This window comes from Lycium barbarum, chromosome 2 (assembly GCF_019175385.1).
Source record: "Lycium barbarum isolate Lr01 chromosome 2, ASM1917538v2, whole genome shotgun sequence".
NCBI classification, from domain to species: Eukaryota; Viridiplantae; Streptophyta; class Magnoliopsida; order Solanales; family Solanaceae; genus Lycium; species Lycium barbarum.
In genome coordinates, this window is record NC_083338.1 from 136,291,754 (window position 1) to 136,356,653 (window position 64,900).

The window sequence follows — 64,900 nt, forward strand, 5'->3', positions numbered from 1 at the left end:
AATTCCATATTTAAATGGAATGGCATAAAAGTATTATTGGTCACAGGAGCGGACACACCCTATGCCCATGGGTGTCACCCGACACCCTTTCATCGAAATTGTTTTGTGAATATATGAATATATGCAACGTGAAAACTGAAACATATAGGACAAATAATATAAATGACATTTCTTTATCAAACGAGCTTCATTGGCTCGCTGGTTTGGTGCCTTGCTATTGCACTAAACCTCCCGAGTTCGAGCTTCAGCAAGCACGCGCCTTCACTTTTTTGTAAGTGACCCTTTGTTTATACTAAAAAAGCTAATGTTGCTAGCGAGATTCGAAATTCCTTGTCAAGTTAGTACAAAGTAAACCAGATTGACTAGAGGCGTCGAATCTAATCTTTAGAATAATATTTTTATTCACATAATGTTGTTAATATCAATTATTCACTTGTTTTTTTTTTTAAATGATGACACTGCTTACAAAAAATCCTGCGTACGCCACTGATTGGTCACTGGAAAAACTTTATGCTTCATGCATGCAGATCCGCATGTATACACTTATCGTAGAAAATGTATGAGTCTTGTATAAAAATGTATAGTAGTGTATTAGAGGTGTTTATACACACCTTTACTCTGTTGTACAAAATTACACGTACCGATTTAGTCTCCAATGAACTTCAACCACGAAAATCCATATGAAATGTGTCAAATCTTGATCTAATAACTTTAAATTTTAGTGAAAGGTTCAAAATGATATCCCTAACGAACCCTAATCATCAATTTGCCAAAAATCTCAACAATTCAAAATCCATTTTGTGAGTTTTCAAGCTTTTAAAAATTCCAACAATGAAATGTTTAATTTTTTTTACTTTTATTCGCCAAACAATGTTTAAATCTTTGATGATAAAACATGAATATCACCTTCAATCAGTTTCTAAGAATTAAAAAAAATCACAATCACAAATTAGAAAATTATTGCCTTTTCCCTAAGTTTTTCAAATTATATACAAGGTGGGCAAACTAGGGTAAGATCTGGAAATATAAGCTCATTTGGATAATAAGCTTGGGCCACGTGATATATGATATAAAAGTCTCATGCTAATTTGGGGAGGATATAATTAAGAATTAATTACACTGGTTTTTTTTTTTTTTCAATCGTGGTTCAGCAATAATTGTCGTTAGTTAGTGCTAATTGCAACTTTTTAATGACATAATAGTCAGTCGCAGGTAAACTCAATCAAACATTCGAATTTGAAGTGAGAAAATTTTATTAGTAACAAAATCAGAAATTATTTCCTCAAGATTACACGAGTTTATACGGATGACATCTCCTTCTTCATTAATTATTAAAGGCCAAAGTTATAGATGGACCCCCTGAATTTGTCCTAATTTTTCATTTAGACCCCTTAACTAAAACTTTGATCATCTGGACCCTCGAACATAAGATAAACTGTGCCATTTGAACACCTTGTGCTAGTTGGGCACACGCGTGCAGTACACTTGTTCTGACATGGAAAAATAAACCAACAAAAATAAGTCATGTCAACAAAAAAAATTAATTTTAAAATCTATTTAAATAATTTTAAAAAAAAAATCTGAAAAACCCAATCCATCCTCTCCGATAGCCCACTTCGCCGTCGCCACTTCTGCCTCCGCCACCCCCACCGCCGACATCGCTGCCGCTTCAAAATCTATTTAAATTATTAAAAAAAATGGTGTCGTTTTTCGTCAGAGATTTGTTTAAATAAATTTTGAAGTGAAGCAGCGGCGGCGGCAGTGGCAGCGGTGAAGTGGGCGATCGGAGATGGGTTGGGGTTTTCAATTTTTTTTTAATTATTTAAATAGATTTTAAAATAGAATTTTTGTTAAAATTAATTTTTAATGATTAAAAATTTTTAAAAAGAAAAAAATTGGTCTCTCACGCACTGTTTAAAGCAGTGTACTAAACACGTGTGCCCAGCTGGCACGAGGTGTTCAAATGGCACAGTTTATCTTATGTTCGAGGGTCCAAATAGTCAATGTTTCAGTTAAGGGGTCTAATGAAAAATCAGATCAAGTTCAGGAGTCCATCTATGGCTTTAGCCATTATTAAAACTACATTATCTATTATGACCCACGGGACTGTTGATATATAGTCTTAAACGTTTAACTTCAATCTATTGCGTATAGATATTTTCCTTGATTTGAAATGTTATATTGAGTTGTCTTCTATAACTTCTTTACTTTATTTCAAATATATTTATTATTTTTCTTCGATTTATAAGGTCATTTTTTAATTTTATTTTTTTTCTATTTAACTTATTTTTCTTTATTTTTTTTCTATTTAACTTATTTTTTTCTATTTATTTTTTAATTTTAAGACGGTGAGGAAGGAGGCGAAGTTGGCGGTTTCGACGGCAAAAATGGCAGCTTTTGAACGCATGTATGCTTAACTAGAAGAGGAAGGAGGGGACCAGAAATTGTTAAGGCTAGCCAAGGCGAAGGAGAGAAAGGCACGTGATGTGGATCAAGTAAAGTGCATCAAGGACAAGCATGGCAAAGTATTGGTAGAAGAGACTCTCATTAGACGGAGGTGGCAGTCATACTTCTACCAACTCTTGAATGAAGAAGGGGACAGAGACATTGTGTTGGGAGATTTAGAGCATACAGGAAGGCGTCACAATTTTGGGTATTGCAGGAGTATTAAGGTTGACGAGGTTAAGGGTGCTGTTCGTAAGATGCGCAGGGGAAGAGCGACCGGACCTGACGAGATTCTTGGGGAATTTTGGAAGAGCGCGGGCCCGGCAGGTTTGGAGTGGCGGACTAGGTTGTTTAATGTCGTCTTTAAGACGGCATTGATGCCTGAAGAATGGAGGGCGAGTGTAATGATCCCTCTATACAAGAATAAGGGAGATATCTAGAGTTGCAACAACTATAGAGGTATCAAGCTGCTAAGCCATACTATGAAAGTGTGGGAAAGGGTGGTGGAGATGAGGGTGAGGAGAGGTGTGCCTATTTTAGAGAACCAGTTCGGATTCATGCCGGGACGTTCAACTACATAAGCCATCCATCTTGTGAGAAGGTTGGTGGAGCAGTAGAGGGAGAGAAAGAGGGACTTACACATGGTATTCATCGACCTGGAAAAGGCTTATGACAAAGTCCCAAGACAGATCCTATGGAAATGCTTGGAGGCTAAAAGTGTACCTGTGGTGTACATTAGGGTGATCAAGGACATGTATGAGGGAGCCAAAACCAGGGTAAGGACAGTAGGAGGAGACTCGGAGCACTTTCCAGTTGTGATGGGGTTGCATCAAGGATCAGCTCTTAGTCTGTTTTTATTTGCCTTGGTGATGGATGGATTGACACGACAAATTCAAGGTGAAGTTCCATGGTGTATGCTTTTCGCGGACGACATAGTCCTGATCGACGAGACTTGTTAGCGGAGTTAACGTTAAGCTAGAGGGTTGGAGACATACTCTGGAGTCTAAAGAGTTTAAGCTGAGTAGGACCAACACAGAGTACTTGGAGTGTAAGTTCAGTGAAGCACCTCAAAAGGCTGGCTTGGAAGTGAGGCTTGGTACCCAGGCCATCCAGAAGAAAAGTAGCTTCAAGTATCTTGGGTCTATTGTGCAAGGCAGCGAGGAGATTGATGATGATGTCACATATCGTATTGGGGCAGGGTGGATAAAATGGAGGCTTGCTTCCGGAGTGCTATGTGACAAGAAGGTGCCACCAAAACTTAAGGGCAAGTTCTACAAAGTGGTGGTTAAACCGACTATGTTGTATGGGACGGAGTGTTGGCCAGTTAAGATCTCTCACGTTCAAAAGATGAAAGTTGCCGAGATGAGAATGTTGAGATAGATGTGTGGCCACACCAGGAGTGACAGGATTAGGAATGAGCATATTTGGGATAAGGTGGGGGTGGCCTCGGTGGAAGACACGATGTGAGAAACGAGATTGAGATGGTTTGGGCATGTGAAGAGGAGAGACATAGATGCCCCGGTGCGGAGGTGTGAGAGGTTGGCCATGGATGGTTTCAGACGAGGTAGGGGTAGGCCGAAGAAGTATTGGGGAGAAGTAATTGGACACGACATGGCGCAATTACAGCTTACCGAGGACATGACCTTAGATAGGGGGGTTTGGAGGACCCAAATTAGGGTAGAAGGCTAGTAGATAGTCTCGTTTTCCGTTCTTATTAGTAGTCGCATCATCGCAATATAAGTTCTTGTGCTCAGATTTCTGCTATTATCTGTTATTTCCCGTGCTTTGATTATCCTATGTTATCTGTGTCGCTTGCATTATTTCATTTCGTATCGCTTTGAATCTCTTAACCTTATCTGACTTCTTTTAATGATTTTTTTTTAAATCTTTTTATGCTTTTATTGAGCCGAGGGTCTTTCGGAAACAGTCATCCTACCTTGTTAAGAGTAAGATCTGCGCACATTCTACCCTCTCCAGACCCCACAATGTGGGATTCCACTGGGTTGTTGTTGTTGTTGTTGTTGTTGTTGTTATTTTTCTTTATATTTGTGAGTGCTGTGAAACTATTAAGAAGTTGAAAAGGAAATAAGATTAATATCTCAATCTAATTAAGATTATATCTCAATCTAATTAAGATTATATCTCGTTTTTCCTTTTTCCTTGCCATAATGTATTTGGTAAGGAATTAATTATAGGGTGCTACTTGGTGGTCCATTTTTCACATTTGAGAGTTTCCTGGGCCTATAAATATAGCCATAGTTGTTTGCCATTTTCTCACCATATCTCAAGACTGAACAGTACTTTCCTCTCTTTTGTCTTTCATTTGACATATAATTCAGTAATGTTATTCTCTTTGATTTCTCCATTCTCTTCGTATTATTCACCCTCCAATCTTATAGAACAGTCACCTTTGAATCTTTCTAAGATCTATTAAAAAAGGGTTCTGAAGGGTTTGAAACATTATATATATATAGCTCTTTAATATACAAAATTTCTCCAATGATAAAAATTACTGATTAATACCTATATCCTCAGTTGGATTTGATAATAGTTTTGTTTATTTATGTTCAACTTCATATATATACTTAATTTCTAACATTCTTTTCTTTTGTTTTGCCTGATATAGGTTTGTGCTGGCATTGATTGTTACTTGAAGTATTTGACCTTGCTCTACTTTAAGGTTTTATGTAAATTGTAACTCTTTATTAAATGTAGAGGCACTTTTTATTGTCCTTTTTAATTATTTGTCGAAGTTTATCATTGAAACATCACTTCCTCTCCTTTTGTTTTCTAGATATATATCTCGTCGTATGAATTGCTTTTCCCCATTCTTTAGTAGATTATACAAAATTAAATATTTGTATCGCGCCATTTTATGACGTTTATAATGGATAAAAGGCATTAACACCTCAAATGTTTCATATAAGGTATAAATTTATAAATCTAAATTACTTTCTTTGATCTATCTGTTGTGACATAGATCGGTTAAAATTTGGGATATCACTGTAGCATGAAAATTTAGTGCTCAATACTTTTTAAAGCTAGTCACTTTCAACACCAACTTTTCAAAGTTGACCTAAAGAAATTAGGAAATTTGGGTGATTCTCTTTATTTTGTTTCATACATTTTTATTTGCTTCCCTATATAGTAAATTGAAATCGTTTATCCATATCAATCGTGTTAGTAGCCGTAGATCAATCTTACTTCTAGACCCTAGATTCTTCAGTTGATTGGACTAAGACATATTTATTATATGTGGTACTATGTGCTACAAAATTTGTAGTGGAAGATAAATAAATTGTATGACGTTAATAATTTTTTATAATTTTTCTGTGACCCCCAATTTATTATACAGGTAAATTTTGTAACGACAATGTCGTCATCAAGTGCTATTTTGTCTGCTAATCCTCCTGTGCGACAAAAATATGTAAAACTCTTTGGTTCCATATTGGCAGTCAATGGTCAAACTTCTATGGTAATTTCTTCATCCTTTAATTTTACCATTAGTGAAGATGAATTATCATTATTTTAAACACTAAAGTGAGTAATGAATATTTTTTTCTGAATTATAAATGTAATTACAAGCTAATATATATTCTTTTTATTAGGTCGTAAAGGACCGGAACACTAGAAAAGATTTTGTTGGAGAACGAAATAACAACAAGCTCATCCAAAACCCACGAGTGAATTTGCTCCCACAAAATTACATGAAGACTTTGTCACAAGGGACCCTGCTTGTACCAAGGTGGTTGACCTATTTCATTTGTAATATCTAACAATCACTACTGCAAAGACACGTTGTCTAGTGATATAAATTAGCCCAAAAAAAAAGAAAGGACTATGTCACTAATCTATCGCGAAATTATCTGTACCTAACAATTAGCGGCGAATATTAACGATAAAAATTCCTACAGTAGGTCTGAACCCAACAATGCTACTATGCATCAGTCTGCTGCACACGGTCAGGATGCTCCACAACCTGGGCAGATGAACGTTTACGGGAAGCTCACTATAGAACCTGATGGTTTTCGGTACGATTTATCTATTTTTACATCTTATAATTACGTTTATGTGTTAATTCATGAATTTAACCTCTGAATATTTTTATTTTTGCATTGCAGTTTCTATCCCCCAGAGACTACGAAGATAATCACAAAGGCTATTGGTGATCATTATGATGCCGCCTACTCGACTTGGTCTGAGATTCCAAAGCCGCTCAAGCAACGAATTTTTAACAACTTTAAAGTATATGTGATTTTTTTTATTTTAATTCAAACACTATAGTTGTCATGATTCATTCCTAACATTAGACATTTAATTTTCTTTGCAGACTAAGTGTGCTTGGCTTCCCCACCATGACAGGCAAATCTTTATTAACTTTCAGAAGAAAGCAAGTCGTAGACTATCTGATTTGTTTTCAGATGCTCGCAAGAGAGGTACAAAGCCCAGGTTCTGTAAACCAAATATATGGGAAGACCTATGCAAACAATGGAGTAACAATGAACTGTTTAAGAAGAGGAGCGAATTGAGAAAGAAAGCAATGAAACTTTAATCATTTTCAAATTGTAAACTTTTCGCATAATATATTTTATTTCAGTAGCAAATTAAGTTTAGAAACTCATGAATTGTAAGTCTTAATGCCCCTACATACAGAGATGAAGAGTGCTTTCTAAAGAATAACCGTCCGTATAAAAAAATTTTAAGAAAATCTTTCATTATTACACCAACTCTCTCACCCTTGTTATATAAATATGTTAATCAAGCCCTCCTAATTTTATTGTTTCTCGCTAATATTCTATTATAATTGTTATAATTATGTAATAGTCTTGCTGTTCTTGCAAGACCATGCATCTAGTTCATTTATCTCAATATGATAACATAAAACATTCAAGCAGACATGTAGAACAAATAAAAAACGTTAACTGGATCGATCGGTATGTTGATAAAGCATTGTTTGAAAATAGTTGCAAACAACAGAAACTTTTAATAAAGCATGTATTATTTTCACTAAATTTTAATAAGATGCTTTAAACTTGAATGAAATGATCAATTTGTCAAGATTGTTAATATTAATTTGGATTTCTTTCACCCCTCGGCCCACCTTTAGCATACAAGGATGAACACTTGATATTGGAACGAGCACAATAGTACAATTGACTGAGGGATATTTGCTTTCTTAAATTTTATCCCCACTTTCTGCTATCCTTAATATAATTTTTCCAATCTATAGAAAAAGATTTAATATATTTAATGTATTCAAATACATATATACTATGGCATCTAGGTTAAACTTTAAACGTTAACAAGGAATTGTAAATGAGGAAGAAGTGGGAACTTCGTCCCTTGTTAGAAAACTACAAAATGTAACATCACTATCAGATCAGTAAAGAAAAACATTAGCGTAACTTATCTTAGTGTAAGTCTTTTCTTTTATTGTAATCTTATTTATTTTAAGAAAAAGATATCCCTTTTTGTGTGCTAACTCAGCCTACGCATTTTTCTCAAAGCATAAGGCACTCCAAAAAGGGATACTTTCTGCTCAAACAATTTACACACCTCAGAAAAAATAGAAAAATAAAATCAAAAGCAATATCTCAAGACCCTTTCAGGGAACAAAAAGAAAGAAACTAAATAATTAAAGCAATTATATATGCTATATCTACCTCATGACTATCTGCTGAAAACAATATCAAAGAAGGATTTTCCAAAATCAGTATAGTTGTCGATCCAAATAATGTCAAGGAACTGTTAGTTTTAGGGTTTAGGATTAACTCTGCATGGCTGATATTGTTGTGCCACCGCCCACCTGTAGAGGGTTTCATTGCTAGATTATATTATAGTTTATCTACATTATTTAAATGAATTATGTTGGAAGGACTAGTATGTAATTCCTATATTTTAGCTCATTTTGGAGATGACTTTCATATTTGGACCGCCTATTAAACGGTATGAGCAGGTTTGAACTAAATTATTAAAGAAGGGCGTTGCTTAATTTCAAATACTTTAATATGAATATATTTGGCCCTTTTCCGTTCCTTTAGTTATACTTTAATTTTGGACTGTTAAATTTGTCCCCTTAAATCAATGTTGTAAATATCTTTCCAATAAAGAAGAGTTGCTTGATAAACTAATTAATCATATGATATTCAAATTTGATGGTAAATTTTAGTTCCAGATAAGAATTGGTCTAATTTAAAACTTTTGAGAGAAATTTTGGGTAAGCAATTTTGGCAAATTCTTAAAATTTTCACCAATTCATAGCATAAATCATCCAAATTTTGTTTTAGTAAGCCTCTAAATAAGAATCTGTCTTCAAATTTCTCAACAAATTTTAGGTAACTAATTTTGTAAACTCATAATTTCTTTACATATTCATAACGTGAACCAGTCAATTTTTCGGTAAGTCGTTTAAATTGTTTTCTTGAAATATTATATTGAGATGTCTTCTATAACTTCTTTACTTGGATTCAAAAGATAGACTCAAAATTGGAAGTCCACAAATGAGCAATCCTATGAGAATTCAATGGAAAGGAGCAAATGCATAATTATCCTATTTATAGTCTTGACATTACAACAAAGGCCCTAAAGTGACTGTTTGCGAAAATAGCCCCCATATGGGTCTTCAATGCTCCAATTGTCCAATGCTTGCAATTATGACCTCCATTTGCAATCTTAGCCTTGAATTGGATTCTTAGCCAAGATTTGCACGCTTTAGCCATAATTGCGCTTCTATCCGCTTTGCGCTCCTAGCCACTTTGAGTAGTACCCTCCTCATCCACTTGCCAAGTTATCTTCCAAGCACCATATGCTCTCTTATGTGGGTCTACAAGAGGCTCCAATGTCCTTTTTAGCATCCTTGAGCCATTTGTGCCATTTATGCCCTTTAAGATCATATCCAACGATCATAGCCACATAGAATATAAGGGGACTAAACTAAGCCATAAAGAAAAGAGAGCTGAAACCTTTTTTTGGAAAAGCATAGAGTGGACGTCTTTGATTGCATAGATACCAAGGTATTTTGAGGAAACTAGCACAAGGCTGGAACATTTGTAACTATCCTATGGCCCCTAATGGCAAAGTTTGGCTCTTTTGGAAAGCTCATATACAATTGCCCATCCTTATGATCAAGGAGCAATTTATTCACCGTCATGTGGAGGACCTGGCCACCTCTTTTACTACTTATTTTACTATAGTATATGCTAATAATGATGCTCAGTATAAATTCAATTTATAGGATGAATTGAGCCGGTGCACCCTATCCAGGGAGTTTTGCTTCTTTTTAGAGACTTTACCACTATCTTGTCTCTTGAGGACTGAATTGGCTCTCCAGTGACACCAGGTGAAACACAAGATTTTAGAGACAATATTGATACTCTCCAACTCACACCTTTGAGATCAAAAGGATGGCACGTCACTTTTTGTAATAAATAACAATAAAATGATATAATCTACTCCAAGATTAACTGGGCCTTTGGATGCAAGATTATGGGCATATGGAAGCATACTTCCTCAACCCGGGGTCTCAGATCATTCCCCAATCTTTATCTAATACAGACCTCACATTCATCCTAACTCTTTCAAGCGATTCAAGACTGTTATGAATCATCCAGAATTCAGAGGAATTCTAAGTGCTTAACTGCTGATTTGCTGACTAAACTTCTTAACAAGCTTTTTGAGAAAGATAGATATATAGGCTTTAACAGGAATATGTATGGTACAAGAATCAGTCATCTAGCTTATGCTGATGACATTATACTTTTTACCTCTTGGGATAAGTATTCCATCAAAGCTTTGCTAAGAAAGTTGAGGAAATATGAAGAGGTATCAGGGCAAAAGATTAACAATGGTAAGAGCATGTTTCTTCCTGCATCTCATGTCTCAAGAGGCACTGTGAGAAGAATTTCCAGAATAACTAGTTTCAACCCAGGTAATTTTCCTTTTACTTACCTTGGTTTTCCTATTTATACTGGCAGAAAGAAGATCCAATACTTTGCTGATATAACTACTAAAATCCTTAAGAGAATTGGTGGTTGGCAAGGTAATTTTTTGTCATATGGAGACAAAGCTATCATTATTCAGCAAGTTCTTCAATCACAAACTTTACATTTGTTGGCTGTTATATCTCCTCCTAAAACTGTTTTGAAACAAATTGAAAAATATTTTGCAAACTTCTTTTGGGGTCAACATGAAGGGAAAAACAAGTACCGTTGGAGTGCTTGGCATAACCTTTGTTATCCAAAAGATGAAGAAGGCTTAGGTTTCAAAGTTCTAAAAGATATTCAAAGCTCCTTTATCATTAAAAGATGGTGGAGATTTAGAACCCAAAAAAGTTTGTGGTCAAATTTTCTAAGGTCAAAATACTGTGTTATAACTAATGTTGTTGCTAGAGTTTGGAGTTCAGGTCAATCACAAAGCTGGAAAGAGTTGCTTGACTGCAGGGAAGTTGCTGAGCCACATATGTATTGGAATATAAATTCTGACTCATCTATGTTTTGGTGGGACAACTGGACTGGTCTAGGACCCCTATCCAAGCTCCTTGAAGCTGGACCTAAACCAGGAAATACTCTTGTTAAAGAGTTCATCATCAATAAGGGATGGGACATTAGTAAGCTTGAGGTAACTGTGCCTCCAGATTTACAAAGTCTCATTTTGAAAATCCACATTGCTGATCACAATTTGCTAGATTCTTGTATTTGGACCCTCACAAATGATGGTCTACTGCTACTGTTAGAGAAATCACCAGGGACAAGAAAAACAAAAATGACGTTTTTAAGAATCTCTGGCACAAAGTTATTCCTTTCAAAGTTGCTTTCCTTAACTGGAGAATTATAAAGAGAAAGTTGCCTTTAGATGATATGATGGCAAGGTTAGGACAGCAGATGGCATCCAGGTGCAACTGTTGTAATAATCCTCAAAATGAGACTGTTGATTATGTGCTCGTGAAGGGTGAAGCGGCTGAGAAAATTTGGACATTCTTTTCAAATCCTATGGCTATAAAGATACAGAGAGGTTCTATGAATCAATTAATGTGGAGCTGGTGGGCAACAGAAAGGTCTAATGCTCTACACAAGACTATATGTAGCATACTTCCTATGTATATTAACTGGGAACTATGGAACCGGAGGGGTGCCAGTAGGTATGGACAAAAATCTTACTCTATCAATAATATTATATACCATGTGAACTTTCAAGTCAAAATCTTGTTATATAAACACTTTACCCCAGTTAACCTTCACTTGGCTTGGAAAGATATATGTGTTCTTGCATATAACTACTCAGTACCAGTTAGCTGCTTTCCAGTTTATTGGAGTAAACCACAAGGACTACAAGTCAAAATCAACATTGATGGAAGCTCTACAAAGGAAAAGAAGAAGGCTGGAGTAGGAGGGATAATCAGAGACCATAAAGGAAGAATGATTCTGGCTTGCACAGAGTCCATTGGATATTGCAGCAACAATGAAGCAGAAATAAAGGCTGCTCAAATTGGACTCTATTATTGCTCTACTTTGGGACTGGAAAATGTCATATTAGAGATGGATTCAAAGCTTATAGTGGACATGATCACAGAGAAAAGCAAACCTTCATGGAAATTCCAGCACAAGATAGAAGGCATTCAAGGTAGTTTAAACATGTTAGAAGGAGTAGCCCATCATTGCTATAGAGACGCTAACTCAGTAGCAGATATTCTCTCCAAAGAAGGGTCTGTTAAAGGTCTAAATGGTGTCTTCCAAGACCCTCGACACTTACCTAGGACTGTTATTGGTGCCTATAGACTGGACAAGAGTGGTATGGCTAATTTCAGGATTAGGAAAAAGAAAGTAGGCATTGGCCAAAGTTTATAGAACAAACGGTGAATCTCACAAATGATGAAGATTCATTATTTGTTCTAAATATTCTTTTGAGATCTTATAGGTTTGGGAGGATACCCCTCTAAATATACAAGAATGGTCCGTCATTCTATGCAGGATGGTTACTTGTAACTATACCCTTTTGCTCTCCCGGTAATAATAAAATGAAAATTTCAGTTTTAAAAAAAAAAAAAATACAAACTTCTTAAAAATAATGATAGGAATTTTCTCTTTTTTTTTTAAGTATAATAATGGGTGCAGGTTAACCTACCACGTGGTGGAATGCCAAGACTTTCCTCTGGATTATCTTCTCGTGCTGGAGTATGTGTTTCATCTCTAATTTATTTTCAATTATTTTTAATTTATCTTGCCAGTGTATATTTCATCAATTTTTATTTTGCAAGAGATTTGTACGTAAAAAAAGTTATATACGTGTGTACTAGCAATATGTCTTATTTTTTTTTATGGATGAATGTAGAAAGAGGTTGTTTAGGGAGATACAAGCCAAGATACCCCGAAAAAAAAAAGATTTTCCATGGGTTCGCAGGTAATATCATTTTTAAAATTGATAAATAAAAAGAGAAAAGAGTCAAAAACGCACCCCAACTATCACTTTTTTTTTTTAGTTTCATACCTAAACTATCAGAAGGTTGAGAAAACTACCTAAACTATCACTATCTAATTTGCAAAACACACCTCAAATTATTTGGTATGTGATCTACCCTCTCCATTTTATATAAAAATGTTGCCAAGTACTGTTGTCCTCGTGGACAAATAATGTCACAATGTCACCTACATGGAAATTAAAAAAAAAAAAAACTATTTGTTTCAAAAAACAAAATGAAAAATAATATTTTTTGTAAAAAAATATCAAGAATTATAGAAAATTAAAAAAAATAGTTTAATAAATGGAAAAGTTATTTTTTTAACTGATTATTTAGTTTTCACATTTTTTTTAAAACCAACTTTCCCATTTTTAAAATCTTTTTTTTCTGATTTTCTTAATTTTTTGATATTTTTTCTTTTTTACAAAAATTCTTATTTTTTTCATATTTTTTTTAAAAATCCATTTTTTTTTTCAAAAGAATGCTGATTTTTTAAAAAAAAAAAAAGTAATGCAGTTTTTTTAAAAAAAATATACAGTTTTTTTTATAAAAAATATTATTTTTTAATTTCTATGTAAGTGCCACCATAGCATTACTTATGCCATGTGGATAATTTTTTTGAGAAAATTTCAGCTTCACTTGCCTTTTGGAGAGTGAGTTCAGACATTTAGTTCAGGTGTGTTTTGCAAACTAGATAGTGATAGTTTAGATAGTTTTCTCAACCTTATGATAGTTTAGATGTGAAACTAAAAAAAAATGATAGTTAGGATATGTTTTTGACTCTTATCTCAAATAAAAAGTGTTTATTTTGCTAAAATCTAAATATTTTTCAAAAACATAAAGTAACCTCAAAAGTAGTTGTTGCATAAATTAAGATACTGTTTTTGAAGAACCCTAATTAAAAGATAATCCATACACATACATTATGACCAATATTTGTCACAGTGGAATTATCCAACCTAGCACACATGTCTCATAAAATCAGAAATTTTCGTTGGTTGGCCCTTTTTGAGACATCTGTTTAGTAAATGTTTTTTTCTTCCAATTTATTTTTTTAAATCCGCCTATATTAATGAAATCAGCATTTGTTATGATTTTTGTGTTCTTTATATTTTCTTCTTTCTGTTGATTTAATGCAGATTGTTGAGTGGAGTAATAACCAAACAAATAGCATATCTATAATAACCACGATTTATGGTCTATTATAGACCTCCATGTTGACGATCGATTATAGACCACATAAATAAAGGGGACTGTTTTGGAATGAGAAGCCTGGTGAATAGGCCCAAGTGTAAAGCTCGTAAAAATAATTTTAAAAAAGATGTCAAACCCCAAACTCAAAAAGAAAAAAAAAATCCCAAACAGCGTAAATCTAAGAGAGAGTGAATAGGTCTATCATAGACCAGAAGTTTACAACAGCCAAAGGGTATAGTATATGGTATATTACATAGTTGGTCTGTACTCTACTGGTAGTGATATATAAACCAGGACCACTATTTTCCTAAAAGGCTATAATTAAATAAAATAGAATAAATAAAAAGACTTGATGCTATTCACACAATGTAGTAACACTTTAATACATCATATGAGAGTCCCCATTCATTATACACATGATCCAAAGAGCTTTAGAACAAGTAATGGTCCTTAATCATCAAATATTTGCCTAAAAAGGCTATAATTAAATAAAATAAATAAAAATACTTGATGCTATTTTAACACCATATTACCACTTGATTATTATTATTAGAGTCCCCATCCATTATACACATGATCTAAAGAGGGGGAGCTTTTAGAACAACTAATGGTAATCATAACACTACTATCCAATAAGTCTGAAAATAATAAGCTAATGTTCCCAATGCACAACCTTGTTCCAAGGACAATCATTAGTTGTTCTAAAAGCTCTTTGGATCATGTGTATAATGGTTGGGGACTCTAATAATAATAATAATCAAGTGTTAATATAGTGTTAAAATAGCATCAAGTATTTTTATTTATTTAATTTAATTTAATTTAATTATAGCCTTTTTAGGCAAATATGTGATGATTAAGGACCATTACTTGTTCTAAAGCTCTTTGGATCATGTGTATAATGGATGGGGACTCTCATATGATGTATTAATGTGTTACTACATTGTGTAAATAGCATCAAGTCTTTTTATTTATATTTTATTTAATTATAGTCTTTTAGGAAAATAGTGGTCCTGGTTTATATATCACTACCAGTAGAGTATAAACCAACTATGTAATATACAATATACTATACCCTTTGGCTATTGTAAACTTCTGGTCTATGATAGACCTATTCACTCTCCCTTTGATTTACGTAGTTTGAGATTTTTTTATTTTTCTTTTTGAGTTTGGGGTTTGGGGTTTGACATTTTTTTTATTTTTTATTTTTAATTATTTTTACGTGCTTTACACTTGTGCCCATTCACCAGACTTCTCATTCCAAAACAATCCCCTCTATTTATGTGGTCTATAATCGATCATCAACATAGAGGTCTATAATAGATCATAAATCGTGGTTATTATAGATATGCTATTTGTTTGGTTATTACTCCACTCAACAAACAGCATCAAATCAATAGAAAGCAGAAAATATAAAGAACACAAAAATCATAACAAATGTTAATTTCATTAATATAGGCGGATTTACTAAAAAAAAAAAAAACACCCAACAAAAATAAACTAAAAAACTACAAAACTGGGGGGGATGGTGGGGGTTTGATCAGAGCATCAGGGTCAACACCCTCGAGCTCTAGAAGCACACACAGCATGCGTATGTTTCTGCAGATGGCAGCTTAGAAACCGCTCATGATCCTCGCCGACGCCCTTAAAGAGCCTCTGAAAATCGTTCCTGAGGAGTAGCACCTCAGGATGTGGTGCTCGGTACTGGGAGTGACGGTTTGCATCTCTATTTCTTATCCTTCTCGACATTTTTGATCAACTTTTGGGAGTGGTTTTGATGAAGAGTGATGAGATGAACTTTACAAATAGGCTCAGGCGATTTATAGACTCATCGCCTCGGTTTAGTGAACCGTCGGCCAATTGATGAGCGAAGCGTGTAAATAGGCATGGAGGTGGCGTTTAAATATGGGTTTGATTAGACATAACCACAGACTTTTCAAATTTTTATTCGTGATGTTTGGCGCTTCGGCAGTCGCTGGCCTTTTAAAGTGATTATAGATCATATATGTTGCATCCCGTACTTTCATACGTTGAATTTTTTTTTTTCGTAAGTTAATCGACATAGGTTCAAGGACAAGATTATTTTTGAGGTTATAAGAATTTATGCTATGTTAAAAAGTGATAAGTAAGTGTCGCGAAAGTTAGAGGTTAAGCGAATCAGAGAGTATAAGTTTTATCAATATTATACTCATACTTTCGGGCTATGGTTCGAACTGCTGTCACCGGACCATTTTTGTCATACACAAGTGTGCAAATAAAGAGATCGGTGAATAAAAGGATGAGGTCCTAAAATGATTTAAGATTTAAAATTGTGGTAAGGGTGATTGGAAATAATATTTTATGTGTGCCAAAAGAGGCTACAGAGTAGTAACATATTTCATGATTATGATAATGAGTATATAAAGTGTGTTAAAAGTGGTCCATGTTTAAATGAATTGAGATCAAGAAATTAACTATGGAGTTAATTAAAGCTTAATGGATAAGTATTTTTGGTGGATTGCAGGCCTAAATTAGGCCAATAGGTGGCATGAGTTGGTGCTACAGGAATTATTGAGTCAACAGCAAATTAATGTGCATAAGGGACACATGGCAAGTCATAAAGTGTCAACATTGGACCTTATAATTCATTTTTCACGTTTTGGAAGGTCAATTAGGAGAGATTACTTTAGTTGCTTTTATGTGGATTAGATGAGAAGAAGAAAATGAAACTGAAAACTTCATTGGCAGCAACGTGATTCCCTATATATGGAGTTAGATTTCATGGTTTCCCTATATGTGGAGTTGATTTCGAGCCCGTTTGGATTGACTTATTAGTTGGCTTATAAGCTGTTTTCAGCTTTTTTGAGTGTTTGACTGGTCAGCTTAAAGTCATTTTATGCTTAAAATAAGCTCAAAAAAATAATTGGACCCATTTGACTTAGTTTATCTAAAGCAGCTTATAAGCTGAAAACAACTTATAAGCCAAAAAAAATAAGTTGGACTACCCCAACTTATTTTTTTCAGCTTATAAGCTGCAAACAGCTTTAAGCTGTAAGCCAATCCAAACGGGCTCTTCATGGAACCAGCAACGTTTCAGCTATATATGGAGAAAATATGTATTTTCCTTCTTCTCAACTTAAATTAGTAAAAGTCCTCGTAAGGAAAATATGGACAGCAAGGTTATTCAATTTTGTTACGAGTTGCGCTCACCATTTCGATCTCGTTATTCCATTTTGTCGTGTTGTTGAATCCGGGCTTTCTTCTAAGTGAAGTAAGGTGGAAGAAGAGTATTTCTTTGCATATAAGGTAAGAAATCCTCTCTCCTAGATTTATTTGATTTATCCAAGTCGTATCTACATTGCTAGATGAAAGAAATACAAAAGTTTTATCGGAAATCGGATAAATTGGTGTTGTAGTTCGATGGACTATTTTGGGAAGTTGTTCTTATGAAATTATGTGACTGGAAATTAATTGACAAACCTAGAGGTGTTTTTGTTGTTAATATTGTTTAGAAATTTTGGAATGAAGATGGGGTTTAAAACTATTATTTAATTGACAAGCCGAGCTTGCCGCTCGTCGCATTATTGTTTGAATTATTGAAATTATTTTTATATTGTTGAGGGGCTGGATCGATGGGATTAATTGTTGATGTTTTTAATATGGTTGTTGGTATTGTTGTTGATGATTTGGCCGAGTTGAATTCTCAGGGTTTGTTGAATTTATAAAGGAAATGTTGTCCAAATTTCTATAAATGACGTGCTAGCTTAGGGTTGGATTCCTAAGTACCTATAGCTAATGTTTGGCATCTACTGACGTTGTTGTAGATCTTGGGAAGCCCGAGACTTAAGTATGGATTAGCTTAGGAAGCGGACAAGGTATGTTAAGGCTATTCCCTATTCTTCTTTTGGCATGATCCTTACAATACGAACGAACGGCAAACATGTAAACCCCAAAAGTGACTCCCACTCTTAGACACATTAGGGGAATTATGACTTGACCCAAATGCTACCTTGTTATATATTTTTCATGTCTATGTTCCCGACAGCTTTACTTATTGAACATTACTGCTTGATAACGACACCTGAAATCCTTATGTCCTTACATCTATTCAAAAGGTTCCATAATGATTCTATGAGTCTCATATGCATACATTTATATATATGTATTCATTATGTTACAGACACCGAGCCGCGTTATAGTCGGTCGGGTACGGCACGTAGATTTGCAACCACTGATCGGTCAGCTATTCACACTGAGTCCTGATACAGGCCTGGTACGTTATACATACCGAGTCTCGCTAAGACGAGTACGTAATATAGATAGGATGGCGATAAAGGCCTAGGCCAATGGATACTTATGCATTGATAAATGGTTTTACATGAAAGCATGCATGATTCTTTCCTTCAGGGCTATTTACATTTCTAGTCATTGCCTTCGGGGCTACTTACATTGTTATTCTCTGCCTTCGGGGCTATTCATATTACAGGTTGTTTCTCGTACTCTCATTACCACTTATATCTCATTCTTTATGATTACCGCTGCCTTACATACTCGGTACATTGTTCGTACTGATGTCCCTTTGCCTAGGGGCGCTGTGTATCATGCCACATAGCCCCATATTGTAAAACAACCCCATATTGCTTTGCAGGAAAGTTATGCAGGAGCTTGACTATAGGATGTCCCAGGCTATCAGCTGGATTGGTAAACTCCATTCTGTTCGAAGTGATGCCGCGTCGGAATATTTCCTTATGAGTTCAGTCATATGCATTATGGGTATGTTGGGGCCCTGTCCCAACTTAGGTTTTGATATCATATCTTACGTTAGAGACTTTTGCAGACAGAGTCATGTATATAGTATATTAGTCGCGTAAGCGGCTATGTAAGCCGATGTGTCATTATGCATTACTGTACAGATTTCATATGATTACAGATTTTACTTGATTTGAGAAAGACGAAGAGAAAGTTTTTGAAAATCTTTCATTATGCATTTCATTTCATGATTTAAGAGTCCAGTGAGACTATGAGTATAACGAGAACCAGCGGGTTCGCTCGATTCTAAGTAAGGGTCGGGTGCCCATCATGCCCTATCAGGATTGGGGTGTGACATTATACATGGTCTATTATAGACTAGCTTCTAAGTTAATTGTGTAGTATACCTAGTAGATATATAGAACACAGTTGCGGTTTATTGTATACCATTATACAGTTGATTAATATTGAACTGAAATACTTATTTGAAGAACTAAAAACTGCAAAGTACAAGAAAAATACAATGACATACATTGAAAAATACATCAAGTTCAACCCTCTCTATTTCAGCAAGTTCTCTTGTGGCCGCTTCCCTTGCAAAGTGAGCACTTGTTTCTCCTCCCATTTACACATCCTTTGGGCTTAAAAGATTCCGCGATGCCAGGGATACGCTTTATCTCTTCCTTCCAATTTTGGGCTCATAAGGAAGTGGAGCAATGCACATCTTTGCATACTCCTCGGGCACAACCCATTCAGACTCGGGAGGGACTACATTGATAGTTTCAGCAAATGCGAGGATGTAAGATTGAACTTTATACATCGATGAAGAATACTTGTAGATGCTTGAACCATATCCATTTTCATACTTCAATCTCAAGGCTGCCATCGCGTAAGCGCACGGTAATTTCACCAACTCATACTCTCTACAAGAACATGTTTTGTTCAGTAGATTGACTTTGGCAGTTCTGCCACTGCCAATAATGGTGAACTCGTCGGCATCCCCATTTATATTACTGACAAATAAGGAATCGCCCTCAGTCATCTTTTCCCTTAACGTTATTTCAACCGAAGGCACAAATATATTATTCGAATTGCCGATACCTGCGCGCCTCTGCCTGAGTATTTCAGCAAACCTCTTAGAAATAGAAGTGAATATGGCAGACACAGGGTACTCTCTTTCATCCCTCAATATTGAGTTAAGTCACTCGGCAATGTTTGTGGTGAGAACATCGTACCTTTTGGCTGGAAAATGTGCCCTGCTCCGCTTTTCAAATCCAATCTCAAACTCAAGATATTGAGCTGCTTCAGGGTTTTTATCCTTGAATTGCTGAAAATGTTCATCGAACTCTTCGTAACCATATGCCTTTGTTGTATTAAAGTATGCATGAAGAGAATCTCCACACTGGAAATTCTTTCGGAGGTTTTCAGAAAGATGCTTCATGAAAAGTCCATGGTGAGCATGCTCATATGTCCTGGAAATACCATTGGCTATGCGCTTATGTCTATCAGAGATGATCCACAAGTCTGGTTCATCGGCGATTATAAACTTGAGCTGCTGGAAGAAGTAGGTCCAAGAATCATCACGCTCCTTGTCCATAACACAAAATGCAATAAGATAGACATGGTTCTCAGTATCCTGTGCGATGACAGACAACAAGACACCCTCGTACTTGCCGTATAAATGTGTGCCATCAACGGCAATAACCTTTCTCATGTGATTATATCCTCGAATGCAAGCTGCGTAAGACACGAAGTAATATAAAAACCTGTTGTCATCCGAAAGCCTGATGCAAATTCTAAAACCCTGATTTAGACTGTCAACCATGTAAGAGTAAGCTGGTAAGCAACCATACCCATGCTCCGGTGTCCCCCTAACCCAGTTCTTAGCAATTATACCAGCCTTCTAACACTTCCAGTAGCTCGGTTTACAATAAAACTCCCTAAAAACCGTCCTCTGGATTTCCTTTGTCGATGGCCCTTTGTTTTCAAAATAGTAATTCATCAAGACTGATGCAATGGCATGGGACGAGGCATGCTTATGAAGGCTCCTAACATATTCAAAACCACAAGTGTGCTCCCCAACGTACTTATGCAAACCTTGAGCTCTCGTACTTACTACACCGCAACATCCAACCACAATTAGGAGATGTGCATTGGACCTTATAGTATTTGATATTACTCTTGATTGTTACAAAACCGAACGGCCTCTTTATTGCAGCTTTCTTCAACAAAAATTTTAAATGTTCCTTGCTATCGAATGTTTGCCCGATGTAAAAATCAGTTTCGTCATTGAAGACATGGTTGGTTTGTGATCCACTAGGTTGCTCATCACACTCTTCGACATCAATATCATGATCATCTGTATCCATTGAATGATCACCCATGCTCTTATTTTGCATTGAATTTGCATCGACTGGCTGCTGTGGGGGTGCTGCTGCTGATGTTGTCGCTGCTTGAGAGCTCTCAACAACATTTATTCTCAAAATAGGTCTACAACTATCAGCAGCAACATCAAGCATATACAATACCACATGCCTATCATTCGTTATGAAAGAAGGGTGAGCTTTTCCCCTAGCGGACAGACCATTAATCATATAACTAATGCGCAAGTTGTTGGGCTCACAATCTAACTCCCCGCTTTCCTTTACGCTCTCAACCAAATTGTTATACGTACCATTGCGACGCACGGCGATTGGCACTGTCACCTTGCTCGCAGAATTTCAATTCCAACATTTTGGGGTCTCCACCCATTCACTCATGTAATCACTACCTACTATAACATATTCTCCAATCGACACCATACTAAAGATTTAATAGACTATTGGTACGGTCTATAATTGGTCGATGACTAGACGAAGAACAGTACCAAATCCATACAAAAAAAAAACAGAAGGAATACAACTCTTTTAATGGAGAATTGACTCCACGAGAGGATTTAGAACCCAAAACGAACTCCACTACCAGTAGACGCAGACGAAATTTGCACCTGATAATTGAGCTTTGACAACAATGGTGAAAATAATTCGAGCTTCTTTTCAATGATTTCTAAGAGGTTTAAGTTACAATGACTGAAGTAGGGAAGAAATCCATCGTTTGGGACTGATTTTCAAATGAAAAGCCGGAAATTTGGCCGGAAACGGGATCGGAAAAGTTCAAAAAAGGAAAAGCTTCGAATTTCGAGTTTTTGGGGGGAACAAAAAAAAATTCTGCTGCTCCAATTGGGGTAATTAAATGTTGGTGGTTGGGGGACTGTTTTGTATTTTTTTTAAAACTATGGATCTAGGGTTGACAACTTGGGAGACTTCATTTGATGGTGTCATAAAAAGTGGCCTTTTAGCTAATTCTTTGAGACTTATAGCCTTTTACTAAATAAGTGTTGAGAGTGGCCTTTTAGCAAACTCCTTCCGGTCTCTTTCATGGCTGGGATAGAGCAACTCTATATATTGTTATGTCTGTAACTCAACACGTAGCTAAGAATAATAGTTTGAGTTCACTTTTCGACATCAATCTATGTACGGGTAACAAGTAATTAATAAGCTCTTGACACGTCAAAATCAAGAGACTTAATACTGAGTGTAATTCAAGTAAATCTGCATCAACAACCATATCCAATATATGGATAAATTTATTTCTCACTACTAAGTGCTTTTATTTCTGACTACTAAGTACTACTATAGTGTACTTGTACACATGCATGAGCACATATTTATTCAAACTCACATCTAAAGCTGTTTAGAATTTAAATCAGTGCAACAAGATTTAGGAGACAGGGTCACTTGAATGGTGATATATAGGGCCATGACGAAATGCTATTATCATTTCCTTGGCTTTTTCTATCATTCAAACTGGAGCTGCTTTCTTTTATATGTGGCGGAATTATAGCTGTGGAAAGAACGTTATTCCTGCAAGAAAAAAAATTGTCATAATTTTGCAGAAAGGAACCAAAAAAATAAAACAGATAAAGTCTCAACTCTAAAAGTCAACTTAGGTTAGCACTGTCAAATCTATAAACAAAATTTAAATTCGGGTTACCCATAACTTTCCTGATCAAAATTAATTTATGCTTAATTTTTCATTTGAAGTCCATTTAGTTGAGGGGTGACAAAGTTATCCCATAAATTATGACTCACCCAACCCGTTTAGTTTTGACCGGGTTAATAAATTTGCTATTTTACTAACCCATCTCATTTGATCCGTCCAATTGAACCCATTTAAAATTGGACCGATATGCTGCCCAAATTAACCCATAAGATATTAGTCTATTTATTATTAAGGAGACAATTTTTTATTCAATATGTTATAATATGGCCATAATAAAGGGAACAAAATTATTAGGTACTTACACAAATTACAAGAAAACAAACAAAGAATTAAAGATTTAGTAAGAGTTGGATGGGTTAGGTTATGACCCTTCATATAAGCATGTCTTAACAAAGCCAATTTTGACTTGTCCAATTTCAACGCAACCCTCTCATTTGAGACCCCTAATTTAGTGTATCAAATTCTTAGATTTAGTCGAGTTTTTGAGTTCTCTTAAAATTTGAAATTACGAAACCATCTGCAATATTACTAAACTTAAGAATTATTGGACATAAAACTGTACCGATCGGAAGTAGTGTCGTAGATGAGAGATGAATCGAAACATTGTGCTTGATTAAGAGCATCATCGTCATAAGCTAACAAATCCGCTTCAGTACTCTCCTCTTTGGAACTTAGGCTCATCTTCATGAAAGAATATACAAAGATTAAATATTATGGTACATCATATTTAAATATTGCTTAAGTAAATAATAGGACATGCAGCATCCTATAAATTCTGTAGATAATTTTTTGAGTAATATGGCCTTTAATTAATTATAACCTTTCTCTGAATGACAGAATATAAGAGGCTCTCAAGTTGTTTCTCACATGCTTCGAGCTCTTCCATTGATGTCATCTTCCTTGGATCGGGCTCATACATACTGCATTATATTAACGTATTTCAAATCAATCCCAGAAAAAGAAAACCACAGACAAAACAGTAACAACTCCTCCCTCAGTCTCAATTTATACGAGGGTTGACCTACTTAGGGAGTCAAAGGGCTTTTCTTTTACCACGATTGCTCCAACTCTTTTCATATATTGTGAATTATTAATTATGAAGACTTATAGTATTTTTTATGTAATTTTTAAATGCGTAAATTTATTATAAAATACTCGAAAAATATATGTTTGAAATTGAGTCAAAGAAAAAGATGTTTGACTCCCCAAATAGGTCAACCCTCATATGAATTGGAAGGAGGGCTCTCCTTTATATTTTTCTCCGAAATATATATTATACTAACACCTTAGTAGTATTAATTTGTGAGGAAACGAAATATCAAGTTTCTTGACAAGATAGTTGATAGAAAGACTTTTAACATGAATGATAGAAGTATGGTAGGATTTTAAGGCATCTATATTTAAGGAACATAAAGATGGTACATAATGAATGATAGAAGTATGGTAAGATTTTAAGGCATCTCTATTAAAAGAACAGAAAGATAGTATATAATGAATGATAGAAGTATGGTGTAAGATTTTGGCAAATATTCTCCCAAGATATAACAAAGCCTTATTTTCATGAAAGAAGACAGCCATTTCGAAACGGTACGAGACTAACATTGGCATTAAATTTACGAACTGCAACACCAACAAAGTATGTAAGTAGAAGAACCTTAATTTTTCCTCAGCTACTTGGATTTGTTACAGTAAAGCATGAATTTCCTGCCTGAGTTCCTGAGAAAAGATCAATAATTAACAAAGAATACCCTCATGTTTTAGAAGCTATTAGTTCTCGTTCTAATTGGTTAAGACTTCAAATAGTTTTAAGATACTGTATATAATTTGGTATATTGAAGACTAAGGAGAATGCATTTATGAGTTCATACCTGATGGATATGACTGCTCGTAGAGGCAGCAACTGGATTGGTTCCATGCATCATCCTTAACATACAAAATTTTTGCGAACCATCAAACAGTATTACAGTGAAAGTGTTAGGAATGTGTGTGTATTTATGTGTATATTAAGAGCTTGGGATGAAAGGATATGGCGGTGAAGAATGACAATTCTAACCCGAGAAGATTCTGGCTCCTCATCACCTGCTGCTTAAAGACAAAGTTCTGATATATTAGCTTACCCATCAACAAAGGAAACGAAAGGAAATTTATAATAACAAAAACATATTAAAGAAAATGAAAGGTTAGAATATCTAACATGCGGAATCTAAAACTACTCAAATTACTCGGTCTTGCCATTTATTATGCTTTGCATTTGTATACGTTCCCTATCTTGTTATAACTTAGTTTAATTAATAATATAAGTATTCACTTTAATTACACAATTGCTATAAGATATAGCCTACCCGTGCTTAAAAAAGAACTGGGTAGTCCTTCATTAATTGAAAAGAAGTTTTTTTTGGAGGAAAAAAAAAAGGAAAAGGGTTTATCTGAATGTTCTTTATGATAATTCAAAATATTATATATGTAGAACTTTTCTTTCAATAATTATCTGTGGGACTTATAAAACTAATGTTCTTGAAATATTTATATATCGAATGAGATAGACTTGACCCTCTCTCTTTTCTTTTCTAAGACTTGATCATCGTTACTAAATTAAAGCTAACTTTGCATTATTTATTTTTAGCCATAGACATGATAGTATAAATTTGTTAAGGTTGCTGTTTTATTTTTATAAACGTAACATCTTCAAAACATGTCAAATTGGAGCTTGTCAACTGAGATTGAAATGTGATATCTACAACTAGGAAACAAAAAAACATACTCCTATTCACAATAAAAAGAAACACGACAAAACATTCTCATCTTACCTCTCTATCCAGGAGAGCGCTGCAAGAGACGATGGAAAAAAGGGGATAAGAAAAAGTAGGAGTTAGTTAATACATGCAGATTATAAGAAACACGTGAAAAAGGTTCAATGTAGAATAAGATGGCTGGTATCTCGATAAATTTATAAGGTAAGCTCCCTGTAACTTTCTTGGACAATAGAAAAGAAATAGTTCCAGATCTTATCCAAGACCAACTGCTAGCATATACAGATTCAGAATTTATCTTGTAAATTCGAGTTCGGAGTCAGACTCATTTAATTTACTAGGAACGAAATCAACTATTTTTACTTGATTAACACAACCTGAGTCAAAATTATTAAGTTCAGATGAACTCATACTTCAGAGATCTCCACCCTTACCAACTAGAGTGAAGTACCATGTGGAAGACATGCAAAAGTTTATTAATATATCATAGCTTTTGGTGAATTTATTCGGAAAGATTAAAAACAAAGAGATACTCATTAGTCTACTCGATCGAAGAGTTGTAAGAAATCTACCTAATGCTTTTTGGCTGAGGACGTCTTAAATTGCCAATATTAATCACATGTGAACCATATACCTAGCTATTATTATAATATGGGGGCATAATTGCGACCTCTATGTTTGTAGACATGCACAACGTTAAACATGTTTTATGTTGACATCTAGGAAGAGCTTGATTGTCATGCATGTAATCATATATCTAGACATGCAAGACAGAAATATTAGTACTAATATTTAACAAAAACAATCTGTATAATATAATAAGGAAAAGAATATTAGCAAATTTGAGAATGTTGGCTAAGTAAATATAACAGTCAAGATTTTGGGTGCATACCTCCCTCTATAGCGTTCAGAGAGATTTAAAAATCGAGTAAACACATCTTCGATTCTGTTTAATTAGGCAGCAACACCCATATAAGTGAATCGTAACTAAATAAAATAGAGAGAAATTAAAGATATTTTATTATTCACCTTCTTTAATTCTAACGGAAATTTGTCTTTACAATTTTTTTGCGAAGTCAAAACTAAAAAGATATCGACCACCTACTTTAGCAAGTGTTTAATTTATATACTCCCTAAATGTAGACATATTTTTACATTGTTAGGCCACCAAAAGATATCGATATGTAGGTTCCTTTTTTTTAAAAAATTGAGATTTATAATCTTAAAAATAAAAGTGCAGCCATGTAATAATAAATAAAGGTAGTCTGCAGCGGCGGATTTAGGTTAGGCTGAGGGGTGCCACGGGACACTGCTTCGCCGGAAAATTTTAATAAATATGTATAGATAATTGGAAGGCAGAAGCAATATAACGAGGATAACTAGAATAAGTGACGCTCTTTGACATAAACAATGAAACAGCGCAGTGGTTGGCCGCCTCATTTTCTGGTTAGATAGATGTCGTGAGTTCGAGACTAACCAGCCTCATTTGTCCTTTTTCAAAATTTTCTCATCCTCGTGTGTACAAATACAGAAGGATCTTCTTGTCCAGGTTCGTTGAATGCTTTAAGGAAGGATGCTACTTCCGTAGTTAGTTGTGTGCTATATTTTTTTTTCTTCTATCTTTTTTCTCATCAACAAAATTGATTAAGACGATTTGTGGAATCAAATGAATTAAGAATTTTTAGTAATCATTTGGCTCCTCATATAGAAAAATGACGCGTTCAGTATTATTTCTAGTGAGTTTATTTTAAATACATTTCAAAAAATGAAAATTCATCGGGGAGAGTTATATATAGTTGTGCTTTATTTATAATATGTTCTTTTTTTAATATGATGTTATAGAGTTTTATTTATTTGTTTTCATTTTAAAATGTGACACAGCTTATGAAAAATTCTGCATACACCACTAGTAATCTAATGGTGATGGTGTAAAAAAACTACTCTAACGACGTATATAACTTTAAACTCTTCAAAAATAAATAGTAAAAGCGGACTTATATACTGAAATAAAAGGGAGGGAAAAAAAGAACAAAGGACTGAGTAATCAGATCTGAGGCTTCTAATTATCAAACTCACTCTACACTTTAAAGAGTGATATACATAGAAGAAAATGCTCATTTTAAGTGGTTAAAATGGAAGAAATATTGATATTGCTAATAATTCAATTGTAGGCGCCGGCATATGTTGAGGGACGTCATACATATAGGGGTCCAAGAAATGGACAATTCCTTTTTTTATCTTTCACTTGGCCAATTTATTTGTTTTGTTAATTTAATCTAGCTTGTTCTTGAAGAAATTTAGGCAGAAACCATAGCATATAGGGTATATATTATATGACGAGCTAGCAATACGAAAAATATATTAGTGTTAAGAAAAAATATGAGCTAATTAAAAAGCTACGTAGCACCTTCGTTTAGGAGAGAAGGAAGTGAGTCGGCCAGTAGGGGAGAACATGAGGAGAGCAATATCAGTGTCACACAGCACACTTAGCTCATAAGCTTTCTTAATTAGGCCTTTCCTACGCTTTGAATATGTCACCGCCCTCTTTGTCTTGTTCTCTATTCTCTTTATCTCTGTTTTTGCTCTTCCCATCATTCCACTATTTATTCTTCCTTTCCATACATAGAAAAAAATACACAACACCAAAATCATGACCAGGCAGCTCAACGATATTCATATACACACAAACACACTAAAATCATCAGGCAACTAAATGGACACACACACACATTGACACGAAATTAATAATATATAGGTGATTTTGAATTTTGATAGTACACTTGAAGGGATCGATCTATTACTAACCATTGATGAGAATACTATAAGTCGAAAATGGATAAGGAATTGTAAAAGGAAACAAAAAGAACTTATAAAGGATAGTGAGGAGTTTATTTACTTTTTTATTATTTTTCCTCCCAAGGTTCATTTATATGAGAAAATATCTAGCATTTTCTATTGGGTCATTTCCACGATTGCCTTCAAAGGCACTGGTCTTTAATTTTTGCCCCTCAAATTGATGGTCTTTAATTTTTACTTTTCGCTAAAAATTTCTTGGTTTCGGGTTCGAATCTCCGCTCAGTCAAAAATGTAAAGAAAAATCGCAAGGCAGAATTTTGCATGCAAAACTCTACCTCAGGCAGGGTTTCAAACTCTACCTTAAAGTAGAGTTTTGCCTTCAGGCATAAGGCAATAGAGAAAACTCTGCCTTAAGGCAATTTTTTTTTTTTTTACTTAGTTGGAAGTTTACAAACCTTTGCTTTAAGACCTAACTTTGCTACAAACTTCTCCCTTGCGAATTTTTTTTAAAATATTTGACTGAGCGAGAGTTCGAAAAACCAATGCTTTTTAAGGGCATTCCACAAAAAAAAATGCTTTTTTTTTGCGCGGATTGCCCTTCATTTGGGGTGGTCTTTAATTTTTGCCCTTTAAATTGGTGATCTTTAAGTATTGCCCCTCGCCTAACACCCTGAGGTTGTGGGTTCGAACCTCAGCTCAGTAAAAAAAAAAAATCGCAAAGCAGAATTTTGTAAATTTGCCATGCAAATTCTGCCTATTTGGGCCTTAAGGCAGAATTTACATGGGCACAGGCAGATATTCTGCCTGAAGGACAGAATTTAAAGACCACCTTTTTGAGGGGTAAAAATTAAAGACCACCTCCAGCGAAGCGAAGGGCAATCCTGCAAATTGCCCAAAAAAATGTTTTCCTATTAGGGTTCAATGGACCGGACTATGACAGTAACCGAAGTCTGTTTATTGGGTTCTTTGTGTCCGGCCCATACTACAACTTCCTGCCTAGAGAGTAAACATTAGTAGTTAATAGTCCGTCATCATTATTTTGACTTGATAGTTAACAAGTGACATGGTGACAAGTTCAAAAAGTTGGCAGCGCCGCGTCATAATTTTCACATTCATCTTCCTTGTTATATAATGTTACTGAATTCTTTTGTTATACTCTGGAACTTGTTAGAAAAATGAGAGAAGAATAACAGAAAATTAAGGCTTTGAAGCGTGAAAGATCACTATCTTTTAAGAGTTTATGTCTGTATATTCTTTAGGGATTACAAGCAAATCTCTATCAGGATACAACAAAGCTTTTGGATCGTACATGCAAATTGTGTCGCTTCTTATGGGATGAGTCCGTACTTATAGAAGTTTAGAAGGAGACTATTCCTGAAGAAACGCTCCTTTTCTGAACAGACACAACGTTTTGTTAAATTTAAAATTTAAATATTAAATTCAAATTTTAAATAAAAAAAAAAAATATTCAATAAAATCTTTATTTAAAGATCCGACCCGGCCCGCGCCCAAGTCTAAGTCATTTAGATATACAATTAAATATATATAAATGCACATATCTTATAAATATGTCATTCTATTAGACTAAATGGGCTTAGCTCTTTATAGCCAATCAATGGCTATTGGCCATTGATGTGGAACTCCTCCCACATATTACAAACTACACTTACAATCCCCCACTAGTTTGTAATATGTCACATAACATTACGCATACCGAAAAGTATCTTACATAGATTTGAACTTTTCATTAGTGTAAATACTTTAAAATTTGACGAAGTTATTAGTATCCTAAGATTTGAACCACAACTCCTTTTGTCGAATCAAAAGTATCACACACATAATATTATTAAGTAGCGAAACAATCCAGTATTATGCTTTAGCATGTTTATGGCCATGTGCTAATCCAAATTCATGAATATTTACAAGATCAACTCCTTAAATCTTGATTGAAGTGGCACCACTTCAATATTCATATAGGTGGAAATAGACTTTGTGTCCTTGTTACTACAGACATTTGCTAATTCCATTAAGAATTAATTCACCCTCTTTCCTGTAGCAGTATGCACTTTGAAGTTTGTCATTATGCCCCTGTTATTACAAGCATTTAACAAGTTGGGTTCCCATTACTTGCATTTATTTTAAGAGTTTTAGCCTCATTCCTTCACTAGTTTGTTGTACTGCATCTCTATTTAATGCATTTGTAAGTGGATCTACCAAATTTTTATTTGATCTCACATATACAATAGCTATAGTTCCATTTGTGATTAACTCTCTTATATAAGCATGTCGTAAGCTTATATGTCTCGATTTCCCATTATACATTTTATTGTGAGCTACGCACATAGTAGTCTCACTATCACAAAATATGGAAATGGCTGGCATAGGTTGTGGCCACAACTTTATATCCAGTAACATGTTTCTTAGCCATTCCGCTTCTTTCCCAACAGCTGTTAATGCTATAAATTCAGATTCCATCGTAGAATGAGAAATACAGGTTTGTTTCTTGGATGCCCAACTAATGGCACCACCCCCCAAAGTGAATATCCAACCTGAAGTAGCCTTATTATCATTAATACTTGTAATCCAACTCGCATCAGAATATCCTTCTAATGCGGTAGGAAAACCACTATAACAATTGCCCAAATGTTTGGTTTTCTTTAAATATCCAAGTACTCTAATTATATCTTTCCAATGAATATTACTTGGATTACTCGTAAATCTTGAAAGTTTACAAACGACAAATGCTATATCAGGCCTTCTGCAGTGCATTGCGTACATCAAACTGTCAATTGCACTTGCATACTCTAATTGAGCCTTCTTCCAGTATTTTCAGTAAGCTTGATACTTGAATCATATGGAGTTTTAGACTCCTCTATACCCAAATGATTGAATTTGTTGAGTATCTTATCAATATAATGGGCTTGTGATAAAGTCACTCTCTTATTATTTCTTTGGACTTTGATACCTAAGATAGTATCTACTTCATTCAAATCTTTCATTTTAAAAACCGAAGTTAGATACTTCTTGGTTTCAGAAATTCCAAGCATGTTCGTACCAAAAATCAACATATCATCAACATAAAGACAAATGACAACTCCATAATCTTTTGTAAATTTGGAGTAAATAGATTTATCGGCTTGATTATGTACAAATCCTTCTGACAATATCACACTATCAAACTTTTCATGCCATTGTTTTGGAGCTTGTTTCAATCCATAGAGAGACTTTATTAGCTTACAAACTTTATGTTCATTTCCAGGAAGAATAAATCCTTCAGGTTGTCTCATATAAATTTCTTCACTTAAATTTCCATTTAGGAAAGCAGTTTTAACGTCCATTTGATGTACATATAAATCATATATAGATGCTAATAATAAAAGTACTCTAATAGAAGTAATTCTTGCTACCGGAGCATACGTATCAAAATAGTCAATGCCTTCTTTTTGTGTGAAGCCCTTTGCAACTAGTCTTGCTTTGAAGGTTTGAATAGAACCATCTGTATTATATTTTCGCCTAAATACCTATTTACAACCTATAGGTTTAGATCCAGGAGGCAAATCAACTAAAATCCAAGTATTGTTGGACATTATTGAGTCCATTTCATCATTAATTGCCTTTTTCCAAAAAGCGACATCTCTTGAAGCCATAACTTCTTTTAATGTTCTAGGATCTTCTTCTATATTAAACAAAATTGGTATTTGATTACATACATTGGTTCTATTTCCCCCTACCAGAAAAACTATAGAATCTAAAGCAATGAAATCAGGATCGAGATATTTTCCTTTCCTAGTTCTTTGGCTTCTTCTAGGCTCTAACTAAATATTGTCACTTTTCCTTTTATTTGAAATATCAGAATATGACATCTTTTATGTGTCAAGACTACTTCGATTTTCTTCAATCAACTGCTCATCAATGGTGCCATTAATGAATCTATTTTCTAAAAATTCAACATGAATAGATTCTACAATAACATTAGATTCTAGATTGAGCAATCTATATGCTTTTGAATTTTGTGCATATCCAATAAAAATACATTTCATTCCTCTAGGTCCTAACTTTGTTCTTTGATGATCAAGAACCCTATAAAATGATATACACCCCCACACTTTAAAATAACAAATATTTGGTTTTCTACCGTTCCAAAGTTCATAAGGTGAAACATGCACACTTTTTGAAGGCACTCTATTTAATATATAACAAGCAGTAAGTAAAGCTTCACCCCACAAATTATGCGATAAATGTGCATTTAATAACATAGAATTAACCATATCAACTAAAGTTCTATTTTTCCTTTCGGCCAAACCATTTTGTTGTAGCGTATAAGGAGCACTTGTTTGATGTATTATACCATGCTCTTCACAAAACTTACTAAAATCAGAAGAAAAATATTCTCCACCTCTATCACTTCGAATAATTTTTATTTTTCTACTCTTTTGATTTTCCACAACTGACTTGTATTCCTTAAACTTTTCAAACGCTTCATCTTTTGTTCTAAGTAGATAAACATGTGTGAATATAGAAAAGTCATCTATAAAAGTAATGAAGTATCTTTTTCCTCCTCTAGTTAATTCTCCATTTAGTTCACATAAGTCAGAATACATTAAGTGTAATAATTATGTAAACCTTTCAACTTTGCGAAATGGTTTCTTAGTCATTTTCGCTTGTATACATATTTCACACTTTCCTTCATGCTCAGTTTTGCAAGTGATATAACCATTTTTGGACATATATTTTAAAGAACCAAAATTTAAATGTCCTAATCTAGCATGCCATAAATAAGAATCAGACACAATGGTATAAGCAGAAGCATAATTTATTGCATTAACACTTAGTTTGAACATGCCATCACACTGGTACCCTTTTCCTACAAATAGACCACTCTTAGACACAATTACATGATCAGAATCAATTACAATCTTGAAACCTCTCTTAGAAAGTAAACCAGCAGAAATTAAGTTCTTCATTATTTCAGGAACATGGAACACATTAAGAAGAGTCAACTTCTGTCCAGATGTGAAGTTGATTTCAACTGTTCCTTTTCCTGCAACTTCGGCTGTAACATGGTTGCCCATCAACACCTTTTCAGAATCTTTAACTTCTGAATAAGTTTTGAACATATTCTTGTCGTGACAGACATGAATTGTTGCACCGGAATCCAACCACCAGTCTTGATTCTTTGTGGTTGTAGCAGCCATGTTCAACTCTTTAACCATTTCACTTGGTATAGTAGAAATCATAGCAACCAGCCCTTGTGAAGAACTTTCAACTGCATTTACCTTCTCTGAATTTCCAGATTTTCCATTATCTCCTGAATGAAAATTTATTCCTGCTTTCTTAAACCTGCAATCTCGAATCTTATGGCCTTTCTTTCCATAATGATAACAATTCTGATTCTTTCTTTTTTTATTAAGAGACTTCTTGGAAACTTTGAGATTTTTATTTTCGTTTCCCGAATTATTCTGACTAACAGCATTAAATGTGGAACTAGAGGGTTGAGCAACCGCATCACGAGCACGAGTCTCACTTTCAATTTGAAGGTGAGTGCGAAATTGTTCCACAGTCAATTTGTCAGTAGTGTCACGACCCAGCCCCGTGGGCCATGACTAGTGCCCGAGCTGGACACCCATATGTACCTGTCAAACATAATCGGACTGATACTATAGGTCCTCGATCAATCACAACGTAATAACATACGCAAGCCGACGAGGCTGCCACTGTATATCAGAATATTACGCAAGCCGACAAGGCTGCCACTACGAAACGATGATATATGCAAGCCGGCAAGGCTGCTACAACAGAACAATAATATATGCAAGCCGGCAAGGCTGCCACAACGCTAGAACATCCATAATGACCATAAAGGCACAACTGACCACATCTGAACACAAGCCACATACATGTCTACAGACCTCTAAGAGTATCAACAGTAACACATCACGGAACAGGGCCCCGTCGTACCCCTGGACAAAACATATATATATATATATATATATATATATATATATATATATATATATATATATATATATATATATATATATATATATATATATATATATATACATATCAGGAAGTCTGTACCAAGATCTAGGCTCCGGAACGACGGAGCTCTCCAAGACAGCTAGAAAGGGAATGCTAAGCGGGCGGATCACCAAAGCGAGTATCTGCACCTGCGGGCATGAAACGCAGCCCCCGAAGAAAGGGGGTCAGTACGGAATATGTACTGAGCATGTAAAGCATGAAATACAGTAAACAGGATCATAACTGAAATAAGAAGTACAGAAAACGAGTACAATAACCAGAAAACCAAAATGCTTGCCTTTAAACATAAATCATGCATGTCAATATCATATATCATATCCGGCCCATTATGGGACTCGGTGAACGTGGTCGCCATCCCGTCTTTGGCGCCATAACACAACATACTCCAGAACACATCATAACTCCATAACACAGCATAACTACATGACACAGTATAACTCCATAACACAACATAACACCATAACACAGCATAACACCATAATATATATATATATATACCGTACCCGGCCCTCTAGTGAGGGACTCGGTGAACAATGCAGTGGAAGTGTGCACGATAATAGATCCTGGCCCGGGACTCAGTGAAAGGCATATTGAGGCATGCACGAGCAGAGTAGTGAGAAACTATATGCAATTTTAAAATATTTTCAAGACGCAACAGAATAGTCAACACGAATTTACCATTTGAAAATCAAGACAACAGTCGTATCAAATATCTTTCGAATGTCACTTGGAACATATTAAACATCCCTTGAACGTTATCATAAGTATATCACAAAGCCTTAAAGGATCATAGTCATATGTCACTATAGTATGAAACACCTTCTAGAAGTACAGTCACTAGTTATCATAGAGTTCCTAAGAATAGGAACGGGTATATGTCGACTATTATCCAACGTACAGAAAACTAAAAAGGGAGGCTCAATCACTTGAGAATTGTAATATCAAGAAGTGATTAAGAATCATACATATCACTCAAAGGTTAGGAATGGAATTACCCCAAAGTTCATATCATTCATTACTTAAATCTAAGACATGCCAAAAGAAAGAAGGGACAACTTTACATACATGTTAGCGGCTATTCGTAACCCATTCGTCTCGTCGCTCTTTTAGCCTATTTAATATAAGATTAACGTTATCGTTAGTAATTATATTTTCTATTTCACAAATCTATAGCCCATTTCTTATAGAACCTATATTTCAGCTTATATATTCTCGTTTAGGATTTTCTATTAGCTAAAGGCTTAGCGAAAATCGGGCAGCACTTCCCCTATATAATCGCCCATCCCAAATTTTCAATTGCCCTCCTGTTAACACAGAGATACCAACAACAACATATGGACATAATCATATCTTCAATTCCATAAGGATAACAACATGTTCATATCAACACAACTTCAACCTTAACATTCTAATTCTTTTCATCCCTTCACCATATAATCCATGACAACAACAACAACTATAATGCAACTTAAAATTAATTTACCACGCCTAATTAGAACAGCCCCCTACATGGCTCAATTTACATTTCAACACCAACATCTACAACTTCTTATATTCATCACATATCTACAAATTTATACAAGCTTAAATTGTCTCCAAAATGTGTATAAAAAGAGATCAAATCTTACCTTAATCAACTTGGCTCCTTAACCTTGCTAATTACTTAAATAATTTCAACACTTTGAGGCATTAATTTCCCTCCATCAAGCTTTCATTGCTCGGCTAAAAGCAACTTTGGCCAAGAGGCTTTTTGTGCTTTCACTTCTAGAAAATGTTTATGTGTTTTGTGTTCAACTACAATGTGGAAGATGACTCATTTGGTGATATACATATATGAGCCTCCTAGGCCCTACTCGTGACCAGCAAAATCTAATCCATGTGGAGTACATTTGGTCTAATATTTAACTCAATTAAATGCATCACTTGCACCCTATTCTGTGAAGACCATATTTGGCCTTTAGTGGAAAATCATATGGTCATATTAGGCCCACTAAGTGATAAAATAATGTGATATGCATAATGATTAAAGTATTCCATATCTACTATATGTAGTGGAACATACAGAAATACCACTAAGTGATAAAATAATGTGATATGCATAATGATTAAAGTATTCCATATCTACTATATGTAGTGGAACATACAGAAATACCACTAAGTGATAAAATAATGTGATATGCATAATGATTAAAGTATTCCATATCTACTATATGTAGTGGAACATACGGAAATACTACATTTAACTTGGATCCATATATTAAAATACCAATAAATCAAAAATATCTTAAAGAAGTTTACACATATACTAACGTAAATATTGGGATAGGTAGAAAATATATTTTGTCATATGTTCCTAGTCCAAAAATACGGGTCGTTATAGCTTGGACCGTATTTCATTCAAATAATTTTGAACCTTGACGAAACTTATTTTCTTTGACTTGATTAACTTACGAATAATCCCACGTACAAAATACGGGATATAACAAGTAGAATGCAGAATTTTCTTTCTATAGTTATTCCAGGAAGAAGGCAGTTTCGAAAGGATTGCACCTATTTGAAGTCCATCAGGAATTTTCACTTCAAGATCGCTTAATTTTGATACCAAGATTTGTAATTCATGAATCTGATCCATTATAGGCTTTGTATCTATCATCTTAAATTCAAAATACTGCAAGGATAGGAATTTATCGATACCTTGCTTCTCGTTTTCATATGCAGTCTGCAACGTTGTCCAGATTTCCCTTGGAGATTTCAGATTGGAGTACAAATCATACAACTGATCAGTCAAAGTATTCAAAATATGACCTCGACAGAGCAGTTCATCTTCTTCTCGTTTCTTCCTCTCTGCTTTGGTCGTATCATTATCTTCTAGGGTAGGTTCGGGTGGTGCAGGCAGCGATGGATCAAGGACATAAAATATTTTCAGCGCAGTGAGTAAGAAAATCATCTTGTCCTTCCAGCGAGTGAAATTCGATCCATCAAAACGATCTAGTTTGATTAGTTCTTTTGGATTCTCAACAACAGACAATAATTTGTCCATAGCAAATAAACTCTTGAAAATTGTTAGAAAAATTAGAGAAGAATAACAAAAAATTAAGGCTTTGAGGCGTGAAAGATCACTATCTTTCAATAGTTTATGCCTGTATATTCTTTAGGGATTACAAGCAAATCTCTATCAGGATACAACAAAGCTTTTGGATCGTACATGCAAATTGTGTCGCTTCTTATGCGATGAGTCTGTACTTATAGAAGTTTAAAAGGAGGCTATTCCTGAAGAAACGCTCCTTTTCTGAACAGACACAACGTTTTGTTAAATTTAAAATTTAAATATTAAATTCAAATTTTAAATAAACAAAAAAAAAATTGTTCAATAAAATCTTTATTTAAAGATCCGACCCGGCCCACGCCCAAGTCCAAGTCATTTAGATATATAATTAAATATATATAAATGCACATATCTTATAAATATGCCATTTTATTAGACTAAATGGGCTTAGCTCTTTATAGCCAATCAATAGCTATTGGCTATCGATGTGGGACTCCTCCCACATATTACAAACTACACTTACAGAACTTGAGTGCGACACGACTTATACAGCTGATTAGAGGTGTCAATATGGGCTGGCCCGGCCCAACCCAACCCATCCCTAAAGGGCTAAAGAATTAAATGGGCTAGGACGGGCTGACCCTTTTAATTGAAGGGCTAGCAAAATGACAGCCCAACCCAGCCCTAAGCGGACCGCGAGCTAGGACGGGCCAGCCCTTTAAGTTTTTTCTTCCAAAATAACATTTTCTAAGTGATTTTTGGTACAATTTGAACATGATACTTTTCCAATATTAAATAGAATCTTTTACCACCCATTCTTGCCTAAATTCATATCATAGAAGAAAAACATTTAAGAGAACAAATATAAATTATTATTTTTGATCACTAATTCAGATCACGTTCAAAAGAAATTAAACATAATATAAATTCTAAGACTAAAAGGTATTACTCTAGTTTCTAATTTACTACTTACTAGTAAGTACATTCTTTTTTTCTCATTACTTTTTATCTTTTTGTTTAATTTACTTATATTTTTTTAAAATTAATTAATTTGTTATTCTTTTATGGCCTCAAGGGCTGGCCTCAGCCCAACCCTTGAGGCTAGCGGGCCAAGAGACGCTGGGCTTTTGAGCCTCATTTCTATATGGGCCAAAGAAATACTAACCCAAACCTACTTAAATAAAGGCTTGGGTTAGGCCGCCCTCGCGGGCCAAGCCCATTCTGACAGTTCTACAGCTGATACGTCTTCCAAGCCATAAGAAGCTTTTTTTCCAGACTTTATTGGGTTCATTGTACCCATAAAACGGCTCAAATCATGCATCAGATTTTTATTTTATTTTTTATCCGGTTATCAATTTTGATCAGCGCCGTGTAATGACCATTTAAGAGGGAATCGTTCTCTAACAAAACAAATTCATAATCAGGAGAACTCGAACCTGAAAACTCTAATTAAAGGTGAATGAATCTTATTCATTGCACCACAATCCTTACTTGTAGTCATGTAATTGATTTAATTCGACAGTCAGAGTTTTTCGATAGAGAAAAATTCCCTCCTTTTAAAGACTTTTATCACTCAGTCATAGTTAATTTAATATTTCTTCCGTTCTAATTTGAGTGTCTTTATTTTCTTTTTAGTTTATCCTAAAAAGTGTGTCATTTTCTATATTTACTAAATTAACAATTCAAACATTTTACATTGCAAGTTTATGATCACAAGATTCAAACATCTCCTTTTATTCATTAAACTTTGTGTCTAGACAAGCTGAGACATGTAAATTGGGACGAACGGATTAAATTAACTATGATTGAGTGATAAATTCTATATATAAATATTTATCATGTATCTATCAACTTGGTAGAAACATCCTATAAGCTTTTATCACTATCACGCCAATGCATTGAATCACTTAATTATAGTAAGGCTACCGGATTTGCTATAGACCCAGTGTCGATAAGTATATATCAAGGTAATACATGTACCAAATAGTCGGAGCTAGCTCGGAGAAAAGGGGTTTCAGTAAAATACTTTTTACTACAAAAGTTATATTGTACGTATAAGTAGAATTAAAAAAAGCTTTTGCTATGTATAAATTGTTTAATGACTTGAAAGCTAATATGTGATAAAGGGGATTCAAAAACTTTTTAAGATCACATATTCAAATTTCCAATGTGATTACTTTTGATTCCCTTTTATAAATATTTTGACTCCACTTTAAAAAAGCTGATTAGTCTCTAGACCCTCACTTGCCAATGTTCGATCGAGTGGAGGTGGGGTGTGGGCCTCTTATCTAATTTACCTGACACAGTTTTTGATTGATGATTATATCGGTATTCAAGAGCATTATTCAAGAGGAAAAAATAATAAATAAATTAAACCGGTTTTCGAGAGCATACAAAAACAAAAGTTTCTATCAGGAGATCATATACTACCATTATTTTCTGTTTGCATAATTTGTTGTTTCTATATGGATTAAGTTGTAAAAAGTAACAAGCAGGTGACAAGAGTGTTTACATCTCCAGTTCCAATGACAACGGGGCAAACTTTCGCATGACTTGCTGATTGTAAGATCCTCACAGCTATAGCCTTATGTCTTTTAGGCAATAGACAATGGGTGCTTTAATTATAGTAATCTACCGACCCTCAAGTTGGACGAAATGTTTCTCATTATGCCTGAACCTAGTAATTTTGATTTAAACGTAACTCAATTTTTCTTAAAACCTCATTTCATATGTACTGATTATTTAGTTAGAACTCAGCAACTTAAAACTTTAGTTAAAATCGAATGCATAAATTTCAAATTCTGGCTCTACCTTTAAATCGGATATGCTCAACGGACACTCATAGTGAATTGAATGAATTTTAATTACAGGATAATTGATGTATACAACAATAAAAATTATGATTAACATTGGCACTGACTTACGCTATCTCCATCTCCTTCTGGCAGTAGACAAGACGTTAAAAATTTACCTACATTTGTGTGTACACTAAATTATATTTATTTAAATATCGGGCGTAGATAAGCAATTTTCTTAACAATCGGTTCGCCATAACTAATAAACCCCCAATTAAGATGTAGGCTTGTAGAAAATATACTGACTATTATCACGTTCTTAGTCTTCAACTAAGTGCATGTGCGGCACTTGACAACTCACTCACGTTCTTGCACAACTTGCTCACGATCTTGCTATGCCAAGTCAGCCTAGATTACTACACTCAAGATCGCTAAGGGAACAGTAATTGAGAAAGACAAGAGAAATTTGCTAAAAGGAAGCTTTTTATTATAGAAGACTTAATTGATTTTGCTTGATGATTTTTACAAATGTATGCCCCTCTATTTATACTACTCACCTAGGGGCTAATGGATAAATAATAATTGTTACACAAGTCCCTCTATATTTACAAGTATGTCCCCTCTCTAGAATTCTCTACATGCCTAGAATAGTCTAAGGCTTCTCAAGAAAGTCTTCCTAAATATTTTATAAGAATCTAGAGTCTCTCCAAGAAAACTCTCCATGGCTCTAGAATCTTCTCATAAATGCTAGCATCTTTGTCATGTGAGCATCCACATGTCTAAAATATGTGCTTGTGTGGCATGATGACTTGGAAGGTCATCACACTCTCCCCCACCTGATGTTGCGACGACCGCGGCGCATTGCTGCAACATAAACTCTCGAATCTTGTCTTTAAATTGCCACAAGTCTTCATAACGCTCCCATGTGGCCTCTTTCGGTGGTTGCCCCTTCCAGTGGACAAGGAACATGGCGGTGGCTTTCTGCCCTTGTTTTCGCTTGGCCTGGTAATCAATGATAGCCTCAATTTCCCGATCATGAGAGACGGTGATGGTAATCGGCGCCCGACTCGACTGACCTCGGCTGGGATCATCCTTGTCTTCATGGTATGGCTTGAGCACGCTAGCGTGGAAGACGGGGTGAATCTTAAGATGAGGCGGTAACTCCAACTTATATGAGATCTTACCCACTTGGCAACGATCCTAAACGACCCCTCATACTTCCGTACCAAGTTCTGGTGCACGTCCCGTAGTGTCTTAAACTGCCTCGGATTAAACTTCACCAAAACCATGTCCCCAACCGTATAATCTGTGGGACGACGCTTGCGGTCAGCAAACTTCTTCATCTTCTTTGCTGCCTTATCCAAGTAGGAGTTAGCAGTGCCAAGCTGCTCCTCGAACCCCTTGGCCATATGGTAAGCCCCCAAACTCTTCCCCTCGAACGCTGCCGGTAGTGAATGTGGAGTTTGTGGTTGCTGGCCTGTGGCTAGCTAAAATAGTGTCCGTCCTGTGGACTCACTCCGTTGCAGGTTATAGGAGAACTGGGCTAGGTCTAAGAGCCTTGCCCAATCCTTCTGGTGTGCACTCACATAATGCCTCAAATAGCACTCCAATAAGGCATTGACCCGTTCTGTTTGTCCATCCGTTTGCGGGTGGAAACTAGTGGAACAGTGTAGCTCCGTGCCAAGTATGTCGAACAACTCCCTCCAAAAGTTCCCAGTGAAGCGGGGGTCTCGATCACTGATGATATGCCTTGGTAAGCCCCAATATTTCATCACGTTCTTGAAGAATAGTTTGGCAGCTTCCTTAGCTGTACATCCTAGTGATGCGTGCATGAAAGTGGCATACTTCGAAAATCTATCTACGACCACCATGATAGTTCCATAACCGTCGGACTTCGGTAGACAGGTGATGAAGTCCATAGTCACGCTCTCCCATGGACGCTCCACTATTGGTAGTGGCTCCAAAAGTCCTCCGGGCTGCCTTTGCTCAACCTTGTCTTGTTGGCACACAAGACAAGTCTGCACATAACACTTTATGTCCTCACGCATGCGCGGCCAATAATAGACCGACTCAACCAAGGCTCTAGTGCCGCGTTGACCTGGGTGACCAGCCCATAAGGTATAGTGGCTCTCCTTCATAATACGTCGCCTAATATCTCCAAACTTCGGCACGTAGACTCTCCGACCTGAGGTGAGCAATATACCGTCTTCCACCCAAAAGCGCCTCGTCTTCCCCTGGGTGGCTAACTTCATAAGTTGCTTAGCTGTGGGATCATGTTGCATGCCTTCCTTTATAGCCTCTCGTATATCCCAACTTGCTGAAGTAATTGCAGCAAGCTCGGCCTTTCTACTCAAGGAATCGGCTACAACGTTACCCTTGACCGGCTTATACTCCAACACATAGTCGAACTCAGCCAAGAAATCTTGCCACCTAGCCTGTTTTGGTGTGAGCTTCTTCTGTGTCTGGAAGTAGCTAGTGGCCACATTGTCAGTCTTGACCACGAACTTCGACCCCAGCAAATAATGTCTCCATATGCGAAGACAATGCACAATGGCAGTCATCTCCTTCTCTTGCACCGTGTAACGCCACTCCGTATCGCTCAACTTGCGGATCTCGAACGCTATGGGATGTCTATCTTGCATCAGGACACCCCCAATGGAAAATTCAGAAGCATCTGTATGCACCTCGAAAATTTTGCTAAAGTCGGGCAGCACTAGAACTGGCTCCTCTGTCACGGCTGCCTTAAGGTCTTCAAACGCCTTTTGGCAGTGCTTCGTCCACCCCCATGATTTGTTCTTCTTTAACAACTCGGTCAAGGGTGATGCTTTACCTGAATAACCATTGATAAAACGCCGGTAGTAATTAACAAGGCCAAGGAAGGATCTCAACTCGGTTACCTTTGTAGGTGCCTCCCACTCTTGGATAACTCGTACCTTAGCCTCATCTATGCGTAGCTCTCCATTGCTAATGACATGGCCCAAGAAATGCACCTTTGATTGTGCAAACTCGCACTTTTCCCTCTTGATGTATAGCTCGTTCTCTCGCAAAACTTGGAAAACCTTTCGTAAATGTTCCACGTGCTCCCCTAAGGTGTTGTTGTAGATGACTATATCATCCAAGTATACTACCACGAACTGATCCAGGTAGGGATGAAAGATCTCATTCATGAGAGTGCAAAATGTAGCGGGTGCGTTGGTTAACCCAAAGGGCATCACCAACCACTTGAATGCTCCGTACCTTGTCACACAGGCTGTCTTTGGTTCGTCCCCTTCTGCAATCCGAACCTAGTAGTAACCTTTGCGAAGATCCACCTTGGTAAAGTACTTGGCTTGTCCAAGTCTATCAAATAAGTCGGCAATGAGCGGGATGGGATACTTGTTCTTCACTGTGACCTTATTAAGAGCCCGATAGTCTATACACAGGCGCAATGATCCATCCTTATTCTTTTGAAACAACACCGGTGCACCAAAGGGTGTCTTCGATGGGCGAATGTGGCCGACATCTAGTAACTCCTTTAGTTGTTTCCTAAGCTCCTCCAACTCAGGCGGTGCCATGCGATAAGGGGAAAATGCGGGTGGCTTAGCCCCTGGCTCCAACTCAATCTTATGATCCACCTCACGTCTAGGAGGCAGGTGCTTAGGTAGCTCATCGGGCATGACATCTTTGGTCTCCTCGAGCAACTTCTCTATGCAAGGAGGCATTGTGTTCTAGGGACCCTTGTATTCTTCCAAACTTGCAATGGTTGCCATGAATGTCGGCTCTCCTTTCTTAAGACCTTTGATTAGTTGCATAGCTGAAAGTTGTGTTTGTCCCTTTGCATGCGGTATAGTCATTGTAGGCACCATGCAAGCTCTTTCTCGCTCCAAGACCAAGAGACGTTTGAGGTAGGGGTCGATCATCGCGTGGCAATGCCTAAAGAACTCTTGTCCCAGAACAATGTCAAAGATATCCATAGTAGTAGCGGTAAAATTTGTCGTACCTTTCCAATCGCCCAATTTGACACCAACGCCATTAGCTACACCACGAGCATTTTCTGGGTTAGCATTCACGGTCTTCGCCGCAGCCTCGGTCACAAAATTGTGAGTCGCTCCAGTGTCCACCAATGCCCGAGCGAGCTTGTTGTTTATAGTGAGATCCACGTATTGATTTCTATTCTCGTTGGTTTGGATGGGTTGCTCCTTGACAGCGCCACATATGTTTATCATACCTAGCTATGCGGTGCCTGAACTCTCTTCTTGCGTCTGCTCCTTTCGATCACGAACCATTGCATTGAAGCTCTTCAAGTCGGGGCAATTTCTGAAGCCGTGTGGTCCTCCACATATGTAGCATCCCTTTTTCTTGACTTGCGTCTTCTTCTCAGCATAGCCCTGACGACCATTTGTCGTTTTTCCATCGAACTTGTTGGCATTTTGAGTCCTGGAGTAGTGTTGTTGAGACTCCTTTTTCTTACCACGGTCTCCTCCACCGGTGGTATTGACACCCCTTGACTCATGACCTTTGCCTTTATCGCGTTTGTCATGCTTGAAATCCATCAAAGACTCGGCCTCCACTATGGCTTGGTCTATATCACTGACTTGTCGGCGTTGCAACTCTTGCTTAGCCCAGTTCTGTAACCCGTCCATGAAGTGAAATAACAAGTCATTGTCGCACCCCATTTTAACCCGGAAGTTAATTAGAGAGCACGACGTATTGGTGATTCCTATTTGTTTTATTTTAAGGAGTCGCCACCTAATTAATTTAACGGTGAATTAGGACACCTAGATGTTAACTAAGGTAATGTTAAAACTAAACCTCCGTTAATAGTCTGCTTAACCAATGTGATTCCAGGTAAGGGCTCTATATTGTCCTAAAGGGAAGGGGTTAGGCATCCTTTAGAATCCGTTAACTACGGTTGTCCGGCCAAACTTAGGTTAATTAATTAAGATTAGATATAATGCTTAAATCTTAAGAAAATAGGTTGTAAATGCTATTAAGGTTTTAAAGGAAAACATAATAATGTTATTTAAACTAACTTGATGAAATACATAGTAGTCCACTTAAAAATAAAACTCATGAAGGTTGTTAAGCTTTAAATAATAATTTTATTTTAAAATGAAACTTGTCAAATGTAATGATTTGTATATAAATAGAAGCTTTTAAGAGAAAATCTAGCCAATTTAACTTGGAATAAAATGATATTATATGAATATAGTGATATAGAAAATCTAAACTTGTTATGAATAGAATGCAAAAAGATTTAAAATAATGTAAATAAAGCTTTAGAATTCAATTGGTTAGATATGCTTAGTTAATCTAAACTATTTTATATATAGAATGCGAAAGGTGATGGGTTTTTCTTTCTTTTCCTTATTGACTTTATTTAACTATGTTCGGCTAAGATATGTATAATCAAATTAATCTAAAATGTCCATAAGATACACTTGGATTAATATTTGTAGGTTAGTGACGTTTAATTTTCTGATATAGTAATAAACATAATTCCTATGATTCAAAATATTCTATTTTTTAAAATCAATTGTTCTGAAAGTAAATATTAAGATACTATAGATAACTTTAATGTAAAGAGAAGAAAACGAAACTTATGGTATTAATTGAGTTTCTCTCTTAAATTTACTACCCATTATACTAAAGCTAAACCTACTAATTCATTAAGATTCATCTAAGTTAAGAAAATAAAATGAGATAAGGTTAGTCATACAAAGTAAATCTAAAATACACAACAATAAAATAAGGTAGAGGGGAAGAAAATTGAATGGATCTGGCCCATTTTTTCAGGTCCAACTGCTGCGGACTATTCATGCTATTGGGTCTTGGCCCAATAAATTTTATATGTGGCTGTGCGGATTGGCTGCTACTGTATGGGCTTTGGCCCAATAATAATTTTTATATGCTGTTGCGGATGGACTGATGGGGAATGACTCGAGAGGATTTCGTTGGGCTTTTAGCCCAACAGCGAATGCGGAGAAGAACGAGTTCCTCGGACTCGCATGTGATGGTCATGCATAAAATGAAAGGAGAAGGATTAGTATATAATCAACGGATGAGGTTAAAACATGTAAAATATAACTCAAAACAAATCAATGGATTATATATATACTATATATATTTTGGTATATCTTATGTATATACATTCATAAGGATGTATAGAAAGTCAATATCGGAATCCCAGGCATGTTAACAATTAGGCCTGCTGCCAAAGAAGTAGTAAAAAACATACTTTCCACTGAAATAGGACAAACCAATCAAGCAAAGGGGCATAAAATCCAATATCAAAATTATAGGACAAACTAAATTAATAACAGGTGAATACGCACGACATGATATGACTAAACTAGACAAGGGTAGGAGAATTATGATTATAATCGAAAGATATACCATATATACACTGGATATACCATTCATATATACCACGGGTATACAGAGCTCTGTACGCGCCTGGTATATTTGGTATACCTTTAGTATACACAGTTTGCATCTCAGCAAAACAGGCATGTAAACTTACGAAGCATCTAGTTCTATCATTTAACACATCATATATCATTATTAATTTACCTATTCATCATTGTATAAACTCACATGAACACGTAAATACTAGTAAAGACTAAAAATAACTTAACGGAATCAGGACATAAACAGACAGATTCTGTTAGCTGGAAACTAGAACCAAATTAAAACAGGAACATCTAGACTTCTTGACCACTAAAACGAGACAAATCAGAAAGCAATGCATAGGCAGAAAACAGCTCATGACCACTAAAAATTAGAAAGCAGTACATAGGCAGAATACAATGAGCAGATTAGCAGACCTTGAAATCCCCTTTTGAACAAATGATAAAGACATGCATTATACACAATTGGTTTAAGGTTGTTTCCAATAAAAGAACAAACAGATTTACATAAGTGTTGCATGGTATATTTCGATCGTATTTCAACCAAAATAAGACCCCCAACATGTGCAAGTTCCTCAGATTATCCAATGGAGTTCATAGATACCATGTTTTGCAATCGGAAGAAAAACAAACTCTGAAAACCTCTATCTACATTCTAAGACCCAGAATTCTGGACCAATTAGCAAGATTTATAGCACATACTGCACAGCCCAAAACAGAGTCACACAGAGGCCTGGGTAAAGTACTATGTAATGACTGAATACATGTGAAGAATTATTTCAGAGGAAGTATTGTATAAATAGGCAAATGAGCATGGGCAGGCAAGCTAAAATGCAAGGAGACAAGATCATACATGGAAAGACACAACTATATGCATATTCAGGATCAGTCCATTGTCAACAAGGAGTAGAAATCAAGCAAGATTCAGAGAGCGTTTAGAGATGTTTCCAGCCCTATTCTAACATATAGGAAATAAGTCACATGTAATTGAAATTACAGAACTAGCAGAAGGACTGTCATGATTCAAGGACATACATTTGGACACATCTAACAGCATTTGGAAACTCACACTTGTACCTCACTCTACACCATGGCCATGGTAACATAAGGGACCAACAATCATTCAACATAGACTTAAGCTGGATTACCAACAAGGCAGGGTCACAACTCACATATTTAAGCAAATTAAACTAAATTATCATACATGAACACACTCAACCACACAAAACAGTCTAACACAGAAACAGGACTCATCTATCCAAACCAAATGAACTTAACTAAACTAATATACTTTAATCACAAGATAACAAACTAAAATAACAAAGGGTAACCAAAGAATGCAAAGAATGAAAAGGGGGAAATGGAGGATTACAATCATATAACAGAACTTCAAACATTCACTAACTGATCTCGACCAAGAGTTTCAACCATTGATCGCAAGCTTCAGCAGAATGCCAACACAAATTTCAAATAGCCAAGGGTTGAACTCAAAGGTTTATGACCCAAACAGAGGAGATGCTCTGAGCTACACAGCACCCATTTAACGACAAACTCGACTACCTAGATTCTGTGATTTAAGCAGGATCACCAAACAAAATTTTAGATTGACAGTACCACCTAAAGAAGTCGAGATAAACATATTTTTTATGCATTCCTAAACTCATAACATAAAGATCCAAACAGGGTTACACATCTAACGTTTACACACTGAATATGGCTGCATCAATCAAACATACAACTAACTCAGGGAATTTAAGTAGAATAGACCATAAATCATACATATTTCACATGGACAATACACTAATCATGCTCAGGTCATACAACAAGAATTTGAGACTAATATCCTAATTATAACACATAATGCCAAGCTAGTATACGACTGAACCACATATTTAGCTGCAATTTCAAACATGCTGATTACTCAAATTGAATATATAATTAACATTTAAATAATGCAAAAGCCACAGAAAATTAAAAGGGAAAGAAATTACATTCTTCTGGTGCAGCGAAGTGGGTGCGAATCTTCGATCTACACTCGAACACTACAGAAATTCGAACTTGCGTATGCTCGGATTCAAACGACCCAGAGGCAAGTAAAAAAAATAGAAAATTGATTTAATGTTCTTGGTTCGACGTTTAGAATTTTCTTATGACTACTGAAAACTTGATATATATATATATATATATATATATATATATATATATATATATATATATATATATTTGGAGAATTTTGGGGTTTCAAGATCTTTAATTTTCAGGGGGTTTCTACGGCTAAAAGAAAACGGATTCCTAGAGGAATTTTATGAAACGAACAAAGATCCTCTGTTCTTGAGGGATTTCACCCATCCCAAAATCCTCCTTATTTTTTTAGGGATTTCGGGTTCCACTAACTCGTTTTTTGCCAGGCAATTTTGGGGGTTCTCCCCCTTGTCCCTTTTAAACGATTCCACCCGACTATTTATGGGGATTTGGGGGTTCTTTTGTGTTGAAGAAAAAAGGGGGAGAGGAGCGGGGGGGGGGGGGGGGGGGGGGCAAGACGAAGGTGGGGAACAGGGGGAAGTGGGAGCGGGGTGCAGGCGGCGTGGTGGGGATGACGAAATGATGAAGGAAGGGAGTGGGGGAAAGGAGCGGGGGAAAAAGGAAGAGGAGCGGGGGGAGCAGACGGCGGTGGTGGGGAAAAGAGGGAAGTGGGAGAAAGGGAACGGCGTGGTGGGGAAAAGGGAAGAGGAGCGGCGGTGGTGGGGGATGAAGATGATGAAGGAGAAAGGGATCGGGGAGGGGGAAGCGGCGTGGATGAGAAAGAGATGAAACCCTTAGGGGTTTCATTTTTGTTATAATGAGAATTGGGCCGGGTGTGGGTTAATGGACTGGGTATTAAAATGTGGGCTGGTTATTATTGGACTGGTATTAAATGAATGGGCTGGTCCGAAGTGTTGGTTAATTATTTGGGCTGGGGTGAATTAAGTTGGGCTGGTAAATTAAAATGATACCAGGTAAATTAAAATGTGGACTGGTATTGTGAACTGATCCGAAAATAATATGAGTTGATTGGGCTACTACATTTAAATAAAAGACCTATTTGAATAACTTGTGTTAAAATATTACTTAATATAAAATATGCAATTATTAGTACTCAGATAAAAAATGGCGTTGTAATAGCCGTGTAATAATATTTCGAAAATCCACAGTAAATAAATATTATTATTTAATTATGCAAAGATAAATGCGATGCGTGTACGTAAGCTGGCAAAAAATGCTGAAATGATAAAATTATGAATTATAATAATAATAATAATAATAATAATAATAATAATAATAATAATAATAATAATAATAAGTATTGTAATAGAATAATGAAATGCTGGTATTGATAAGAGGCTAATAATTATAGTAAAAGTATAAATATATATTTTTTAATTTTCTAGAATATCAGAAGCGTAAATAGGTATTTCGGAGGAGAGGCGGGACAAAATTGGGTGTCCCTAAGTTTGCGCCTTGCCTCAACTCTCTAAGTTTGCGCCTTGCCTCATACAAGACATTATATGGGAAGAACTGTCGCTTGAACTCATGCTTGAACTGATCCCACGTGTTGATTGTGCATAGACCTCTGTCAGCATCGGTGATCTTTCTTCTCCACCATAGCATGGCAGTCTCTGCTAGGTATAACACAGTGGTGTTTATCTTGGCCTCATCGTCCCTCACTTTTCCATGCCTGAAATAATTCTCCAAGTGCCAAAGAAAGTTCTCCACCTCTTGTACATCACGAACCCCTTTGAACACTGGTGGCTTGGGAGCCTCGATCTTAGCCTCCCTTGTCACGACAACATTGTTGGCTGCCTCGGTCACACCAACGTTGACCTGCTCTTCGAGTGCCACTATCTTTGCCTTCATGGCATCGATAGTACTCAACGCCTCCATGAGTCTGCACTCTAAGGCAGTGATGGTTTGCTTTACCTCAATCTCAGCCTGCATGTGCCCTTCCAAGTCATTTCGGATGCTTTCAATCTCTTCAAGAGTATGCCCCTCAAGAACGCTAAGAGTGCCCTCCACCTTGCCCAAACGTTGACCAAATATGTCGATGGCGTCCATCCCCACGTTAACCTTCATAACCCACTCTTTACCGAGCGAGACGTCCTCGGACAGGACCTCCACGTCATCCTCGCTCGCCTCAGTGGTAGATGGTTCTTGGGATGTAAGCCCTTCGTTTGGCACAACCTCTAGCGGAACCTCCTGGATCTTGTTGGCGTCATTCCTCTTTTTGTTATGGCCCTTCTTGCCAGCAGCATCCTGGATGACATTGGCTTGGGTTTTAGCAGCGTTGATTTCTCCGTCGTTTGCCATTCCCTCAGTCGTAACCTTCGCTTTGATACCACGTTGTCACGTCCTTAGTCTTCAACTAAGCGCACGTGCGGCACTTGACAACTCGCTCACGTTCTTGCACAATTTGCTCACGATCTTGCTATGCCAAGTCAGCCTAGATTACTACACTCAAGATCGCTAAGGGAATAGTAATTGAGAAAGACAAGAGAAATTTGCTAAAAGGAAGCTTTTTATTATAGAAGACTTAATTGATTTTGCTTGATGGTTTTTACAAATGTATGCCCCTCTATTTATACTGCTCACCTAAGGGCTAATGGATAAATAATAATTGTTACACAAGTCCCTCTATATTTACAAGTATGTCCCCTCTCTAGAATTCTCTACATGCCTAGAATAGTCTAAGGCTTCTCAAGAAAGTCTTCCTAAATATTTTATAAGAATCTAGAGTCTCTCCAAGAAAACTCTCCATGGCTCTAGAATCTTCCCATAAATGCTAACATCTTTGCCATGTGAGCATCCACATGTCTAAAATATGTGCTTATGTGGCAAGATGACTTGGAAGGTCATCACACTATTCCATAACAAAGAGAGATGCGATTACACACGGAAACACGAATTATACAAGGATTTATTCCATATTAATCAAATCAACAAGACACATTTTCTTGTTTTCTTTCCCGTTCAATCTTTTTTAATTCTCTTTTAATTTCTGAAATTATCAATTAAAATTTTTCTTATTCATTTTCTTATGTTTATAGCGTTTACTACACATACATATAATTCAAGTCACCTCATTAGAGTAACAAATATAACCTTGGGATATTAATACCTTTATACGATCCTCAATCGATATCGGTATTTATTTTCACACCAAAGAATAGGTTTCATTTTCTTGCATGGATTACCCTTCAAAGGCTTTGCTTTTAAATTTTTTCCCCTTAAATTGCTGGTCTTTAATTTTTATACTTCACTTAAAAAAGTGGCCGAAAATACCCCGAGGTTCTGGATTCGAACCCCGGCTGAGTAAAAAAAAATATCGTCAGGCAAGGCTTTGCGAAAATTCTACCTTAAGACAAAAGTTTAACTTGCGAAATTTTGCAAAGGCATAATTTATTTATTTATTTATTTTACTTTGCTAGAATTTTGGCCTAACTTTTGCCAAATAGGCATAATTTTGCTACGAAATTCTGCCTTGCATTTTTTTTCTTTTCACTAAGGTAGGATTCGAACCCAGAACCTCAAGGTGTTTTAGGCGAAGAAAAAAAAATTAAAGACCAGCAATTTGAGGGGCAAAAATTAAAGATCACCCCCGAATAAGGGCAATCGTGCAATATATTTTGGCAATTGAAGCCCAAATAAATAGGCATTATATATTCATATTCAGTGATACGCTTCAAAATATAGATCCCCTAAAGATTATAATGCATTCGTTAGTCAAATTAGTAACACATCTAATTTTCTTTTCTCATCTCTTTTTTTTTTTTTTTTTTTGGTTGGATTGGATGGGTGTGAGTGGCTATAATTGAAATTGATTGGAAACACCTGGACAGTGTTATATACAAAATTTGAGAAGATTAGAGGTAATGTGGATTGTTTATTGAGAAAAAAATAAGACTTAAAATGACACCGCGATGTGTGTATATCACATTATAAATCGTATATATCACAAACAAAGATTTTATGGACGTCACTGCAACAAGTATATGTATCGTGTATGTTGTTAGTAAACATATCACATATATTTTCATGGATATACATATTTATACATGGTATACAAGAGATAACAAATATATAGTGGGACATACAATATACATGGAGATATACAAGGTATCCAGTGGAGGATAGACAGATGGAAACATCATCAACCTCCAATTTCCAATTTGGAACACTACAAAAGAAATTGGCATTAGCTACAAAAGCCTTCACTAATCTGCCGCTAAAGTACTCGTAACTAAAAATAAATGATGACGCTGGAATGTCGGGGGTGTGCTAATGTTGACGAGGTTAAGAAACTCACTATGATACAGTAGCTGATAAAGAAGCCACCTTGGTTGGCTAATTCCAAGGATAACTCAACTACTTCTTAAGAGGAAACACACTCTCTTAAAAGAAGCAAACTAAAGCGCAAAGCTTTATATGAAAATTTTATAACTCAAAACAACATGATTTACATTAAAGGATACAATCTTTATTTATACGTTACCAAATCTAAGAGTTTGGGTATCTATTCAATATGGGACACGTTCTCCAAAATGATAAGGTTACTACTTAAAAGATAAGAACAACAACTAGCTAGTATATCTAAATAAGATAATTAGGATGATAAAAGATAAGTTTGCATCAACATAACGTAAAGTGCCTGCATCATTATGAGGTAAGTGACTGCATCAACGTGTGATAAGCTCCTGGATCATTTGAAAATCTGTCACTAATTTGTCGATGAATAGGATTAGCGGCAGATTTCGTTGTTTGGCTACAAAATTTATCTGTTGCTAATTTTTGTTCTTTTGCTGGTGAAATTCAGGTCAATTCTACTTGAATTCATCTCCAAACTCCTCCAAGATTGATATTCAAGCTCCTAAAGGTATTTTCAACAAAACCCGATATCACCAAATCAAAACCAAGGTCCTCATCTACAAGAATAGTGAAGATTTACTAACCTTTCTTGATGCATACCTTTTAATTGTTTCAAAATATTGCTAAAAATTCACCTTTATCTGAAATTCTCCGAGAAAAAAAAATCTCAAGTATTGAAAGAAGGTTAGAATAATAATTAAGGCCATGAAGTTATTAAATTGACATCTATAGTCTTCATTTTCCAAAAGTATTCCAGACGAGAGACACATCTATTAATAATTCAAAATTCAATATTTGAGTATAATAGTATAGAGTTTTCGAGAGAAAATTTGAGATATTTAAGAAAATTATAGGACCACACGTTTAGAACAAAGAGAGTGAAGATTTGGAGCTTTAAAGTTATTTTAACGGGTGAAGTTTCTGATTACGAAATACAATTTTCTAGCCTCAAATGTGAAAAGTGAAGACTATCAAATGTCAATTTTGTTAACATGAATTGTTTTATGTCATTTAGTAAGCCATGTTATCATATGGTGTCAAATTTCGTATAACATTGCCAATTTGTTGTAATCTATGCCTCTGTATACGGTGTCAAATGGGTGATTTATGCCGAATTCGGATGGATCGAAACGGGATAAACTAATAATAAAGGATCATTAACCCGCCTAAATATTACCTGGGTTGGAGGGGTTCGGTCACTATGGGGTAAATTAATGGTCAATGCCCAGCTCTTCCAACTCTTTTATAGTTTTAATTTCTTTATTTGTTTTCTTATAATAGTCGAATTACTTATTAAGTGTGTGTGTGTGTGTGTCTGTGTATCAAACAAAATAAAATCTTTTGAAAAATATTTTGACAAGATTTCTCATGGATCAATTGGGCTATATATGGGCCCAAATCAGCCAACTTTTGAATGGGTTTAATCAAACGGGTCAAGATGGCTAAGTCATGCAAATGGGTTGATCATTTACCGTCCAAACTTGAGCCAATCGAATGAATCATATTTTCTTGACCTATTTTATCACCTATACTTTTATGGTTTAATTTGCTCTCAGCGTCGGGTTTCTTTTACTAGTTTCCAAAAGTAATTCCTGATTGATAATGATTTTTTTTGTGCGGATTGCCCTTCAAATGCACTGGTATTTAATTTTTATCCCTCAAATTGCTGATAATTAATTTTTTCCATTCACTTAAAAAAGTGACCGAAAATATCCCAAGATTCTAGGTTTGAACCCCCGCTTAGTCAAAAAAAAAATCACAAGGCAAGACTTTCGCAAACGTACATGGGACACCCAAGTCCCAGGTTACAAGATGTTCACTGTGTGGAAGAAGCTGAAACTGTTAGAGGTTGAGACACGGAGCATACATAGAGAATACTCATCATTAGAGGTGCGCTTGACCCAAACTGAGGCAGAAGCTGAAAGATGTGCAAGATGGCTTGAATGAGGATTTCTTTAACCAGCAACTAATAGCTGAGGAAATGGAAACTCTATTGCTTATTCAGAGGTGGGATGGAATCCAAGAAAAAGTGTTTGAGACAAAAGTCAAGAGCTATGTGGATTACTGCTGGGGACACGAATTCATTATTCTTTCATGCTCATTTGAGAGCAAGGCAGGCTAGAAATATAGTGTCTAGTAGCTTCAATGAGGCAGGGGTCAAGTTAAGAGATCCTCAGCAAGTGCAACATGAATTTATCCAGTTCTTTCAAAGACTGCAAGGTGAAGCTGCTAGTGAATTACCATATGTTGACCCCATCATAGCAAGGGATAGACCATGGCTCACATTAGAACAACAACAACATTTACTGGAACCTTTAACAGAGGAGATAGTGCACTAGGCTTTGAAAGAGATGCCAACAGATAAATCCCCAGCTATTGATGGCTACCCCGTGGAGTTTTTCAAAGCTTACTGGCAGGTAGTGGGGAAGGAAACAACTGAAGCAGTGCTACGGTTCTTTCAATCTGGGAAGCTGCTGAAAGCAGTAAACAATACTACTGTGACACTAGTCCCTAAGGTGCCAAACCTTTCATACATCAAAGAATACAGGCCTATAGCTTGTTGTACTACTCTGTACAAACTGGTGGCTAAGATCCTCACCATGAAACTTAAATCAATAGTAGACTACATTATAGGTCCTTCACAATCTGCTTTCATCGAAGGAAGGAGTATATTGGACAATGTGATCATAGATCATGAACTGCTGAAGGGGTATACCAGGAAAGGGGTCTCACCAAGGTGTTTGATCAAGGTTGATATTAGAAAAGATTATGATTCCATAGAGTGGCTCTTCCTTCTGATGCTACTGTTAGAATTTGGACTGCCTCAGAGATTTGTTGAATTGATTATGGAGTGTGTTACCTCAGTCAAGTATTCTATTCTGATTAATGACGGCTTAACACCGATGTTCAAAGCTAAGAGGGGACTCCGACAAGGAGATCCCATGTCTCCTTATCTGTTCGTGCTAGCCATGGAGTACCTTAACAAATCCCTCAAACAGCTTTGTAAGCAACCAGACTTTAATTATCACCCAAGATGTGAAAGAATGAACCTTGTCCATATATGTTTTGTGGATGATCTGATTATGTGTTGCAGGGCTGATTTATTGTCTATCAAGTTGATGCTAGACAGGTTTGAACATTTTTCAAGTGTGTCAGGCTTGAAGGGAAACTTGGAGAAAAGTTCCCTTTATATTGCTGGCATAACTGATGATCTTAGGAACCAGATACTTGGTGAGATGCACTTCTCCCTTGGGACTCTTCCATTCAAGTATTTGGGCGTGCCCCTATCATCTAAAAAACTTAACATTAGTCAATGTATGCCACTGGTGGAGAAGATGACAGTCAGAATTAAATGCTGGAGCAACAAATTTCTATCATATGGAGGCAAGTTGCAGTTAATCAAAAGTGTATTATTCGAAATGCAGACTTATTGGGCCCAGGTGTTCCTACTACCCAAGAAGATACTAACACTGGTGACCAATGTGTGCAGGAATTTCTTGTGGACAGGTTCAAATGAATATACTAGGAGACCGCCTGTAGCTTGGGATAAGCTATGCCAACCCAAGTCTACAGGAGGCCTGAACGTAGTGGACTTCTTTATTTGGAATAGAGCAGCAATTCTTAAACTGGTATGGGCTGTAGCAAACAAGAAGGATGCACTTTGGGTGAAGTGGCTACATGCATTTTAGATCAAGAGAAGTAGCTAGGCAGAGGCAGCCATGCCAAAGCAAGAAAGTTGGCTAGTACGCAAGATATTTGAAGCTAAAAAGTGGGTAGATACTACTGTACCTTTTGACTTAGATATGGTGAAATACAACAAACAAGGTAAGTTTAGCATTAAAGAAGGTTCCATAGAAGAAGCTAGTGATGGTGAAAGGGATCATGCCTAAACACCATTTCATATTGTGGATGGCGCTGCAAATGAGGCCCAATACAGTGGACAGATTACTAAAGTGGGGCATAAGAGTACCAGAGGAGTGTGTCCTCTGCTCCTCCACAGCAATGGAGACTCATTCCCACTTATACTTCGATTGCCAATATTCCAGAGCTATTTGGCAGAAGCCCCTAATCTGGATGGGGTGCAATAGGCAAATAGGTAGCTGGTTAAATGAGGTAGAATGGGTCTCAAAGCAGGTCAGGCATAAGAAAGTCATAGGGGATATATTGGGAACATTGTTTTCAGCTACAACATATCATGTATGGATAGAAAGGAAAAATCAAAGATTCCAACAGAGCAGCAGGACTAGTGAAGAGAGACTGAAGGAGATTGCATGTCAGATTTTTATATTGGCCCAATGAGCTAATGGCTGGAGTAAGGTGATGCAGAGATTTGATAGATACCCATGTTAAAGGCGGAGTATGCTGCTAAATGAAGAGATCTCTGCATATATCCCAGTAGATGATGTGTACGAGATTACTGATAGATGAGCATACTCGGAACTATAGGCTTACTATGTATTCTATTCTATGAGAAATCAGTCCTATAGTCCGATGGACTGGTCTGTACATAACGTTCAGTTTTGGTTGAATATAAATGTTTTCCCTTTTGACCAAAAAAAAGGCCTAACATTTGCCCAAAATTAAGCCTAGTGGGGCAAAGTTTGGCCGAGGTTTTTCTTTAAGGCCTAATTTTGGACAAAAGTTTGTCTTACGGCAAACCACTGCCTTAAGGCCTAACTTTTGTCCCAGTAGGCCTAATTTTGGACAAAAGTTTGTCTTAAGGCAAACCACTGCCTTAAGGCCTAACTTTTGTCCCAATAGGCCTAATTTTGGGCAAAAGTTAGGCATTAAGGCAGATGTTTGCCTTAAAGCCTAATTTTAGGCAGAGGTTTGCCTTAAGGCCTAAATTTGGGCAAAAGTTTGCCTTGAGGCAAACCTCTGCCTCAAGGCCTAACTTTTGCCCGAATAGGCCTAATTTTTCTACGAAACTCTGCCTTGTGATTTATTTTTATTTTTTTGATTGAGTCGGGGTTCAAACCCAGAACCTGAGGGTATTTGGCGAAGGACAAAATTTAAAGACTAGCAATTTGAGGGGCAAAAATTAAAGACCGCCTCCGAATAAGGGCAATCGTGTAAATTGTCCATTGATAGTTATATTAGCCCCAAGTGTGCTCAATTTGGGCCATTTTGTGAAGGGGCGGACTCACGAATACAAAACATAATGTATATTTTACAATTTTAAGTGGAACTTATTGGCAATTACAAGTTGGAACTTATTAGCACTAATATTTCCTAACTTTAAATGGTTCAAGCTTGGTGAAGTGTATAAGAGGTGTATACTACTTAATAATAGTAGTAACTAGTTATGATTTCCTTTAACGTTTAGTATTTAATTTTTTCACATTCTTTCTTATTATTTTTCCATCAATAAAATTTCTTTTTTTCTTTTGCGATTGTTGTTTCGTTGTTATTGGTAATAGTATAGTAGACTAGTAGTATATGTTTGGAAAATCAAAATGTAAAGGAAAAACAAATACAAATGAAAAGTAGGAAAAGGAACCGCTTATTAATATGGCCCCGAGAAGGAGTTTGTGACTAGGGATGTGTGTTATGTGGATTAGACTGAAAAACTAATTCAAACCAAATCGAATTTTAATTTGGACTGATTTTTGGGTTTGATTTCGAATTTGAGAAAATAAAAACAAAGACCAGACACGCGCGCATATATGTTATTTTTGTTTAAGATATAACTACCATTAAAGGGAGTTTGAATTTAAGTGTTTTACCACTTTTCGCCTTACCTACTGACCTTTTTGTATTAGAGTATAAAACGCCTCATTCTTAAGGTATAGACATGTATTTATATACTTTCAAATATTTTGTTTTTACCATTTTACTTGTGACTTATACTAGAAAATATATTTAAGAGATTTGACTTTTTTTTTAATTTTTTTGTTTTGGTAAATAAAAGGATTTTATTACCAATATGAGAATTACCGAGCAAAAACGAAGCTGGATTTACAATAGTACCATACCAGCCTCTGTCCAGATGTCTACATCCAAACAAACACCTATACATTTGACTAGCATTACACAGGGTAAAGTTCATGGCTCTCAGTCTTCACTAAATCCCAGCTCGTGCATTTCCTCTATAACAGACCTCCTGAATGACAGTCTTGATAACTTGTTTAGCAGTCCTGGTTTTGGCTTGAAAAATACTATAGTTAAACTGGTATCGTAACTCCCCGGCTCAAAACTATGTACTACTTTCTAGACCGCTTAATACTTTTACTTAATGTCTACCTAAATCTTCCTGACGAAAAGCACCTATTATTTGATGTGGAGTTCTTTGCATCCTCACCTTGGGAACTTGCAAGTCCTGTGCACCCTGCTTCCTCAGGAAAAGTGGATAGAGTTAAACCTTCTTAGACTTGTCTCATGATTATAACTTTCTCAAAGTTTTCTTTTTATAAGCTTTTCAAGCAAGGCTGAGTATCTTATAGAGCGCACGTATGAGTGAGGCAGGACCGATAATCTAACTGTTGGACAAGTTAAAATATTTACCACTTCTATTTACGAGTCAATTTTAGTTAATTTGGATACATTGTGCTTGGAGTCCAAAGGGTTCAAGTTGAGTAGGAACAAGACAGAGTACTTGGAGTGCAAGTTCAGTGATATAGTACATGAGGCTGACGTGGAAGTGAAGCTTGGCACCCAGGTCATACAGAAGAAAGATAGTTTCAAGTATCTTGGGTCTATTATACAAGGAAATGGGGAGATTGATGATGACGTCACACATCGTATTGGTGCGGGATGGATGAAATGGAGGCTTGCCTCCGGAGTGTTGTGTGACAAGAAGGTGCCACCGAAACTCAAAGGCAAGTTCTACAAAGTGGTGGTTAGACCAGCTATGTTGTATGGGGCAGAGTGTTGGCCAGTCAAGAAATCTCATGTTCAGAAGATGAAAGTGGCGGAAATGAGAATGCTGCGGTGGATGTATGGGCACACTAGGAGTGATAGGATTAGGAATGAAGTCATCCGAGACAAGGTTGGAATAGCCTCAGTGGAAGACAAGATGCGGGAAGTGAGACTGAGATGGTTTGGGCATGTGATACGGAGAGCTGAAAATGCCCCAGTGCGGAGATGCGAGAGGTTGGCCAGCGACGGTTTCAGAAGAGGTAGAGGTAGGCCGTAGAAGTATTGGGGGGAAGTGATTAGACAGGACATGGCGCATTTCCTGCTTATGGAGGACATGACCTTAGATAGGAGGGTATGGAGGAATCATATTAGGGTAGAAGGATAGTAGGTAGTCGCGTTTATCCTCCCTTAAGAGTAGTTATGTTGTTCTATAGTTTCTTGTATCTTGATTTCTGTTGGTTTCGAATGATTTATTTACTTCCACTGTTTCATTTTCATAGTTATCTATAGCAGTTGATACTCCTTTTATCATGACTTTCTTGTTTTGTTATTTCTTGTTTTCATATTGTTTTTGATACGCTTGATCATATCTAACCTTTTGTCTTTTCCTCTCTTTTTCTCCTCTCTTGAGCCGAGGGTCTTTCGCAAACAGCCGCCCTACCTTTCAAGGTGGGGGTTAGGTCTGCGTACACTCTACCCTCCCCAGACCCCACATAGTGGGATTATACTGGGCTTGTTGTTGTTGTTCCTTTCTTTCCATATATGATATATGCAACCTGCAGCAACCATTCTAAATATTTCGGCTTCCACTGATTTTCTAGTGTTTCTTGATATCCATGCCAGTTCCACTTCCCAGTCTTGGGGTGCTCTGTTTATCCCTTGCCAAGCTAATAGTTGAGTCCACACGTAGTTAGAGAAGGGACACAAAAAGTATAGATGTCTAATGGACTCATGAGCATTATTGCATAGTGGGCAGTCAAGGATATTTGTGATTCCCCATTTGGCAAGTCTGTCTCTGGTATATAATCTTCCCATAGCAGCTACTCGAAATGTGAATATCCATTTGGGCACACCATAGTTGTTGCAAATCATCTTTCTCCAAGGGACTTTGGGGTATATAGGTTGCAGTGTTCTGTAGAAGTATTGAATTGAGAATTTAGGCATATGAAGGTAATCTGCATATGTATACCCTGCCTTTTCAAAGTACTTCTTGCTCTTTAGTATCTTGACAAGCACCCAAGATGCTTGTTTAGGTAGCACTTCCCATATGACTTGATTTTTGATGTAATAGCTATGTACCCATCTAACCCATAGTTTGTCCTTTTTATGGCTCAGATTCCGTAGAAGTTTTGAAATTGCTGCTCTATTCCACTCCAGAATATCAATAAAGTTTAGGCCCCCTGCTGCCTTTGGTTTGCATAATTGTTCCCAGGATATGAGAGCTTGCTTTGCTTTGTCAGTGCTTCCAGTCCATAGATACCCCTTTAATATTGAATTGATCATCTCCAATTTTTTTTTTTTTTTTGGTAGAATAAAGATCTGTGACCAGAAAATTTGTATAGCAGTAAAGACACTTTTGATCAGTTGTACTCTCACAACATAGAAGAGTAATCTAGCAGACCAGGAGGTGATTCTGCTCAGAAGAGTAATCTCCAATACATTTGCTTTTTATTCACTATAAATGTTAATTTTTTTCGCCATCAAATATAACTATCTAATTATATTAATTAGTTTATATGATACAACCGAATAATTGAATAACCAAATTGAAAAGAGAAAAATCGAATCAAACTAAATTTGTTTTGTTCAGATTGTACTCTGCGTTTCAAAATCGAAACTGATAAATACAAAATCGAATGCACATAGCACACCCCTATTCTTGACCACTTTTTCTCCGTTAATAGGCTGAACATAACTCACCGCATCCCTCCAGTCTATGTATTTTTTTCTTTAGTTCTTTAATATTCTTTAAAGAAAATATTAATAATAAGATTTAATTGATTAAATGTTCTTTATTCTTTGATCTCTGAAATTTTTTCTTCTTCTTTCTAGGACATTTATTTCGAAAACCAATTTTTAAACAAAAATGACAAGTAAATACTACCAAGGGCGAATTCAGGGATGAATCGTCGAAAATAACACTGTACATATATAAGGTTAATTATGTGTATATACATTATTTTGATAAAACATTATGTGTGTGTGTGTGTCTCTCTCTCTCTCTCTCTATATATATATATAATAGGTGTTTAATCCTCTTGACTTTTTTGTGTGTCTATTTCTTTATATTTTGAATATCAAGTGAAATTTTTAGCTCAACTGCAAAAAACTAATGTATAAGTACTTAATGGTCTCAACCTCAATCATAAAAGTTCGTAACTCTTTGTAACCGTAGTTTTTTCATTACTAGTGTAAACAATTTATGAAAAGTAGATTTTTTTTCTCGAATATGCAAATCAAGTGCGGCAACGTTGTCACAATTAAAAAGTACATTGCCTATACGGTTAGCATACAATTCATGGTCATTATCATAATGATATGATTTCAGACAATAAAATTATATTGGTTATAAATTAGTGGAAGTAATTTTTTTATCAATAGTATAAACAATGTGTAACAACCTAACACTCGTTCTTTATTATTTCATTTTTTCCTTTAAACACGAACGGATGAGATCAAAATGGACTGAGTTAATAAGTGGACAGGTTATTTGACTTGCCCAAAATTTACTTGGGCTGTAACGGATTGACTTAAAATGAGCTAAAAACCGGGTCATAACCGTACTCGCACAACTCTTTGTAAGTTTTAATATCTTTTATAAAATTTTAGAATCTGATTTTTTTTTTATACTATGCCTATATAACATATTATGGGTCAATTTGGGCTGCATATCAGTCCAAAATTTTAGGACATAAACGGCCATCCGAGTGAAACTATTTACACCGGATGACCCAAAAAACTTAAAAGACATTTTTTTAGCTTTTTCAAAATAATTCCATTTTGTAACCTTTTTCAATTTATTCCAACATATGTATAAAATTTTATCATTGTTGTATAGTATGAATCACTATTTCATATGGAGAAAAGATATTTTTTCACCCCTAAACTTGCACCGAAAACTCACTTTAACAATTAAAATTTACTTGTAATTATTTACCTCTCTATTCTTGTCGATAGCTTATTAAATATCCCCCTAAGTAGAGAAAGTGTACTCACCTTCCTGGAAGCAAGTGAGAAGGGAAAAAAAAAAAATTGATAAAATAATACACATGTCATTTTTGTAATGGCCAATACATAATTAATACTTTGAACATTTTTTCCTTGATATATTAATATATATTTTTTAATTATATTTTATTTTATTTTGAGACAAATAAAATATGTGGGTCCCACTATTCCTTTTAAGTTTTTTACCTCTTCGCTTTATTTATTGTCTTCTCCAAAAGACCTTCTCCTCCATTGCCACTCCCCTATCTATTCCATCATTTCCATGACCACCATTGTTGGACTAAATGTTGGAGAGAAAAAAATTAATAAATTAATGACTATAAATATAAAATTTTATATAAAAATTGGCACTGTTATAATTTGTAATTTTGTGGTGTAAGAAAATAGGGGAGAAGCAATAACTTTGGAATAGATTCAAACTTTATCATGGTTAACAGAATTTAGAAACATAGTTGGGAAACAACCACCAGTCCGTCTTTTAAAATGAAAATCATTTCTTGAGATGAGGAAAACATGCATAGACATCAGCGTTGGGATATTTCGCCTCGGCGTGTTCTTTGCACTTGACTCATAAGTTATGGATTGTGGGAGCGGCGGAGGTTGGGGGAGGGGGGGTTGGTGGAGGAGCAGGAACAAGAAGGTAGGTGGGTTTGGTTGGAGGTGGGGGTGGTGTGAAGAAGGACGATTTAGAGCCTGTTTGGATGGGCTTATGCCTATAAGCGCTGTTTGGAGTAGTCTAATTTATTTTTTTGGCTTATAAGTTGTTTTAGATAAGTTAAGTCAAATGGACCCAATTATTTTTTTGAGCTTACTTTAAGCACAATATGACTTTAAACTGGCCAGTCAAATACTCAAAAAAATTGAAAACAGCTTATAAGTCAATCCAAACGGGCTCTTAAAGGAATAGAGAAGGTGGGTTTGGTTGGGGGTGGGGGGTGTGAAGAAGAACGAATGAAATTGAGACTTTAAAAAAATGAATGAAAATATAAAAAATAGAAAAAAGAGTAGAAATTTAAAATTTAATCGATTGTTGACGTGGCACTCTTGTGGCGGAGAGTGTTCTACACAACCCATTGTAAGATTGGTTTGGATAATGTATAGGTTGAGTTTAATTCACGAATAAGTTGTTTATAGGGGTAAATAATTACAAGTCACGTATAAGTTGTTTATAGGGGTAAATAATTACAAGTAAAGTTTAATTGCTAAAGTGTGTTTTCGGTGAAAGTTTGGGAGTGAAAAAATGTCTTTTCTCTTTTATATGTATAGAATATGTATCATACGTCTAGAAACTATATCATTGTTATATATAATATATATCTCTGCAATATGTGTATAAAAAATGTATCATTGTTGTATAATTTGTGTATAATAAATGTATATTGAACGTATATTCGCTAATTATACATATTATACATGTTTTTTTGGTATACACATTATACAATTATTATACACAAATTATATATGTTTTGGGGATTGAAAGAAGCACCAAGACCCATCGAGCATTGAACCAATTTCTCACGGAGGTGGACGGTTCTGCTTTGGCCTTTAGGTATCCGTTGGCTAGATTTGACATTAAATTGATCCTAAGGTCTAATTTAGTACTTTGTATAAAGTTTGGTTAAAATTTATCTTATTTATTCCTAAAAGGTCAAGTGGTGTCCTTTTTCCGTATTTCTATGGACTAAAATGAATTGGACTAAAATTGGTTGAGCTAATGAATAAACGGGTCAATAATCAGC

The 64,900-nt window shown here is 35.9% G+C and overlaps 3 protein-coding genes and 1 long non-coding RNA gene across 4 annotated transcripts; 3 read left to right on the forward strand and 1 right to left on the reverse strand.

The window, feature by feature from the left end:
* Window positions 1-5,804: 5,804 nt before the first annotated feature.
* Window positions 5,805-6,543, forward strand: LOC132628974 (uncharacterized). Its single transcript, XM_060344725.1, has 3 exons — window positions 5,805-5,920; window positions 6,054-6,190; window positions 6,360-6,543. The coding sequence occupies exons 1-3, from the start codon at window positions 5,819-5,821 to the stop codon at window positions 6,541-6,543; spliced, it is 423 nt and encodes a 140-aa protein (XP_060200708.1). The 5' UTR covers window positions 5,805-5,818.
* Window positions 6,544-17,147: 10,604 nt separating this feature from the next.
* Window positions 17,148-19,021, forward strand: LOC132622659 (uncharacterized). Its single transcript, XR_009575962.1, has 3 exons — window positions 17,148-17,374; window positions 17,893-17,943; window positions 18,249-19,021. It is a non-coding gene; the product is annotated as an uncharacterized LOC132622659 (long non-coding RNA).
* A 3,435-nt stretch (window positions 19,022-22,456) lies between these two features.
* LOC132628975 (agamous-like MADS-box protein AGL104) lies at window positions 22,457-28,200 on the reverse strand. The gene is made up of 7 exons (XM_060344726.1): window positions 28,016-28,200; window positions 26,501-26,554; window positions 24,727-24,781; window positions 24,513-24,538; window positions 23,679-23,778; window positions 23,421-23,539; window positions 22,457-22,719 (listed from the first exon to the last, which is right to left on the reverse strand). Exons 1-7 carry the CDS (start codon window positions 28,198-28,200, stop codon window positions 22,590-22,592), a joined length of 669 nt encoding a protein of 222 aa, XP_060200709.1. The 3' UTR covers window positions 22,457-22,589.
* A 28,742-nt stretch (window positions 28,201-56,942) lies between these two features.
* LOC132628976 (uncharacterized) lies at window positions 56,943-57,374 on the forward strand. Its single transcript, XM_060344728.1, has one exon. It carries the CDS (start codon window positions 56,943-56,945, stop codon window positions 57,372-57,374), a length of 432 nt encoding a protein of 143 aa, XP_060200711.1.
* Window positions 57,375-64,900: the final 7,526 nt, after the last annotated feature.

Bases quoted from the DNA above. Each gene is read 5' to 3' on its own strand.
- LOC132628976 (XM_060344728.1), top strand. From the start codon at position 56,943: ATGGTGAAAGGGATCATGCCTAAACACCATTTCATATTGTGGATGGCG.
- LOC132628975 (XM_060344726.1), bottom strand. From the start codon at position 28,200: ATGGGAAGAGCAAAAACAGAGATAAAGAGAATAGAGAACAAGACAAAG. The intron at 24,782-26,500 runs GTATGCACCCAA...TTGTATGTTAAG, and splicing joins TCTGAACGCTATAGAGGGAG to GATGATGCATGGAACCAATC. The intron at 24,539-24,726 runs GTATGAACTCAT...TTACTGTAACAA, and splicing joins CGAGCAGTCATATCCATCAG to ATCCAAGTAGCTGAGGAAAA.
- LOC132628974 (XM_060344725.1), top strand. From the start codon at position 5,819: ATGTCGTCATCAAGTGCTATTTTGTCTGCTAATCCTCCTGTGCGACAA. The intron at 5,921-6,053 runs GTAATTTCTTCA...TCTTTTTATTAG, and splicing joins TCAATGGTCAAACTTCTATG to GTCGTAAAGGACCGGAACAC. The intron at 6,191-6,359 runs GTGGTTGACCTA...AAATTCCTACAG, and splicing joins GGGACCCTGCTTGTACCAAG to TAGGTCTGAACCCAACAATG.